This window comes from Dreissena polymorpha, chromosome 3, assembly GCF_020536995.1.
Source record: "Dreissena polymorpha isolate Duluth1 chromosome 3, UMN_Dpol_1.0, whole genome shotgun sequence".
NCBI classification, from domain to species: domain Eukaryota; kingdom Metazoa; phylum Mollusca; class Bivalvia; order Myida; family Dreissenidae; genus Dreissena; species Dreissena polymorpha.
The window spans coordinates 88,922,775-88,994,863 of record NC_068357.1 but is presented as its reverse complement, the minus strand read 5'-3'; the positions used below and the strand labels follow the sequence as shown (position 1 = coordinate 88,994,863).

The 72,089-nt window shown below is 35.8% G+C and overlaps 3 protein-coding genes across 6 annotated transcripts in view; 1 reads left to right on the top strand and 2 right to left on the bottom strand.

Moving 5' to 3' along the window:
• The window catches only part of LOC127872393 (uncharacterized), a 9,819-nt gene extending 7,380 nt beyond the window's left edge, over nt 1–2,439 (top strand). The window contains exon 4 of the mRNA XM_052415722.1: nt 2,203–2,439. Coding sequence (XP_052271682.1) covers nt 2,203–2,439 — 237 coding nt within the window. The remainder of the gene's footprint in view (nt 1–2,202) is intronic.
• A 22,004-nt stretch (nt 2,440–24,443) lies between these two features.
• Nucleotides 24,444–27,729, bottom strand: LOC127875191 (uncharacterized). Its single transcript, XM_052420044.1, has 4 exons — nt 26,347–27,729; nt 26,036–26,194; nt 25,575–25,834; nt 24,444–25,060 (listed from the first exon to the last, which is right to left on the bottom strand). Exons 1-4 carry the CDS (start codon nt 27,515–27,517, stop codon nt 24,968–24,970), a joined length of 1,683 nt encoding a protein of 560 aa, XP_052276004.1. The 5' UTR covers nt 27,518–27,729; the 3' UTR covers nt 24,444–24,967.
• Nucleotides 27,730–33,148: 5,419 nt separating this feature from the next.
• On the bottom strand, nt 33,149–67,266 carry LOC127875207 (calmodulin-A-like). Of its 4 annotated transcripts, none has more exons than XM_052420067.1 (6): nt 67,122–67,266; nt 65,878–65,914; nt 64,197–64,325; nt 62,690–62,805; nt 37,785–37,920; nt 33,149–33,808 (listed from the first exon to the last, which is right to left on the bottom strand). In XM_052420067.1, exons 1-6 carry the CDS (start codon nt 67,122–67,124, stop codon nt 33,777–33,779), a joined length of 453 nt encoding a protein of 150 aa, XP_052276027.1. In that variant the 5' UTR covers nt 67,125–67,266; the 3' UTR covers nt 33,149–33,776. The 4 variants fall into 4 exon arrangements, with proteins under 4 accessions (XP_052276027.1, XP_052276025.1, XP_052276024.1 ...); XM_052420065.1 differs by lacking the exon at nt 62,690–62,805 and adding an exon at nt 43,348–43,463; XM_052420064.1 differs by lacking the exons at nt 33,149–33,808; nt 37,785–37,920 and adding exons at nt 59,835–60,506; nt 61,274–61,463.
• Between the last annotated feature and the right edge of the window lie 4,823 nt (nt 67,267–72,089).

Below are 72,089 nucleotides of genomic sequence, written 5' to 3'. Positions count from 1 at the left end.
TTTTACCAATTGGGATAGAAAAATCACTGTGATCAGTCCATATGTGAAAAGTCTTAGCTATTCTACTCGCCCTATCATCAGCATTACAATGTATACTGCTCATGTTGCATAATGTCAACGTTTTCTTACCAGTGTTGTCATTATGAAAATACTTTTTCCTATTACATGCCTTTTGAACAGCCTAAATATATCAAACATGTTATTAAGTATTTAAATAAGTAAATAGTATGGAAACGTGTTTATTTAATTGAGCCCCTATTTTCGTATAAATACTAAGTGACATAGTACATCACAAACACATTTTTTTTTGTCCCTCAGTCTACTGGGGGACATTGTTTTTGCCCTGTCTGTCTGTTGGTTTGGGTGAAACTGTAACATTGGCTTTAACTTTTGCAATATTGAAAACAGTAACTTGATATTTGGCATCAATGTGTATCTAATGGAGCTGCACATTTTGATTGGTGAAAGGTCATGATCATCCTTCAATGTCAAATATATGGGTCAAAATTGCTAATTTAATGTAAACAATTTTTTCGCAAGTTCAGGGTTTACAGCACGCGATATTCTGCGTCAAATACACTTAAAATGCCAGTCAGGACCTGTCATATTTGCATCCCATGGAATGCACAATGATTTTAACGCATTAGTTCTCTTCATATCGACAAAAAACTTTGAAAGAAAACTGCAGTAACTAATTTTCTACAAGGATGTACTAGTTGTCTCGTTTGTTGATTTATCTACCGATAGTATTATTTCGCACCTGCTGTTGCTAGGTGCAGAATCCCGAATTGAGGTTACGTTGCATTAATGTGAGCTATTTATGTCGGTATGAAAGAAAAATTTCCTGAAGTTATGATAGCTTATTATCTGGCAAGCAAGATTTAAACTATAAATTAATTTATACAATCTTTACTAAAAAAAATAAATAAACTCTTTAATTTTATATGTGTTGTGCTATTGTTTAATATAATATATAACTTTACTTATAGCTAATTGACTTTGACACAGCCAGCATATTTAGCATGCATTCACTGGTTGTAACTCAAATGGTGTGCATTTAAATATCCCCTTTTTCGTTTGCACAAATGTCAAAACAAGATCACCTACTAGCATGCTTTCAAACGAGTTTACACATTATTTCTTGTTTGTTTATATATATATATATATATATATATATATATATATATATATATATATATATATATATATATATATATATATATATATATCTGTTGTATTCACACATAATACAGTATCATGTTTCAATTGTAGTATGCTGAAAACAACAAATTCAGTATTCACAGCAAAAACCATCGAACAATACTTGCTTTGAATAATATGACATGCAAGTGTGAATGACGGGAGTGCTATACTACTTAAATATCACCAAGTTATATTGGGACACCCGTTTTAATTGACAGGACCCCTGAGAATTACTAACTAGAGTCTTAGGAACCCCTTAATTTTGACGTGAATGTTAAACCCTGTAAGTTCTTTCATAAATTTCATATTTGATTTGCATATGTAATCTCATGCATCTGAATGTTTGCAATATTGAATTTGTAAGGTCAACGTCACCCATTAAGGTCTAAGTTCAAGCTCTTCTACAAGCTCAAATACTTCAACGTTGACCAAAACTTTTCAACCATTTAAGATAGCAACTGTATATTTGGCATGCATGTGTATCTCATGGAACTGGACATTTTTATTGGTGACAGGTTAAGGTCATCCTTCAAGGTCAAAGGTTAATTATTTTAGCAAAAGCCATAACTTTTGAACTAATGCAAATAGCACCTTGATATTTGGTTTGTATGTGTAACTCGTGGAGCTGCATACTCCTTAAAATGTTATGTTCAAGGTCATTATGAAAGGTCAAAGGTCAAAATGTGTTATTTCAAATTTGCCAAAACGTTTTATACCACTTGATACAGATACTTTTTATTTAAGATGCATTTGTAACTCATACAGCTTAAGCGTTTATCTATGACATTTTTTATCAGGTTAAAATTGTTTTTAGGAAAATACAACAACATTAAATAATCAATTAATGGCCGAATAAAAGAGATATTGAAGAAAAATCACACAATCTGAGTGAGGGTGAAGTATAAGTAATATCAAACTATAACTGCTTTTATGTCACACCATAAAAACAAGGCGTCAATTAATTAAAGGTTAGACAAGCATTTTCTTTCACATATTTAGGAATCAGATGCTCCCTTACAAGAGAGGCGGATTGTTGTGATCGGGGTCAGTCTGGAAGGCGGAATGGCAGACTTGCTGCTAGATAATGAAGAGATTGGGACAGTGCCTGCTGAACTCTTGATACTTGCACTGCCTAGTGAGACACACGACGTGGAGCAGTTGACGGTAGATGGTCCGGTCATATTTAACCTCAAGCAGAAAAGGAGTGAAATCACCAGTGTGTCTCTTGCTGAGTGATGTGACAGCACAAACTTACCAACAACTTTTAGAACCACTATAACAAGATTCCTATAGCCATTTTACTATTATCTTTAAACCCCCAAAAACAAAGTTTAGGGGGTATATAGGAGTGAGCTTGTCGGTTGGTCTGTCGGTCAGTCTGTCTGTTGGTGTGTATTCAGTGTCCGCTCTCTAATTCAAGTAGTTTTCATCTGTTCTTCACCAAACTTGGTCAGATGTTGTATCTAGATGATATCTAGGTCAAGTTCGTATATTGGTAATGTCGGGTTAAAAACTAGGTCACGGGGTCACTAAGTGCGTTTTAAACATTGAGCTTGTCCACTCTCTAATTCAAGTAGTTTTCACCCGATCTTCACCAAACTTGGTTAGATGTTGTATCTAGATGATGTCTAGGTAAAGTGTGAATATGTGTCATATCGAGTCGAAAACAAGGTCACAGGGTCACTAAGTGCGTTTTAAACATTGAGCATGGTGTCCGTTCTCTAATTCAAGTAGTTTACATCCGATCTTCCCCGCACTTGGTCAAAAGTTGTATCTAGATGTGTTGGTCATGTTCGCACATGGGTCATTTTCGGTCAAAAACTAGGTCACGGGGTCACTTAGTGCATTTTAAAAATGTAGCATGATGTCAACTGTTTTTGTGAAGACAACATGCAAACTATTCTTTGTCAATGCAGCATGTGGGGGTATTCGTCACGTCTGTGGCAAAGCTCTAATTTATGTAAGGCGAAGCTTTCACAATTAATTTGTTGTTACTTTTGGAAGTAAGTGCAAAGTAACTAAAACTCTGTTAACAAAAAAAACAACTTTTGTTTTGAGTTTCAAATTATTACTTAAGCATGCAATTTCCTATGTATGCATTCTTTATGTCTTACTTAGCAAATGCTCTTCTCAGTACTGTTCATATGCATTACATGCCTTCCATGTGTATTCATTTTTAGCTCACCTGAACACTGTGCTCATGGAAAGCTTTTGTGATCGCCTTGTGTCTGTCGTCCATCATGCATAAACATTTGCCTTGTGAACACTATAGAGGCAACTTTTTTTGTTCAATCTTCATGACATTTGATCAGAAGATTGGTTTCAATGATATCTTGATGAGTTCGAAAATAATTATGTTTGCTTGAAAAACAGGGCTGCAAAGGGGCGGGGCATTTTTCCTTATATGGCTGTAGTAAAATCTTGTTAACACTCTAGAGGCAACATTTATTGTCCAATCTATATGAAACTTGGTCCGAAGATTCATCACTATAATATCTCGAACGAGTATAAAGATGATACCGGTTGGTTGAAAAACATGGCCGCTAGGGGCGGGGCATTTTTCCTGATATGCTTATAGTTAAACCTTGTTAACACTCTTTAAGCCACATTTATATTCTGATCTTCATCTCGGATGAGTTCGAAAATGGTTTTGCTTTAAAAACATGGCAACCAGGGGGCAGGGCATTTTTATGTCCCCCACAAAAGTACTGGGGGACATATTATTTTGCCCTGTCTGTTGGTTGGTCTGTTGGTTGGTTTGCGCCAACTTTAACATTTTGCAATAACTTTTGGTATATTGAAGATAGCAACTTAATATTAGGCACGCATGTGTTTCTCATGAAGCTTCACATTTTGAGTCGTAAAAGGTCAAAGTCAAGGTCATCCTTCAAGGTCAAAGGTCAAATATATGTGTCAAAATCTCTCATTTTATTGTATACTTTTGCAATATTGAAGATAGCTACTTGATATTTGGCATGCATTTGTATCTTATAGAGCTGCACATATTGAGTGGTGAAAGGTCAAGGTCATTCTTCAAGGTCAGAGGTCAAATATATGTGGCCCAAATCGCTTATTTATGAATACTTTGGCAATATTGAAGATAGCAACTTGATATTTGGCAAGCATGTGTATCTCATGGAGCTGCACATTTTGAATGGTGAAAGGTCAATCTCATGGAGCTGCACATTTTGAATGGTGAAAGGTCAAGATCATCCTTGGTCAAATATATGGGTCAAAATTGCTCATGTAATGTCACTTCTGCAATATTGAAGCTAGCAATTTTATATTTGACATGCATTTGTATCTCATGGAGCTGCACATTTTGAGTGGTGAAGGGTCAAGGTCATCCTTCAATGTCAAACGTCATGGGGACATAGTGTTTCACAAACACATCTTGTTCCTTACAAGGCTATATGGCTTTAGTAAAACCTTGTTAACACTCTAGAGGCCACAATTATTGTCCGATCCTAATTAAACTTGGTCAGACGATTTGTCCCAATGATATCTTGGATGAGTTCAAAAATGGTTCAGTGTGGTAGAAAAACATGGCCGCCAAGGGGGTGTGGCCTTTTTCCTTAGATAGCTATTGTTAAACCTTGCTTACACTCTAGAATCAACATTTATTGTCAGATCATCATGAAACTTGGTCAAAAGATTTGTCCTCATGATATCTTGGACAAGTTTGAACTTGTTCTTGTTGCTTTAAAAACATGGCCACCATGGTCAGTGCATTTTTCCCTTTATGGCTTCATGAATCTTCATGAAACTTTGTTAAAATATTTGTTTGAATGATATCTTGGATGTGTATGAAAAAGGTTCTGGTCTGTTGAAAAACGTGGCTGCCAGGGTGGTCACTTGTCAAGAAAGTTGGTTAGAACATTTGTTCTAATGACATCTGAGCTGCATAGAACAGGTCAGTTCCTTTAAATCTCAGGTGAGCAACTTAGGGTCCTAATAAGTATACAGGTTAACATGCTGTGGTATGTTTTGTTGCATTGATGGTTCATTCCATGTGTTCAGATTAAAAGTTGTGTTCATTATTAGACTGTTTGATAACTTCGAAATAGTACGTTGTTTTTTAAACAGGTTATGACATAATATTTGATAAGTTGCTGTTCTCTTTGCATAAAGACATAGTGGTAATTTAATATGAGCAATTGACATAACAGACGATCTTCTTTGAATGTTTATGTCCCCCACCTCTATAGTGGGGGAAATATTGTTTTTGCTTTGTCTGTCTGTTGGTCTGTTTGCTCCAACTTTAACATTTGTAATGACTTTTTAAATATTCAAGATAGCAATTTGTTATTTGGCATGCATGTGTATCTCATATAGCTGCACATTTTGAGTGGTAAAAAGTCAAGATCAAGGTCAGATGTCAAATATATGTGGCCAAAATCGCTCATTTTATGAATACTTTTGCAATATTGAAGATAGCAACTTCATATTTGGCATGCATGTGTATCTCATCTGAACATTTTGAGTGGTGAAAGGTTAAAAACATCCTTCAAGGTCAAATATTTGGGTCAAAATTGATCATGTAATGTCACTTCTGCAATATTGAAGCTAGCAATTTTATATTTGACATGCATGTGTATCTCATGGAGCTGCACATTTTGAGTGGTGAATCTACAGTCGCAGTTGTGACTTTAATTATTTGCTACTAAAAATAGAGATTTTTGGAGACAATTATTTTCAAGGGAAGTAGTTTATTCAATTATAAATCTCATAATATATATTTCCTTACCAAGAATTGAAGTTCTTTTCACCGTTACTGTACAGATTTATTATTTTGAATATTTATAACTCAAATGATTGGTTTGACAAAAAGTTTTTCTTTAAATGATATTATTATCATTTCTTTGATGTTCATTACATACCTATGGGCTTGTGTCTATAGATACATGATCAACTCTGGCTATGATCCCTTTTAAACCACAGGCCTTGGTTGTCAGTGATGTCTGACATGGAAATAATTGATGTTGAGACAACCCCCACCCACCCCCTCAGGTTGGATTGGGCAAAATTCAAGGGAAGTAATAAGCTTTTAAGGGACTGAGATGATTTGTAGGGGGCATTGTGTTTTGGACAAATACATCTCTTGTTGGGTAACTAGGTCAAAGGTCAAGGTCACTGTGACCTCTTCGCAGCCGAGCACGGCACCCGTTATGCGGTGCTCTTGTTTTGATCAACATTGTTGTTTTTAATGTCACCGGATTGCAAATTTGCTATCATTTTATATATATTTATATGTTCCTATAGCCATTTTACCATTGAATATTATTATTAAGTGAAGCTTTCACAATCATAAGTGCTAGTTCTGAAAGTAAATGCAAAGATATCACAACTCTGTTCACAAAAAATTAACTTTTGCCTCGAGTTTCAAATTAAAACATGCAATTTTCAACTTATGCATTCATTGTGTTTTACTTAGCAAATGCCCTTCTCAGTACTGTTCTAATGCATTACGTGCCTTCTATATGTGTTCATTTTTCGCTCACCTGAGCACAACTTGCTCATGGTGAGCTTTTGTGATCGCTTTTTGTTCGTTGTGCGGCCTCAACATTTGCCTTGTTAATTCTCTAGAGTCCACATTTATTTCCAATCTTCATGAAATTTGGTCAGAAGATTGGTCTCAATGATATCCTGAATGAGTTCGAAAATGGTTACATTTCATGATAAACATGGCTGCCAAGGGGCGGGGCATTTTTCCTTATATGGCTATAGTAAAATCTTGTTAACAGTCTAGAGGCCACATTTATTGTTCAATCATCATGAAACTTGGTCATCCCAATAATATTTTGGATGAGTTAAAAAATGATGCCGGTTGGTTGAAAGACATGGCCGCCAGGGGGGGGGGGGACATTTTTCCTTTTATGGCTTTAGTAAAACCTTGTTTACACTCTAGAGGCCACATTTATTGTCCAATCTTGATGAACTATGGTCAGAAGATTTGTCTTAATGACATCTTGGATGAGTTCCAAAATGGTTGTTTGCTTGGAAAACATGGCTGCCAAGGGGCGGGGCGGGCATTTTTCCTTATATGGCTATACAAGGCTATAGTAAAATCTTGTTAACACTCTGAAGGCCACATTTATAGTCCAATCTTCATGAAACTCGATCAGAAGATTCATCCCAATAATATCTTAGACGTGTTAAAAAATGATGCCGGTTTGTTGAAATACATGGCCACCACGGGGCAGGGCTCTTTTCCTAATTTGGCTATAATAAAACCTTATTAACACTTTTGAGGTCACATTTATTTTCCGATCATCATGATACTTGGTCAGAAGATTTGTCCCAATGATATCTTGGATGAGTTCGAAAATGGTTTTGGTTAAAAACATGGCCACCCGGGTTGGGGAATTTTTTCTTTTATGGCTATAGTTAAACCTTGTTAACACTCTAGCAGCCACAATTATTTTCCGATCTTCATGAAACTTGGTCAATTTTGTTCCAAAATATCTTGTTATTTCAGGTGAGCAACTTTGGGCCTTTCAGGCCCTATTGTTTGATTGTTTTGGTCTGGCCTAAGAAACATAAGTATTTTGGTTTAGATGTTGAGGTCTGTTTTGATGCATTTATGTTGTTCCATTGCATGTGTGTTCAGTTTGAGATTTTTGTTCATTATTATACAGTAAGTATACTTGATATATTATTATACCCCACAAACGAAGTTTAGGGGGGTATATAGGAGTGAGCTTTTCTGTCGGTCCGTATTAAGTGTCCACTCTCTAATTCAAGTTGTTTTCATCCGTTCTTCATTGAACCTGGTCAGATGTTTTATCTACATGATGTCTAGGTCAAGTTGGAATATGGGTCATACCAGGTCAAAATCTAGGTCATGGGGTCACTTTGTGCGTTTTAAACATTAAGCATGGTGTCCCCTGTCTAATTCAAGTAGTTTTTATACGAGCTTTACCAAAATTGGTCAGAAGTTGTATCTAGACTTTTTGTGAAGATAACATGCAAAAATATTTTGTCTCAATGCGGCATGAGGGGGTATTTGTCACATCTGTGACAAAGATCTAGTGTTTTTATTTATAGGTTGTTTTATTTTCTTAGCAGGGTAGCTCTTATTTTAAAAAACAGGTTATGGCATAATATTTGATAAGTTGCTGTTCTGTTTGCATCAAGACATAGTGGTCAATATGAGCCGTTTACATAACAGACAATCTTCTTTCAATTTTCTTATTTAATACTACCAGTCACATTGATTATTCACGTCCATGCCATTATATTAAAGAAATAACCAATTTGAGAAGCCTAGTTTTACTCGACATGCATTACTGTGTTTCTGAAAATATCTGTCAACTGCCATTATATGCATGTTCCTGTGATAAATGCCATAACGCATTCCAGTATTTAAAGATTCATTGTTTTGATCAACAATGTTATTTATAATGTCACTGGATTGCAAGTTTGCAATCTTTATATATATATATATATACATATATATATATATATATATATATATATATATATATATATATATATATATATATATATATATATATATATATATATATATATATATTTACATTTTTATGTAGCCTTTTACATTTGAATATTAATTTAAGTTTAAATTTCACTTTTTTTAAATGCGTGTTCAGAAAGTAAATGCTAAGTAACCAGAACTATGTTTACAAAGAATATCCCTTGTGTTTATTTTCTTATTGTTTGTTTGTTAATTTAATAAACTCATCTAAATTCATTGTTGATAATCTGAGATAGAAAATCGGTGAGCCAAGCACCTTCCTGATGTTACCAGTTTCTTTAAAACTTGCTCAGTGAACTTTTTTGGCCTCTTAAAGTTGACCTTAAATGGACTTGTCCCTGGAGCATTATATGTTCATCCTTGAATGATGGTCAACACAGTTCTATCTATCAATTCCAGTAGTGTTTTCATGCACATTTAAAGTAACGACAAGCTCCAGCAGCTCAGGGCATTGTCAACATCCGCGACTGACTTTATGAACTCAGTCATGTGCTGGAAGAGCAAAGAAACTTCGTACTTGTCAGCCAGAATTACTTTAGCGTCATTCAAATAAAACAACCTTAAATATATGTATATAAATTGATTATTATTCATGGTGAAAATAGTCTTTTTTCATCCCTTCTAGTTTCATTGTTGATAATCTGAGATAGTAAATAGGTGAGCCAAGCACCTTCCAGATGTTAACACCAGTTTGATTCAAACCTTGCCCAGTGCACTTTTTTCTGGCCCTCTTATAGGTGACCTCAAACGGATTTGTCACTACAGCATTAAATGTTTATCCTTGAATGATGGTCAACACAGTTCTCTGATTCAGCCTAAGAAATGCATCAGAATTCAATAGCATTCTGCATTGATATCTATCAATTCCAGCAGTGTTTTCATGCACTACTTTGCATTTAAAGTTATGACAAGCTACAGCAGCTCAGGGCATTGTCAACATCCATGTCACAAAGCCTGACAAAGGTATAAGATGACAGTAGTACATTTTGAAAATAGATTACATTTTTCCTTACAAACTGTTTATTAAGTTATCATATTTTGCTGGTATGATCTAAAGCAATTGTTTTTGTTACGTATTGTCCACAATGTTCTTATAAGAGAACCCCAAAAATATTGTTGGTTTTATTGCTCGTTTGGTTTGCAGATAGCTATCCCCGTTGATTCCTGGAACATACCGTTCCACAACCTTTTACAAGAGCGACTGTTGTTGTTTTTATGCCCCAAAGGAGGGCATATAGTGATCGGACCGTCAGTCTGTCTGTCTCTTCGTCACACTTTGCATTTAGGTTTCGTATTTACATTTCAAAAATTGCTTATAACTTCTATATCACTACACATAGCAACTTCATGTTTGGCATGTCTGTGTATCTCATGGAGCTGCACATTTTGATTAATGAAAGGTCAAGGTCAAATATATGGCTTCAAAAAGGCGCAGAAGGGGGCATTATGTTTCTGACAAACATCTTTTTGTTGAGTTTTTTTTAAAGCGAAGTCAACTACTTAGTCATGCTTATGCAACATGTATGTGGTTCATGATTGTGATGACAGCAATCTTACCTCTTTAAATGTGGAGTTTATCCATAAATGTTCGAGTTGAATTCTATCATTAATCTTGAATAGTCTATTGTTTATGATAAGCATAACGGTTCTGTGTTTGAAAAAGAAATCAACTTCAGGTAACAAAATAACTAAAAGCTTCTGTTAAATATACCATAAAAGACAGAATTACTTAATTCTTCGCTGTTGTGTTTAGTTTATAGTTACTTTATAGGCCTCTTCCCAATTTTTCTGTTCAAAAGCCTGCATATCTATTACTGTTCCAATTTTGATCTCACATTTCTATACATTCTTTATCCTGTTATATATGTTATTTAAATAAGTTGGACATGTTTCTTAAAAATAGTTATAAATGTTACTCAAATAAAAATTAAGAACTGTTTTTGCATGACTTGTCTTCATTATAATCAAATCATTACATCAAGGAATGTCAGCAATTCGTGTTTTCAATATCACTTCCTGTTAATTAGTCCCCTACCGGTTTCACCGGAGGGGACTTTCGGTTTTCGCTTCGTCTGTCAGTCAGTCTGTCACATTTTTCTAGATCCTGCGATAACTTTTAAAGTTCTTAATATTTTTTCATGAAATTTGAAACCTGCATAGATGACAATATGGACATTATGCACGTCATTTAATTTCGTTCCTACGTCAAGCATGATGGTTGCTATGGCATCAAATAGACTAGAAATACTGCTGAAAATGGTGGTTTTCTTGATCCTGCGATAACTTTTGAAAGTTCTTATCATAATTTCATGAAACTTTGTTCCTACGTCAAAAATTCTGGTTGCTATTGCAACAAATATATTTTGAAACATTCTGTAAACAGTGGCATTGCTGACAATGGTGGAGCCGTTAGGGGAATTATATTGCTTGGCTTCGAGAATAATCATGAAAGTATTGCCATTCTTAATGAACAAACATGCCTATGCGTATTCAACTTAAATTAACAAACAATATTCAATCCATATCCATGGACATGTCAAATCACGTTCGTACATATAACATTATTAAATAAAACACGTAAACAACGACATTAAGGTAGGGTATAATGTACATTGTTAAAATTTTAATAAACCACAAACATTTTATTGTAATAGAAAGTTTTTACGAAAAGTGGTACAGAAAAATACCCAAATTTTGTTTCGTACCCAAAATGTTCGTACCCACATACACAATTGCGGTGATATAGATAAACTTAAATTGATGTTTTTTTTATCCGACCTCTTCAAAAGCATCGTCATACCAGTACTGTCAGTACTTTGATGCTTGTTTTAATTGACGTAACATTAGTACAATTTTTTAACATGTTGAAATTCAAGTGTGGTAATAACAATGTTTCTAGTTATTTATAAGGATGATTTATTCAACACATATAAATAAATCTAATTTGTTTAAACTGTTAAGTGAAAATAAAGATAAAGTTATAATTATAATATATGTTTAATATAGTTTACGATATGTTTATTTAACTTAAATATGCATATTTTAATTAATAACACAAAATACTGGAATGTTTTTGAACGTATTTACCTGATAACGATTTACGTCTATCGCTCGGTCCTTTAATCCGTTTGAAGGAGAACGTACTTCCACTGGCACGCGTCCAATCACAAAAGTCCTTTTCAAAGTCGCAAACAGAGCTTGGGACTGTTTTTATTTCTAAAATTTAGAATATAACACGGGCATACAAATGATTGTATGATGCTAGCTATAAAATTACAACAGAGCGAGTTTTCGCTTTTATGTTCATCTTCCAAGTAATGAATGTACAAAGGATGAAGTAGCATTTTTGCTTTAGTACATTTTGTATCATCGGACACAATACTCAGTGTTACTGAGTGTTAGATGGATTTTATTATGCAATTGTTATTTACAGAAAGAGTTCATTGACTTTGATTCATTTTCGACTATGTGTCAAATGCTGAAGGGCATCTTTAATAAAGTCAAGTCTTCGTTGAATACATCGAACAAAAATATTTATACGTTGAATATAAACATGAAGCGTTTGATGACTTTTCATTTCTTTAAAGCTCTCATTGAAATGAAGAGGTATTACTTGCTTAATAACATTTAATAGTACAACAAAGAAAGTCTATCACAACGAATCACTACTTGCATCCATTAGTTTTAGTCGCTTGAGCGATTTATATTGGAATAGTTTTTCTTACCGGTGTTAAGTATTTCACCTGCATCTTTCAAAGAGATGACCTCGCAGTGATCCTCAGGGAATCTAGGTTCTTCGGTATTTCGTTTGTATTTTAAATTCGTTTGACAGTAACTGCCTATGTTCAGTCCAAAATACGACGTATGTTGGGGAATTGAAAGGTCTGTGCATATTGTGTATTCTGAGCCTGGGGTCAAGTCAAGTGGATACAAGACCGCAGTTTTATGATTATAATATCCACATTTTTTTAACGGAACCCTTGGAACTAAGTCACGCCAATGGATGATTCGCCAACTATTTGAAACAGCCTGGTCATGATCAAATGCATATGACTTGTCACCCACACGCGGCATTCCAAACGTGTACAATGTCATTCTATCTTTTGCAACAACGCCCTCGTTAACTAGGGCGTAAGAAGTCAATGATGCTAGTGCGCCACCTAACGAGTGACCTGTAACTACCACTTCATAATTCTGTTAGTGGTTGGCGAGTCTTTAGACGCTTTCTCGAATACATGGATCAAAGAGTCTTTTAAACGCAAAACTGAAATATGTATTGACCTGTCCACGCCAAAATGTGTATGCCAAAGCAGTTATTGGTTTTCCTTGACACCAAAACTGTTCTACCAACCCTTCATCTGCAAGTTGGAACCATGTTTTTAACCCTTCACCTGCCGTGCCGCGATAGCCGACGAGAATCATTTTTGTCTTCTGTGATAAAGCTGTATACGCAAAACATTCCCTATAGTCAAACCATCTCTCACACTTTCTTCCTATAGCTTCTACAATTTCAAAGTCATCGTTAGGCAATATGTGATTGATGCACTTAGACAAATACTCGGGCTCGTCTAGGAATGGTATGTAGGTATTCGTCTGTGTACATGATTGACATGATATCTGGGATGCACACGTATCTGTTAAAACTCTAATGGCTTTCCATGAGATCACTGCTAGTAATACGAGCATGTAACCCATTTTGTCAGTTGAAGTACAATATTTTACATGTATTTACAAATTTTGTAACGCATAACATTCCTTGAGTTACAACTTTTGCAGGTAATTACGCACTTAAACTTCACTTAAAAACAAATAATATGTGCAAGGATGGAAATATTAAATGCCGATATTTGGACCGCTTGACGAATGTAGATTTATTTATTAACTAGCTTACAAGTCCTTTCCGCTGTCGGTAGCCTTTTATAGCCTAGTTACTTGATTTATCTGATAATAAATTTGAAATAAAGATTGCGTCAGACTCTGTTAAATCGACTTAAAGAACCCAGATTAAGGTATAAAAAACTTTCATTCTTATCAAGCATTTCTTTTAAAGGACATTTTACAGCCACTAAGCTAAGTATGGTTTACATTGCATCATTATACTTTCAGAAAAATGCTAAACCGTGCTTTGAAGCCTACAAAGTAAATAAAAACAATGGTTCATATAGTTACCGACTCAATAAAAAAATCGTATCATCTTAACTACAACCAGTGTTTCAGGTACTTTGTTCAATATACGTATAATAGAAAGCAAATCAACTGTTGTGTATACGCCTTGTATATATCAATATTTCAAATGTAGTGTCTTCTTCTGATACAAATATGGGTGATGTACATTTAGCTACTTAGTGTCCTAACAAATATATAGTCACGTCGATATTTTAATTCAACTTGTTTGGTGATTGTAGTTCGATTTTATAAGACATGATCAAATAAGAAATATGCATGTACTTTTTACCGAACCTTGAAGCGGAAAATGGTTTAAATTTGCCATCAAGATTTAAACAAAATCCGTTATACTATACATTTAATTGTTTGTGTTCCATTTTTCGGAGTATTCAAATTTAGATATTCATTTGAAAAATGGTCTTTTAAATTTGTGCATGTCCGCCTCGAGTTGCGCTCGATTTCCTAACTTGACTATGATGCAGACAGACAGACGACAGAGGGACAGACAGACAAACAGACAGACGAACGGACGGACGGATTGACAGACGGACAGACAGGCATGCAGACGGACGGACGGACAGATCGACGGACAGACAGACATACAGACAGACAAATAGGCAAACAGACAGACGGACAGACAGACAGGCAGACAGACCTTAAACAAAGTACATCGTCAACATCGCATGTGGTTGGTATCGATATACGTCAACATGTTTATGCACAGAAAACAAAGTGTCAACAAAGATGAATATGTACAAAACAAATGTATATGTACGTACAGAGGATAAACAACTGGTAAATTACGTTAACCAATTTAAATAATGCTATATGATACTCAACGATTCCTTAACAAATTAACACAGACAGACAGACAGGTAATCTTAATTGACATAAATAAAATCTTATTTTTTCGGAACTTAGTCTTGGTACATTCAAGATTTAACTTTAATGTTCTATACATGTCTAACATTGAAATATCTTCTAGTGTACGGTGAAAATATTGTATATATGAATCTATAATTTTGGATTTTAGAATGGGTTTACACATGTTAACTTTAATATTATGAACGCTGTTAAAGACATAACTAAACCCGTAATCATCCAATAATGTATTAGTTATAAATCCAATTTCGGCAGCCTGTTGCGTAATCTGAAACTCCAATAGGGCATACAGTTTAGAGAATCATGTTATCCGAGGCACCTTTTTTAAAACAAAAGTGTACGATTCTTGTGTATCTCTTTATAAGGGGGGGATATCTTATTAGCTCACTATTAACACATACATAACAGGTATTAGTTGTAACTCAATAAAAGCCTATTACAGAACTTGAGATGTACTCTTTCTAATTCCTTAGATTTTGTAAAACCCCAAACTTCTGCTGAATAACCTAAAAAAGACCCTACATACGCATCAAATAGCAAATAAAGAATGTTGGCTTAAAATCAAAATGTTGGCATTTACAAAACAATCTATTCCATACTTAAAGAACTTTGTCATTTAAATGTTCGTGATTTAAATTAATACTACCTATTATATATAAATAAAACATCTAAATAATAAAAATCATTTACAGTTTCTATAGCATGGTCATTTTATGTCTACTGTTCATTTGACAATTATCCGCCTCTTTTTCGAAAAACCCTTACATGTATCTTATCAGAGTCAACTTTTAATCCTCATGTGTAACAATAACTATATAACTTGTCTGAATGGTTCTGGATTTCTTCTGGTGATTTACCCACAATTACTATGTCGTCTGCAAAAAAGTAACAAACTTAAAACAATATCATCTAGTTGCAGACCTGAATCAATATAATTTTGCAAAAACAACTCAAGATATTATTTAAAGATAGAAAATAACAAAGGTGACATAACTTCCCCTTGGCGTAAGCAAACATCATAGCTAGAGTAATCTGAAAATGACGATACTGATTTTACAGATTACTTAACTTTTTTGTACAGATCTCGCTTAGTTCTTAATATTTTGCCTTTAATTCCTCATTCAAACATTTTTAACCATAAAGTATTTCTTATAATAGCATCAAATCATTTCGTCATATCTACAAAAAATAAAATACAATCGTTAGTTCAAAATAAATAATGATTTATTAAAGAATATTAAATGAATATTGCGTCAGTAGTAGATCGCCATTTTTAAAATCCGAATTGAGCGTTCAAAATGATGTTATTTTCTATACAAATATTTTGAACACGTTTATATTATACAGTCGGGAATAATTTTGACAAACTTCTCACTCGAGTAATTCCTCTTTAATTATTAGCATCGGATTGGGATCCTGTTTTATGAAGGGAATAATAATACCTTCCGTCAAATGAACGGGACAATAACCGGAATTAAGTAGATTGTTAAATAAGTCACATAAATGAGCAGTTGTTATTACAGGCACCGTTATCGGTTAATCTAGTTCAGGATATTTTAATTATGAAGATTAAACTCATTATAACAATTTTCCGATTCTGGATTTAATGCAACAAAAGTATCCGAGCGTATCCTCCAAAAATTATCTGTAAAGTCCGATAACTGTATATTATATATTATTAAATCAATTTTTTTTTTTTACTTGAAATGTATCCGCAATTCCCTTCGTGTATTTGCCTTAAATCTGTTATTTTATCAATTCTTCGCTTGCAACCGAAAAATGTGTTTCTTTTACGAGGCTCACAAAACAATTAACTGAGGAATAACGAGTTTGTAAAAACCATATTATAACCATACAGTGTAAATAATAAGTTATTTTGAATACATGTACAAAAACATATTCGAACTGAGCTTGACCTATGGAATTAAACTAATACAATTACGATTCATGAAATCTTTGAGTTGTGTTCTTATGAGCTTTCACTTGCGGTTTTAATCAAGCAACATATATGAACGTTTGTCGATAGAAAAGTAATACACATATTTCGCGGTTTTGGTAAGGGAAATGATTATTTACTTCCGGTCCAATTGATTGAACGATAAGTGCAATATAATTACTTCTGTTTGCTTAATAGTGGCTTCGATGTACAAAAAAAAAATAAACGCGTTCCGAAAATGCTAAGGATTCGATTTGCAAAGGTCGCACATAACTTATTCAACTGATGACAATCGCTGACCCACTCTCTTAAACTGCGGTTCATTACATTAATGTATGTTAAGGCACGAACGACAACTCTGTTTAATGTGTCAAATTGTTGCAAATCCAAAGCGTGTGGATTTGAAGTATGAATTTTAATGCACACGCGTCTAGTTAGGATCGAACCAGATACAAGTGACCAATACTTCATTCTCTTGACTTAAAGGATGATAATGAATGTTGAAACTTGAACCATTACCCCAATTGAACTGAAAAGATGCTGCCGATTGACATCGGTGTATGCATCAGCTGTTTATAAAAGCACACGATTTCAATCTCCAATCTCTTAAAAATTATTTAAGCAACTTGCAAGACTATATAGTTATATTAAATGATATCGTCAGTGAATGTTGCGCAAATTGTGAAAGCTCTTAATGACTTTTTTGTTTTAAAACGCAAAACTGTAAACACAACCTTGAAATCATATAAACGATAATAGAAGATCTATTTTTGAGATCACATGGACCAGATGGGCTATTCTAAGTTGAAAAGTGTAATCGTCTGAACATTTAACCTTCATGCCTGAACATGGAAATGGTCTAAATATATGTTATCTTATTTCCTTATCAAAAGACGCTCTTTGATTTGTTTAAATTAAATACTTCACTGCCTTAAAGCATACTTCAATCAAATATTTTAGTAGTTTGTTCAAAAGTATATCTGCCCTGATAACTTATCAATGATTGCAAAATTTCGATTCGAAACTAACGTCAGTCGTTTGTTTGCTTTTCTGTGACAGTGTTCACTTACAAAACTAATGTTTTGTAAACTGAAGTAACAAGAGCACCTTGAGGCTAATTAGATAAGTTTTATCTTTAGCATTCATACGAATTTGTGTTCTTGTGTTACTAAAACGCATATAAAAGACTTTTAAAATTTTTATCAGAACGAACTTTTTTAGTGTTTGGATGATTTAAATAGTACCCGTTTTAAACAGATTTTATCTGAATTACTTTAAACGAAAGATTGCAAGTTTGTATGCATATACTCATTGCATGTATTTACATGTTATGCTTAAATATTAAATTGTTTGTTTTCGTATTGCTTAGATCGAGCAATCTTTTGTGGTGTGTAATTTGCTTACATTGCTGTGCATATCTACGTATAAAATAAAGCCATCAATGCAGTCTAAGAGATAGCTCTATCACCCGTCAATATTGTGTTTACCTTGAGGTGGTGCGTTTGATTTTTAGAAGGCCCAACAATTGCACTTCCAGTGTGAATTTGACCTTGAGCCGTTGTGACTTGCTAATGCATTTTGCACAAGGTCCTAAAGACCTTAACATTGTATCTACGTTTAATGAAATCCCTTCAAATGGGTATAACCGATAGAGAGCGGACATGAAAATAAAGGCAACAAATGAAATTCAAGTATAACCTTAAAACGGCATGGGTGGCTAATGCCTTCTACATATCGTCTCAAATACCTAAACATTGTTGCCACTGAAATAAGAAAATAAGTGTTCGTCATACCTTTTTATTGGTGTATAAGAAATTGAATTGAGAGGAAAATGGCGTCTCAATACTTTTTAACCTTTCCTACATCGACTTAAAGTTGGCACGACTAAACTCTTGCTTTCTGCGTATTGTCACAATTACCTTACAATTTGAGGCAATGAAAATCCAATAAAGGGAATTGGAGATACTGAACGGACACGAAAATATAATTGCGACTCTTGATTCCTTGATCTTTATGGAAGCATGTCAGTCCTTGTATACGGTACACCCTCTTAAATTTTTTAAATAAACAATTTATTTCGTGGCAAGTCATTTTTTAAAAGTGTCGGATTATTTCTGTTACCTCTTACCTCAAAGTTTGATCAAGTAAGTACGTGGTTCTTGTGTTGCGAATCATACATAATAAAATGTATGCCAAATAATCATAAAACAAATAGCCGAATAAATATTATGGGCGGATTCGGACTTACCTAACGATAATTTAATTGTGTGCTTCCCTTTGCTTATGTATTAATCACATATTTGTCAATTTGTATTACATTGACTTACATTCCTTAATCGGTAGATAGAAACTATGAATCGACGCCAACAAATACAATCTTTAAAAAAATTGTTCAAGTAAATTAAGGTTTTCACGCCTAAAACATATTTGGACAAAAGCAGCTTTTGTATGGGTTTAAACGTTGACCCATTAGTCGTTTTCATTTAAAAAGTCATTTTCATTTAAAAAAGCATAAATACGCAAAATCATCAAATATTTCGCACAAATGTTTCGTAAAATAAAGCTTACCTATCAATAAATCAGTGTTCCTGTTAGCAAAAGCCACAATTTCAACGCTAGATATAGTATGGTAACATTATATACAAAATGCTCGTTTTTATGTGGTCATCTCCTCCATCCGTCCGTCCGTCCGTCCGTCCTGGCCATTATCTCCTCCTACACTATTAGCACTAGAACCTTGAAGCTAACACATGGTAGCTATGAGCATATGTGCGACAGTGCACTATTTGGATTTTTTATCTGACCCCTGGGTCAAAAGTTATGGGGGTTGGGGTGGGGCCGGGTTAGAGATTTTCACTCATTTTTTAGGTTATTTTATATTAAAGTCTCTATAACGCTCAAAATCAACGGAAATTTCTAAAAGTATTTCGTAACATAAAGTTAACAACTAAACAATCAGTGTTCCTTATAGCTATAGCCACAATTTTAACGCTAGATGTGGTATGATTGCATAGATTTTTGTAGATACAAAATGCTCGTTTTTATTTATTTGTGACCACAATAAATTCCATGTAAATCTCCTGCGACTATATCTATTGATACGACACACGAACACTGAAATGGTACCATGTTAAAACCATAATAAAAACGATCATTTGTATCCACAAACATCTTTTTTACCGGACCATATCTGGCGTTGAAATTTCGACAATGGGCATAAGGAACAATGATTTTTAATTGTTTACCTTTATTTTACGAAATATTGTACGAAATTTTCGTTGATTTTTAGTAGTAATGTTACTTTAACTTCTTCATTTCTACACCGATTTACTTCAGATTGATACTGAACATCACTTATGGCAATACGGTCAATCTCAATTATACATGGCTCCATTACTAACTCTGGGGCGCCCCTGGGTCAAACATGCGGCTTGGGGATACGCGTCGGCCTATGCCGCGCCATTTCTAGTTATTTTTTGTGCGACAATATATTCAATGTTAAAGTGATAGTATGGGCATTTTTGCACTGTTGAATTGAGCTGAAAAGAATTAACAGGTCAAAAGAGTTAGTTAAAATGTGGTTACTGGTCAATTATCTGCAACTCATCTTGCTACCAGTTGTGTATAAAAAATAAATTTTATATTTGATATTCTTATGTGACCCACCCAGTCCTGTAAGCCGAAATGATCCGTAAAACAAAATTGTGTCTTTGTGTCGTATGAACGAATCTGCACTAAAACTAAATCAAATCGTACATGCATGATCAGTTATCAAACGAAAGTACGGTTGATATTCAAATGCATGATTTTTCTCTTTCCGGTATATTGTTTTAGTATGTTGATGCTGCATTATTAAATATAAGTGTATATGAAGTGAAAACACCAAAAATATACAACGGCTGCGATAGACACCTATAAACTGTTAGATGCCCATGACATCACTTTAATTTCCCGCCACGATATCCGAACATTTACGAGCGAACGCAAGACTGGCTTCGTGAAACGTCGGAAGAACGACGTATTCAATTATTCATGAGAACTATAAAGTGCTTCCAAAATTTTATGCAAAAAAGAAAACATGCAAAAAATTACAACCGCAAATGAACTACATTTCCATGACATACAAACATGTATGTATAAGACATGTGTTTTAAAATAGCTAACATCAAAGTTTATTATTCAGTCAAACATAATAATTTCAATAAAAAAATAAATTATCAAATTTCTCCAATATGCTAGTTAGCAACCAAACATAAAATAAAGTGTTCAAGATCTGTTGATGTCATAACACACCCACATGCAAAGTGAAATTCTTATGAATTAGCATGTAAAATCGTAGACCTGTTCAATCTGAAAGTAATAACAATAGCGTAACATGTAGCTGGATTGAGCGCGTGTAAATATGCTGGTTGTGGGAAAAAGTGCCTTAAACCATATAATTAAGTTAAATAAAAAAACTTTGTTTGGATTGAAACATGGCCTTTTTACATAACCATAAAATTCAATTGCGTGTGTAAATTGTGGCCAATCGTATAAACACGTGTGTTCACAATCTCTTGCGTCTCATTCATGTCATGATCATTCCAAGCGTTCATCATTGAGGTTACAATATACTAAACAATCTCTTGCACGACGGTTACATTGCATTAACTGCATTAAAGAAAACCATCTCATACCATGATATCTTATATCAGTCTTAATTAATTATTATAAAATTGATATGTTTTTTTATGTTAAGAAACCAACATACATAAATACGTCGAAACAATGCCTAACGTCACTCGATAAAAAATATGTACAATTGTTTACATTTGTGAAGTGCGTGGAATAATTACATCTGTGTAAATGGGCAATAAAATAGTTCCAAAGAGTTGCATTAAAACTCACAAGTTTTTGCACGATTAATCGTACATTTAAAAGTCATATTTCTTAATTAAATGCATGCGATCTTAAATATCCACACAAATATACATTGTATGCGTTTGTTCGGTTTTAGCTATTTGGTAGACAAAATGGCGTGCTGAGCCTTATGCAGAGTTGTATGTGAGAGCAAGGAACGACAACTCTGCGTGGAGATTGGTGTGTTCATTGTAAAAATAGAATGGATTATAATTGCGCTGTTGGTCGGAGTCTTCGCCACGTGACTGACCAATTCAGTGGATAAAGACCTTCGCAATATGTGCAAAGAATAATAATTATAAAAATAAAAAATAAAAATGATAAAAATAATAATAATAGTAACAATAATTATTATAATAAAAAGTAATTAGTAGCATAAACAGCAAACTGTTTGTACAAGTATTGTAGTTCTCATAAATCCATAATCAAATTCTTACAGTTGTTTTATAAATATTTATGTTATGTAGTTCATACATGGGATAAACTTGCATTGGGTGATGCAGATATTCTTAATTAGGAGGCGGAGTACAAAAGTATCAATTTTCTTCTGCAAAACCTTAAATCCTGTAAGAAGACCCTCCTAAGCCCCATTTATTAGTATGAACAATTTGTCATATGGGATATCACGAACGATTGTAATAAATGTCTGGGAGAGGACAAGACAAAAACATATGCGAATGTACATGAACTCCAACTAACATAATAACAAACCACTTAGTGACAACAAGAAGAGGTTACCAGGTTATGTGTACTAAGAAAAAACACACTTGCACAAATATTTTTTGTTAAAAAGCAATAAACTAGTATAAACTTTTCTTACGTGTACCATCATATATAGAAGCATCGCCTTTGCCTACACCATATCAGACTCGCGTGATATCAAGTGAAAGTCACTACCATATATTAAATATTTATTGTTCCACTAGTTCACAATAACATACGCGACGCTGACCCAACATGTTTGGGTATTATATTCCAAACCGATAACACTTATTTAATACACACATTTCGAAAATTATCATGGCCCTGACCGATAATAAAACTGTAGCCCTATTTATGAACTTCTTTTTATTGTAAACAAAAACATCAATGCGTCTCAGATGTTTAAAAGTGCGGGATGAGTTCAACAGTTTTGATGGAAAAATATCATTTTTGGTGACATGTTCATTGTATTTGAAGCAGGGTGCTGCATAATTGTGATTTCGATGTTGCTTGTCGCCATTTATTTCCCACAACTTTCGTAGTTCATGTAGGGCGTAATGGTTTTGGCTTGTGGATATGTTATGCAAAACATCGATCTTGACAAGGCTAAAAAATTATTATGTTATAAAATAATAATTGTATTCAACTTCGTGATGACCTCTAAACTTCAATGAAAATCCACATCAAAAACGCGACAACAAACTTAAATGCAACTCCAAAATGTTTGCTTTTCCACCCAGTTTATCATCTCACATTTTCAATAGTAATCGTCAGTATTTCAATATTGAACGTATTATGCCATGCTGTAAACGTCGATCAAAGCCTCATTTTTTTAGAATTTCACACATAACATGTGCAATTCTTAACAATGCGTATTTGATCGACGTTTATAACGATATAACCTTATATTTTTGTTGAATGTTTGCAAGTTATATTTTCATACCCAACCGTTCAATGAGACTGCAGCTTGTTGGTGCGTGTGCAAATAACGAAATTATATTTTCTATGTTTAAGCTCACTACATATAACACTTTCTCGCTTAGATATTTTGCAGCTTGATTTAATGTGTGTTTAAATGTTATTAGGTTTTTTTATGCTACTATTTCGTGGGTGTTAAGTTCAATTTACATCGATCCATGCTGACGTCAGAAGGATGTCTTACTTGCATATTACCGTAATAACTCTTAATTTTTTGACACTAAATAATAATATTAAAAATGTGTCCGAAATTTTAGATTAAACAAATATTCCAAAAATATACGTGTCCGAAAATTGATTGACAAAAATGCAGGTGTTCAAAAATTAAAAGATACTCTAAAGAAATATGCATTTAAAATCGGATTCGGGTACGAAATATGTTAACATATATTGTTTCCTTTTAAGGTGTTGGCTGAAATAATCGTCTATTATCAGTATACATAGTTATTAACCCGATAACGCAATCTAACAGTAATTATGTTACGCTGTACTATCGAGCGCTAAGTATTTGCGTTTTTCTTATATCATACATCTTAAATATAATGATCCAGTGTCTAACTATAAAAAAGTGTACTAGTAAAAATAATATATGGTTGTTGACTTTTTCTGGCGACCATGGGTTACACTGGAGAGAAGTCCGTCGCGCACTATAAATGTGTTCAATCAGAAAGACATAACTGTTGTTGAATGATTTTGTTCGCAAATACACACTTTATTTATGCTATGCGTTTGCTGTTTTAGATTTTTGGTAAGTTAATGCAATATTTCCACAATTATGCTAATTAATTAAATACAATATATTACTTGTTCAAGTTAGAATACGTAAGTAAAATGTGTATGTAAAATGTGTGATATAATAGTGTATGGTCCTACACTAAGATGAGTAGGCATATCAACAACGGACATAAAGATCAAGAGATTGTGTTGTAAAATATCCCACTTGTCTTCGTGAATTTGATATACTTTCAGTGTGAATTGTCAGTAACGATAGGGAAGGGCAACAAGAGGGTCAAAGCCTTCGAAATCATACATATCGCGAAGAAAAGGTGCTTAAATGCCACTTCTGATGCCGTATACAACGCTAGATATGCTTTGAAAGTGTCGTTGGTAAAATCATATGTACAGTGTTTGTAGCGACTCGGCCATTTTTACAAGTCGGCGACATTATATCAAAGAACATTTATTGTATCCACTTTATTAACGATGAAAACATTTTATTTTAGAATCATTGTCTTACATGGATATTGTTTACTGAACTTCCTTTCGATGATATATATCAACCTAAAACGTTTCAATTTCATTCCTCGTATAGTTTTCAAGGTGCCCCATAACACAATTTAAACAAAAAATAAAAAAATGCAATCAGTTAAAAAAATATGAATATAATATGTATCACTCTTGTGCAACGCACCGCCTCTAAATGAAATTTATTCAAGTTGATTTATCCAGATTTGCACACAAAAAATGACGACCAGTCGAACGGCCATACATTTCATGAAACGTGCAAGGGGTATGACTAATTATAAGTAACTGTTCAATACAATCCGTATGTAGCTCGTTCCATATACGATTTACAGGTGTGTACACGTGTGCACATATTTTGTAAATATTCTCAGCCAAAAGTGTTCGGCTGCCCGGATAAAGTTCAGTTTTTGAAATTATCTTCTCGTCTGTGTTGCAAGGTCCTTGTAACCGATAAAGTCTTAGTTACGATGGCAGTGTCCTTTTGTGATGCTAACGGAATCAATGGCGATATCACTTTTGTAGCCCTTACCAATTGTGGCCTCGAACTCAAACTGGAATAAATACATACATTTTACAGTGGCATTCTTTAAGTGAGTCATCGTTTTTCTTCATAATGGTGTCACAAGAAATGCACATGTTTTAAGTTGTTGTTCGATGAGATTGTGACACGATTAACGCATGAATAGCAACGTCGTAAAGAATCACGAATACAATTACGTCATTTTGGTGACTGGCTGATTTAAAAGAAGTACTGTTATAAATATGTATGGGTTAATCTGCATACGTAGCAGGTACTTCGGGAAATTAACACATGTCACGCGAGCGGATTTTCGTATCATAATTCTGAGTTATGTTACCATGCAAAAAAGGTTCTGATGATAAAATGAACGCTGTTGTAAAGTGTGAATGAATGGATTATTATTGTTGTTTTTTGTATTTATTTCTGGTCATAAACATGTATTGAAAAAAGTAGCATTACAGGAAACAATTGGTCTTTGATCAATTTTTGTTCGATAACGTGACTCGTAACCTGCTGAATAGACAAGACGTTTCTCTAATACCTACATGCATAAGCCCTTTGCCTAGATTGGTTGCATAAACATCCCCTCGCTGAAGTCTCCATGTGGTACCATGTTCCCCTTCTTTCTTGAAAATACTTTTTCGTGGTGTTATGGTTGTATACATATACAATTCCAGAGATCCCATATCTTCTCCGAACATGTGGTAATAGAACTCGATGCAATAATTTCCAGCTGTGAAATTCGGTGAGCGTAATTTAGCCAGTTTGAGTTCATTGTCTGATGCATCAACGTATATGTAATAGCCTAGAATGAAATTACGATAATTAAGATATTAGAACAGTTTCAATTAACCTTAAAAGACGTTAACCATACAATTAAAAACAATTTTTATTTACTTTGGGGTCGCTTTCAAACATACAAAATGTAAACAAGGAGAAGTGTGTTGAACTTTACATAAAGATCTGCATTAAGGAGTATAATTCATTTTTTTACATATTTAATTACCTGAGCCAGTTTTGTCAATAACCGGTCCAGTCTTCTTGTCTTTATCAGACGGGCCCTTCTTTCTCTGAAAATTGAATTTGCTACAAGGGACGCTTGTCCAGTCACAGAAGTCCTTGTCGAAGTCGCAAACACTTTCCGTAACATTCTTGATGGGCGTTTCTGAAAAGAAAATACAGTAATTACTGCTTTTTAAATAACCATAAGCAATTGTGTTATGCTTGTTATTTTGTATTGCAGATTTATAATATATGAACGTGATATCCTCATTATAATTCGCTATATGTTTAAAATTTTCAAATTAACTTAATTACCGGTACAAGTGTCGTGTTTATCTGTTTGATCTAGTTGGTCTCCGCAATATTTCCATGAATAGTCAATCCCTTCTGAGTTAGTAATTGTACTGCCCAACAGTGATTTACATACATCGGGTATATTGACTCCGAAGTATTTCAAATGATTTTGCAATGACGAGCTGCCTTTCAGTGTTTCAGGATCTTCATTGTCTCTAGAAATGTTGAATTTCGTATTTGATTGCATTTCTTCTGGATACAGCACTGTCGTTCCATGGTGATAAAACCCTCTAGCAATTGAAGGTGATCGCGAAATCTTGTCTTTATTGTGTATAATTCGCCAACTGTTAATGACATACATATCATGGTAATATGCATATGCCTTATCTCCAACCCTCGGCATTCCAAATGTATATAAGAGCAGTCGCTTTTTGTCAACTATTCCTTCTGTCACAAGGGTGTAAGCAGCAAGAGAAGCGATGGCACCGCCAAGAGCATGTCCTGTAACAACTACATTATAGTCTCTGTTTTGTGAGACAAGATCCTTTATAGTGTCGTATATGCAGGGATAATACACATTTGAAAACGATGTGTTCAAATATCTATCAATTTTAGCTCCATCCTTTCCGAATGGTGTTTTAACCCAGCTCTTAATCTCGTCCCAAAACTGAATCAACTTCGCATTGCGAACTCGGAGCAATATTACAATTTCTTTTCTCAGTTTAGATACAGCCACAAATGCATAGCATCGTCCTAGATATAGCCGGTCCATGTCGCATTTCTTAGACACAGTTACAACAACTTGATATTCCTCTTTTGGCACTATTTTTTCCATACATTTCCGGATAAACCCGAAGTCGGCATATGCAACGGCTGAAAGGTTTGCAAGTACGAATGCCTTGGCTGGATCGTAAGGAACACTTTCATCTGAGTCCAGAGAACAATTGGATTCCTCCTTTATATTCATCCATTGCTCACATGGATTTGCGTTCTTTGTGAATCCTAACAAAGGAATCTCGCTGGAGCCGAACGTATGGCATTTTCCGTCAAGTGGACACCACCGGCATTTCACGTCTTTCAACGGAATGAACGTGTTTGTCGTAATGCAGTCGTGGCAGTTCCTCTGAGCTGAACATGCATCACCAAGCACCAAATATGGGAAAACCACGAATGACATCCACAATCCAATCATTTCTAAAAGTAAATATTTAGGAATTTGTGCCCCGCTGTAAACTATTTATTTAAAGAAAAAATATTTCATGTGTTCGCCCTGTCACCTGAGCAGTTAGATAAGTATGACGAAGAAAATATATTGATACGTTTTATTTACTCAAGATTTTAAGTTTATCTATTAAAAGTATGCTTCGTTGCGAGGATATTCAAGATAAAGTTCTTTCAATAACCCTGTGGTAGATACACACAGTATTAAGTTAACTGAACTTGATAACCGATGTATCTGTCTCAAAATGGATTGAATAAAAAAGACGGCATCCAAAACATCTTTTTAGTCTATGTTACACACACAATCAAGTTATTTAGTATTTTAATTTGACAGAATGGCTGCAATGATTTGTGGCACAGATGTCACCATACACGCCTCACTGGTATTTTATTGTTACTTCGTAAATAAATGCATATGTTGTTTCAACATTTCATTTCGCATAACTAACTCGTGCAATACACGTTGAAGAAAGAGATACAAACTAAGTATGTCCTAAACACTGATACTCCGAGGATGCGTGTTTGGAAACAGACAAATTCGCCAGTCAGTTTAAGACGACTCGCTTGCACATACAAACTTATCTTTGTATATATACTCCACACTTGTAAAATTGACGAATTCAATGTCACAAAAACTGTTGAAGGCCTAATTCCTTCCTTTCCATCACCTTAACATTGAGTTTGTTCAGTGGCTAACGTTTTAAGCAAAATTCACCAATCAATTGTATTTTCATATACATTATTTAGTGAACAAAGAGAAAAGACCATAACTCTGCCACCCTGTTCGCATCTTGAAATCCTTCCTTTATGATCATCTTCACTTTGGGGACATTCAGCTAACAATTTGATCGAAATCCGCTAAGCAGTTTAAGAGAAGATGAGTACCGCAAATATCGGTATTATATAGAGGAAAAAACAAATCGTCGTAACTCTGTCTAAATTGGTCGCAGTAGAAATTCCTTCCTTACGATCACCATCTCAGTATGAATTTTAATTCTAGCGACATCCTCCAAGCAGTTGAAATGAAGTTACTACACAAAATTTCTGAGACTTTATATTATAAAGCTGAAAAAGGACCAAAACCAATCGCCCCAAAAGACCCAAATCCTTTATTTGCGATTATTCGAAGATCGGAGACATAGCACATTTAGCTGCGAGATTTTGACGAAATCATCTTAGCAGTAAAAGATGAGAACGTAAAATTTCGGAAGCATATATTATCTTTATTCGAAAAAGAAGAATAAGTGCCCTTTTTTGCTACAACTTGTTCCAACCAAAAGATCTTACTTTATTATTTTAATTCAGAAAACATACATTTTACAATCATTCCAACATATAGATTCAAGCATTTAAAGGGGCCTTTTCACAGTATTTGGCATGTATTGAAGTTTATCATTAAATGCTTTATACCTATAAATGTTAACATTGGATCTAAAACCCTCCAGTAAAAAATCAAGAATAAATTTTTTTTTAAAGAGAAAAAAGTAACCCTCAACAGGGCTCGAACCACTTACACCTGAAGTAAAAGTCTATCACTTAGACCACTCGGCCATCCGTTCTCATACAATGAGGCATGTATTTTATAGTTTTTTTTTATGAACAATCCTCGTAGTTTCACAAAATATAACGACACCAACAGAGCTCTCCAAATTATTCAATCGTTTCGCATTGCAACGCTTTATAATTTTCAGGTTTTCAAATCTTCAAAAGATGCATATAATGGCTATTTTAGAAAATGGTAAATGTTCAGTATTACTGTTTCCTCACATATATCATAACTAAAATGAAAAATTGCGAATCTGAAACAACTTTTTTTAATTTTGTCAATTATCCAAAACTTGAAAAGGCCCCTTTAAGCTCAAACAAATATAACTGAAATAAATATGGTATCAGAGTATGAGGTTGTGAAAAGAAGAAAAAGATAGGTGTTAGTAATGGTTTTTAGTAACGCGGCCGACTAAATTTACAGAACATATTTTGCAAATCAGTATGTGCAAAGAAGCCTTAGCTACGGTAAGAACCGCAACTCACTATGCTAGGAGCGATAACCGCTGACTGTCTGCACTGCAGACGACAAATGCTTCTTCTCTACTTCTGCAGTGAGTGTATATACCAGCTTGTAATACGGCATTGGTCAGTTCTAGTGTGTATCATTGAAATCTGTACATATTGGCTGCTTTCAGGGAAAACGGGGCTTAATGCATGTCAAATAAGATTAGCCTGTGCACACTGATTAGCCTGTGCAATGCGCACAAGCTAATCAAGGACGACATCAGCGAACATCTTCAGTGCCTTCGGCGCTTTGATTTAAACATATTTTTTTCCGTTGTGAATGTATGAGTTAAATCTTCACTGTGCAGTAATAGAGGATGGAGTCCACAAACTTCTAGGCGCACTTTAGCACGGACGTCCAAGTATTTTGCCTAATGCCTCCCGATTTGTTACGGTGATGATACGTTAACTTATTATGTGCTGGGAAAAAGATAAGAATTTTTAAAAAAACGTGATTTATTACCTTACCTGGTCGGTTTTTAACAATAAAATGTAAACAAGCAACAAAATCGATATTATCTTGAGCATAGCCTTAAGTCCTTAGTAGTCTAAATACTTCATCGTATGAATGATACCTTATATAGTCATTGTTTTGTTTAATGTTAGGTTCAAATTATGTCACTATAGATACAATTTAAGAGATCGATCCTGAGCGGTGCTTCCATTTCTACATGTACATGGTTTATTGTTTGGGAGTGCAAAGCCTGGCGAAATTTTTTGTAGAATATTGGTAAGATCAAATGCGTTAATTATTTGCTGCTCTTGTGTCATTAAATAGCATACATGTATGTAAACATGTAACCTCTTTCAGATCAAAAACTTTATACTGTCGTTTGAAACTTTCATCATATTGGATAAGTTCCTTTACATTTCCTTACTTTTCAACAATTAAATGCTCAATAACAATTTCAATATTATGTATGTCTCCATGATGCTTACCAAGACAACGTGTCAGTGCAGGAATTAGTGATGGGATTAAATTCAAATATGTCAAATCGAAATAAAATTTCCTAAACAAATGTGTTCACAAACTACTGGTATAATAATTCCAGCTTTATAGTCCGCTTTACAGGGTTTCCCCTGATTTTTGGTAAATATTTCGAATTCCCCTTTTCCTGCTTTCGCCTTGTAAATAAATCGTTTTTCGGTTTCGCAGGTTTTCTCAAGACGACGTTAAGCAATTCAATGTTCTTTTTTTTTCAAAGATTCCAACTGGTTGCTGTGAACATATAACGGGTAAGGAAAACTAATGTTTTTCGTCTGTTTATTCACCGATAACCTCGTGCACTATAGATATGTAGCAAACTTCCTAGTTGAACAGCCTATGGACTAACAGGTTCAAACCATGTATTTATCTATCTACGTAAATATTGCTTCATTTAGCGACAAAACATTTTGTGTACGATATCGATTGCAAAACTGTTCTTGTGATTTATTGCTTAGTGATTAAACATTGGCATCAGCCACTATTGACCGGGTGTTTTATATGAATATTTGAACTAAGTGTAAATACAAATTAATTTTAAAATGTAAACGTGAACTCGATTTGCAATATGTGATTGTAACTGTATATCCAATGCCCTGTCACTCTTTATCGGTATTTATGTAAATTGACATTTAATGATAATTTAATAAGCTTAATGTCCGTATAGTATAGTTATTAGCCTTTACAAGGAACCCAGTTTCATTTAATCCAAGCAAACAATCTGAATTCGAAGCACGAGTATTTCAGTAATAAATTGAACATAATCAGATAGAAATTACATGAGATATGTTAAAATAATGTATGCGTCGTCAAGTATCATTTGTTAGCGAGCTCGAAGACGCGCATGTAAATGTACACAAACATTTTTGTCTGACTAGATTTCGATTGTGCGTGCAATCCACTCGTCCAGAATCGATTTTCCGTGAAGCGGACGATGTTTGTCGCGTTGATGTGGAGTTTAAGACGTGGCACGACGCGGGGGAAATTCCGAACGGCGTTGGACGCGGAAAGTGTTGAGCTGCTCAAAACTTTATACCGCGGCCAACCACGGTTGAAACATGTGGTGCAGACGTACAATACGCGTGAAACACGCGTGATTATTCATGTTCCGACAGTGATTAAAATTTGGAAGACTCAGTAAGACGCGAAAGTTTAGCGGGCTATCACGGGCAGAGAACGGTCATCGGACGGACGGTACGCGTTGGTATCAAAGGAAATAGGGTGTGTTTTGCGGCTTCTTACTTACAAGTAGGGTTTCCCGCGCACATAGCACTACCGGCCCGGACATTAACCGTTAGCTGGTCGTGTGCGGCCAGAATAACCTCATCCTAAGCTGTGACATTAGCCTTGATCTTTGTATACTTAAATGGCTACTTCTCTGCAGGGGAACACTTCTTTATGGGCATTATTAAATTGAGTACAGCGAACGAACTTGAACTGTAGAAGATCGGCAACTGCTGGGCCGCTTTTATACGTTTTAAACGCGACAAATGCGCTTCCGACGATGCCGAGCCGTGATTGGACAGTGCTATGGCAGTGGAGTTCCCGTTTTACGATCGTGGTCAACACGTAATCAGCATTGCTCCAGACGCGATAAGGCTGGTAAATTGCCCCCTTTCCCCCGCGTTTAAATACACGTGAACCTATTTCTAACCTTACAAGCGGCTGGAAGTGGTTAGCCGTGCTTAGGCAAAGTTTCAGCAGTGGAACAGCCGTCGACGTTCAGACTAAGTACAAAGCACGTCCAAGCCAACATTGACTAGTAATCACCACTTATGACCACGTCCACCAGATTTTCAAAACTGTGTGTGATTAAGCCGTAATACGCGGTTTGACCGGGGTTTTATCTCGATCTCTGAAGAGATTTTTACTGTATGAAATAAACCATAAACAATGAATTACAATTTACTTAAACTTAACTGAAAATTAGTCGATATAAAAATAGTGTAAATTAATTAGGTTTAATCCACTTCAGATTATAATTCATGGCAATTCATATTAAGTAAACCAGTAAGTATGCATGTAGGTACGGGTGCGTTAATCTTAATGATTTGAACATTTAATAATTATTTTATGGACAAGCAGTAAGCACTGTGGGATTATCAAAACTTGTATAATCCATTTTGTGCTAGCGTTCATTCAGTTGTTTTTTTTCTATTTAGACGAAATAAACAATAAACAAGATGTGTTTGTGTAACACTATGTCCCCCCCCCCATATATTTGACCTTTGACCTTGAAAGATGACCTTGAACTTTCACCACTCAAAATGTGCAGCTCCATAAGATACACAGGCATGCCAAATATCAAGTTGCTATCTTCAATGTTGCAAAAGTTATGGCCAATGTTAAAGTTTGACGCAAACCAACAAACAGACAGGGCAAAAACAGCATGTTTCCCAGTACAGACTGGGGGACATAAAAATTCTAACACATTTTGTGCTATGGGAGTTTTCCATACAGCTCAGCGCATTATACAAGCAAGAATCAAGTACTCTTAAAAACGTTTTCAAGGGCATGAAGTTTGGTTTTAGTCTGGTGGACGAGAATGGACACAACAAAACAATGTTACAGACAACTATTTAATTTCATTATAACATAGTTGAACAAATACAAACCTGATCCCTAGTATTTAATGAATTCCTGAACACACGCAGGACATAACTTTCCGAAGTAAATTAAGATTTAAGTAAAAAAGAAAACATGTCACAAATCACAACCGAAAATGAACTAAATTTCTAAAGTATGTCAACTCGCTGCGAAAAAGCCTCAGTCTCAGAAATGTATTAACTATTAAAACAAACTATCTACCAGGGTTTAACATTGACTTATACATCACCGTATAAAAAAGCAGTACATTGAAATTTCGCAAACTAGAAGACATCAACATATTCAAGACTAATGAAATCATAACACACCAAATACAAACACTGGTGAAAGTTATAATGTGTTATTAAAATAGCGCGTTATTATATGCGCCTTGACATGTATACTATGAGAACAAATGCTTTTAACTGTTCATATTATACAAAATAATAATCAAAATACAAACACTGGTTTTGTGTCGTTATTATATCATTTAAAGAAGCTTTTGAACATTGTGACAAGTCATGTAAATATGTGTGAACATTTTAACAATGGAATGGATTATGCGTCAGCTGCGCTTATTGGTCAGTTTCTTTGTAAAAAAGACCTCTCAATTCAGGCATTCAATCGTCCGCACCATGTCTGCAAATAGACAATATAGATAATAGATACAAGCATACATTATTATTTAATTTGTTTGACAACTGCCCTACTTGAATCAATGTAGGAGGAGAATGGCCAAAGAAGGGACTCCATGACCTATCACTACACGAGTTTTGTACCCAGCGATATACCATTGGACGAAATTAGTATGTATATTTATAACAACGTCATTAGAAATCGTTACTGCGTTTTGTAAAGTTGTTAATTTAAACTAACTTCAAACAGGTATAACCAAAAGCACTTGCCAGGATAAGGTAGAAGACCCGAGTCTCGGAGGTGAGTGGCAAAACTACCAGCCACGCGGCCTTCCGGACATTCATTACCAAGTGACCCTACTGAGTGACCTTCATAGCTTGATCTGGTTGTCAAGTGACCCTACTGACTGACCTTCATTGCTTGATCTGGTTGTCTTGTGACCCTACTGAATGACCTTCATTGCTTGATCTGGTTGTCTTGTGACCCTACTGAGTGACCTTCATTGCTTGATCTGGTTGTCTTGTGACCCTACTGACTGACCTTCATTGCTTGATCTGGTTGTCAAGTGACCCTACTGAATGACCTTCATTGCTTGATCTGGTTGTCTTGTGACCCTACTGAGTGACCTTCATAGCTTGATCTGGTTGTCAAGTGACCCTACTGACTGACCTTCATTGCTTGATCTGGTTGTCAAGTGACCCTACTGACTGACCTTCATTGCTTGATCTGGTTGTCTTGTGACCCTACTGAGTGACCTTCATAGCTTGATCTGGTTGCCAAGTGACCCTACTGAGAGACCTCCATTGCTTGATCTGGTTGTCTTGTGACCCTACTGAGTGATCTTCATAGCTTGATCTGGTTGTCTTGTGACCCTACTGAATGACCTTAATTGCTTGATCTGGTTGTCAAGTGACCCTACTGACTGACCTTCATTGCTTGATCTTTTTGTCAAGTGACCCTACTGAGTGATCTTCATTGCTTGATCTGGTTGTCAAGTGACCCTACTGACTGACCTTCATTGCTTGATCTGGTTGTCAAGTGACCCTACTGACTGACCTTCATTGCTTGATCTGGTTGTCCTGTGACCCTACTGAATGACCTTCATTGCTTGATCTGGTTGTCTTTTGACCCTACTGAGTGACCTTCATTGCTTGATCTGGTTGTCAAGTGACCCTACTGACTGACCTTCATTGCTTGATCTGGTTGTCTTGTGACCCTACTGACTGACCTTCATTGCTTGATCTGGTTGTCAAGTGACCCTACTGACTGACCTTCATTGCTTGATCTGGTTGTCTTGTGACCCTACTGACTGACCTTCATAGCTTGATCTGGTTGTCAAGTGACCCTACCGAGTGACCTTCATTGCTTGATCTGGTTGTCTTGTGACCCTACTAAATGACCTCATTGCTTGATCTGGTTGTCTTGTGACCCTACTGACTGACCTTCATTGCTTGATCTGGTTGTCAAGTGACCCTACTGACTGACCTTCATTGCTTGATCTGGTTGTCAAGTGACCCTACTGACTGACATTCATTGCTTGATCTGGTTGTCAATTGACCCTACTGACTGACCTTCATTGCTTGATCTGGTTGTCTTGTGACCCTACTGAGTGACCTTCATTGCTTGATCTGGTTGTCTTGTGACCCTACTGAATGACCTTCATTGCTTGATCTGGTTGTCAAGTGACCCTTCTGACTGACCTTCATTGCTTGATCTGGTTGTCTTATGACCCTACTGAGTGACCTTCATTGCTTGATCTGGTTGTCTTGTGACCCTACTGAATGACCTTCATTGCTTGATCTGGTTGTCTTGTGACCCTACTGACTGACCTTCATTGCTTGATCTGGTTGTCTTGTGACCCTACTGAATGACCTTCATTGCTTGATCTGGTTGTCAAGTGACCCTACTGACTGACCTTCATTGCTTGATCTGGTTGTCAAGTGACCCTACTGAATGACCTTCATTTCTTGATATGGTTGTCTTGTGACCCTACTGAATGACCTTCATTTCTTGATCTGGTTGTCAAGTGACCCTACTGACTGACCTTCATTGCTTGATCTGGTTGTCTTGTGACCCTACTGAGTGACCTTCATAGCTCAATCTGGTTGTCAAGTGACCCTACTGACTGACCTTCATTGCTTGATCTGGTTGTCAAGTGACCCTACTGACTGACCTTCATAGCTTGATCTGGTTGTCTTGTGACCCTACTGAGTGACCTTCATAGCTTGATCTGGTTGTCAAGTGACCCTACTGACTGACCTTCATTGCTTGATCTGGTTGTCTTGTGACCCTACTGAGTGATCTTCATAGCTTGATCTGGTTGTCTTGTGACCCTACTGAATGACCTTCATAGCTTGATCTGGTTGTCTTGTGACCCTACTGAATGACCTTCATTGCTTGATCTGGTTGTCTTGTGACCCTACTGAATGACCTTCATTGCTTGATCTGGTTGTCAAGTGACCCTACTGGCTGACCTTCATAGCTTGATCTGGTTGTCTTGTGACCCTACTGAGTGATCATCATTGCTTGATCTGGTTGTCAAGTGACCCTACTGACTGACCTTCATTGCTTGATCTGGTTGTCAAGTGACCCTACTGACTGACCTTCATAGCTTGATCTGGTTGTCAAGTGACCCTACTGACTGACCTTCATAGCTTGATCTGGTTGTCAAGTGACCCTACTGACTGACCTTCATAGCTTGATCTGGTTGTCTTGTGACCCTACTGAATGACCTTCATTGCTTGATCTGGTTGTCTTGTGACCCTACTGAATGACCTTCATTGCTTGATCTGGTTGTCAAGTGACCCTACTGACTGACCTTCATAGCTTGACCTGGTTGTCTTGTGACCCTACTGAGTGACCTTCATTGCTTGATCTGGTTGTCAAGTGACCCTACTGACTGACCTCCATTGCTTGATCTGGTTGTCAAGTGACCCTACTGACTGACCTTCATTGCTTGATCTGGTTGTCAAGTGACCCTACTGAGTGACCTTCATTGCTTGATCTGGTTCTCAAGTGACCCTACTGACTGACCTTCATAGCTGATCTGGTTGTAACGCGACCCCATTGACTGACCTTTATAGCTTATCTGGTTACTACATGAAAATAGACTGACTTTCATAGCTGATCTGGTTTCTACGTGACCCTACTGACTTACCTTCATAGCTGATCTGGTTGTGACGTGACCCAATGACTGACCTTCATAGCTTATATGGTTACAACCTGACCCTATAGACTTACCTTCATAACTAATCTGGCTACTATGTGACCCTACTGACTGACCTCTATAGCTGATCTAGTTACTACATGAACCTATAGACTGACCTTCATTGCTGATCTAGTTACTACGTGACCCTAATGACTGACCTTCATAGCTAATCTGGTTGTCAGATGACCCTACTGACTGACCTGAATGGCTGATCTGGTTACTTTGTGAGCATTTAAATGCAAATGCATGTGTTTATAGTCTGATTACTATATACATATTCAATCGACTTTGACATTTGCCCCCCCGATCACTGGGATATCAGTCGTCCGTTTACATTACATTTAGACTGACCTTCATAGCTAATCTGGTTACTACATGACCCTATAGGCAGACCTTCATAGTTAATCTGGTTACTACATCAACCTATAGACAGACTTTCATAGTTGATCTTGTTACTATGTCACCCTAATGACTGACCTTCATAGCTGATCTAGTTGCTACATGACCCTATAGGCAGACCTTCATAGTTAATCTGGTTACTACATCAACCTATAGACAGACTTTCATAGTTGATCTTGTTACTATGTGACCCTAATGACTGACCTTCATAGCTGATCTGGTTACTACATGACCCTATAGACAGACCTTCCTAGCTTATATGGTTACTACATGACCATATAGACTAACCTGCATAGCTGATATGGTTACTACACAAGCCTACTGACTGTCCTTCATAAGTGATCTGGTTACAACGTGACCCCATAGACTGACCTTCATAGCTGATCTGGTTGTCACCGTTGATGTCAACCTCTCGCAGCAGTTCGTCCACCTCGTCATCCTTCAGCTTCTCCCCCAGGTGAACGAGCACATGACGCAGCTCCTCGGCATCGATGAAACCATTACCGTCCTGTATGGAACAAAAAAGGGGGTTAAATGTGAATGTTAGGAGAGGATTGGCGTCAAGAAAACCGACAGTTTTAAATTGGGATCTAATAGGGGTTAAATGAGAACGCCTAAAGAAGGTTAGTGTCGAGGAAAAAAAGATATTTTCTGGGTAAACATGGCTTAATACATGTGCATTAATTAAGTGTCATCCCAGATTAGCCTGTGAAGTGTGCACAGGCTAATCTGGAACGATACGTTCTTTCTTAACGGGATATTTGTTTAAAAGAGACGTCCTTTAAATGAACAAAACCATGAATGCATAAAATGTCATTCGTGTGGGCTGCGTTTTTATGTTCAACCGGTGGAGATGGTAAGGTTGAATTATTGTTGTATAATAAATTATACTTCTAGCACAGGTGTGGCACAGCTTGATTCAACCAGCATAGCAAAAATAATTTATTGGAGTAATGTACTAAGGTGATGAAAAATCTGAGCACTTTTGGATATAAACACTCCAATAGTAGAAGCTTTGTTTACATCACGTGACTTTGGTAAAAGGTAACTTCACCTTCAAATTTTATCTTGAAACTTAGTTAGCATTGCATACTTGAATATTGTGATTTAAATCTCAGTTAATAATAACGAATACTTTTACCATTTTATATTGCATTCGGTACCTAAACAAGGGCGAGATAGCAGGAATCATTGATATAATATATCGTTAACAAGAGCTGTCAGTAGACAGCGTCCTCGACTTTACGAGTGCTTGACAGTATAACGTAAGCCATCATGGGGAAATTGTTCATTTTCAATAAGGTCAAGGTAATATAGTCATATTCTAAGTGGAAGAGGACCATAATTGAAACATATTGTTCGCTTATGTTATAAAGAAGTTGTACTTTATAGACGATTCTGAGTTCAGGTATATTTTCCACAATCTATTGAACATTTGTTAAGACATAAAACAAAGTATTAAGATTTTTTTCAAGTTTGATAGCAATAGCTTGGGTGGGATGGTTGGACAAAGAACAAATCGACTTATTTATATCGTTTTTCGTTTTACTAATGACAAACAAAACACGAAACGTGTATGTCTATTCCTATTTCATTTCAATTTAAATTTAAAAAAATCAATATTTGAAAATTGAAACAAAGCGCCTGCTTTCATTTATCGTTCTTGATTTGATAAAACGAAACACGGAAAACGGAAAATGAGGGGCGCTGCGCAGCTTTATTTGGATGATAACTCATGATTAATCTTAGTGCGCAGTTTCCTCCCTTTGAAACTATTATTTTGAATAATAAAATGTTCACTAATACATGTATTATAGAGAAAGAATAGAGTCTTGGCACAGCTCTTTTTGGCTAGTCTAATGGAATCATGAATAGATCAACAGTAAAGTTATATACCAATATACGTGCCTGCATTTGTTTCAAGTCATTGGATTTGATTTAATGTATAACATGCATTACAATAATCATTGCACAATAAAATATCTTTGTTCGGCGTAGCCTTTCTCTTCAATTAATAAACATAAATAAAATTATTAACTACACTGTATTCCAATCTGTTTAAGAAATGAAATAAAAAAATCCACATTATTGCTAAACATATACACATGTACATTCAATTAGTATGGTGAATTATTCCTAAGAGCATGCACGGCCTCATAAAGCCCTGTCATGGCACGTCGTGTGCAGTCCTGGCTCATACACTTCGGGTAACTGGCTGGCGGTGGGCCCTCGTACCAGGTGTCCATGCAGTTCTTGCATCCAACCAGTGATTTGCAACAAGTTGCAAATGTAGGCTGCGACACTGGTCCTGAATTTATTCATTTATGTTGTTATAAAGCTATCGGTTCACGCACTGAGTTCTTTTTAAATTTTATCAGCATGATTATATTTGGTGCTCCCTTTATAGAATAAAGAAAATTTGCTTATAACAATTATAAAATTATTTGAAACTCTTTGCGAGAACACATCATTCAAATAACAGAAAAATCAACGCTAAGTATAGTACATTATGTCAATGTATTTTATTTTTTAAGTTACAACTCTGACGTTGTTACAAATTTATTTATTTATTTTAAATAACGTTTTGTTTGGTGTACAGATTTTGTCCAATTTTTGAAGGACTGTTAAAATAAACTGGATGTGTATAAAACGAATAAAATAAGACACTGTTCGACTAATAAATGTACTTTAACAGATCATGCAAGCGAACGCTTGATGGCGCGCTCCTCATATATATCATTGACTCAGCAACTCATACACGTATTGTTACAAATGTAAACACTTTTCTATAATGGCATTCGAGTTTCATTTTAGGAGATAACCACGGTCTTAAACGGAACATTTCGACGAGTGCAAGTAGATTCTATAGGCGTGACGCATGATATTCGCCTTCTTTAAGTAACGTAACAGTTAAAGGAAAAAATATTAAGCGGCGTTATAATATCATTGGAATGTATATATCTTGTTAGCATTAACTATATCTTGGGCGCTCTTTCAGGAACATTTAATATGTTGTTTAGTAAGTTATATAATTGGCACATTTATTAATTATATTTAAGTTAATTTCATTTTTTTTAAGTTCAAAGCGGTTTCATATAAGGTGTTTGGTTAAAAATCACTAGACATATCACAATGCAGTTGTTAAATGCAAAATGTATTTGTTATTAATCGAACAAATTGGAAATTATATATTAGACACCTTGCACTTTACCCTTCCATAAGATTAAAACATTTTTTTTTTGTTTATTCTTTTATGCAAGGTGACGTTAAAAGTAAAACATAGGGACATTTTAGCAGCCACCGCCGATTATTGTGTCCTTAAATTGTCATGCGGGTCTAACGGGTAATACAAATAGGAATACGGGACTCAAGGGACGGGGTATTGCAGCTCTTAAAATGTAAGGAACTCCCCAATGATAATAGGATTAAAACGAATTTATTTTTTTGTAAAATAAGTACTGAATTTACATAGCATAGGGGCAAAGAACAAGAAGTGTCATAAGAGGCTAATTATAGCCCTATCTAATCGGCTGGATCGGCATGAAATACCGGTACGTTGGAAAACCGTTCGATGTCAAGATTATGATCATTTCAAATTGGAAAAATACAATACCTTGGAAAACAACTGAAAATATCCACGTCTCTGTCCCTTACGGGCGTGTCTTTACCTCCACGAAAAAGCACGTAGGAAGTCATGCTGATGGAAATAAGTGATTAAGTCTTATGTAAGGGAGAAAAATACGCGCAAAAAGCCACTTAAGAGTTACCTCCCCAAGACAGCAGCACATCCCGAAAACGCCACTTGTTTTTCGTTTTTCGTATACCGTTTTTTCAAACCAAGAACGGTAAACGAGATCAAGCAATCCGTTCCAATTTTCAAGCATTTATTTTTGTCATATGAATTGAAACAAAATATGAACAGGGAAATCAATTTCGTTTTTTGTTTTATAATAAGTACAACGAAAAACGATATAAAGAAGTTAATTTTGTTTTCGTATTTTGTTTAAGTTTCGGTTATTAGAAAATCGGAATATGAACTTATATGCGTTGATTTTCGTGTTTCGTTGTTTCGAATGTTAAATGAAAAAGGAAAAGACGGTTTATACACGGACCGTGTTGCAAGTATGAAAGCAATAGCTTTGATACCTTAGGAATAAAGTGAACCTAAACACAAAACTTAACCAAATTTTCAATTTTCTAAGTATAACAAGGAATGTGTTTGTCAGAAACACTATGTCCCCTACTGCGCCCCTTTATCATTTGGCAGGTTCAAATAATTATCTCCCTTTAAAGCTTATTACTTCCCTTGGATTTGTTTTTTTGACCTTTGATCTTGAAAGATGACCTTTACCTTGACCTTTCACCACTCAAAATGTGCAGCTCCATGAGATACACATGCATGCCAAATATAAAGTTGCTATATTCAATATTGCAAAAGTTATGGCAAAATGTTGAAGTTGGGGCAAACAAACAAACCAACGAACAGGGCAAAAACAATATGTCCCCCACTATAGTGTTGGGGGAAATAACAAGGGAACATAATTCTTACAAAATGCTTGATACAGTTGTCTGCTCTTGTTTATAGATTGGGGTCATGTTGATAAAGAAATATGCAAAATATAAAAGCAATATGACAAGGTACACAGAAAATATTTGAGGTGGTATGCAAACTGTAACATAGATTTATCAATAATATGCATATTCTAAGTCGAAAAAGGGCCATAATTCATACAAAATGCTTAAAACAGTCGTCTGCTCTTGTCTATACATTGGGGTCATGTTGGTAAAGAAGTATTCAAAATATAAAAGCAAAATGTCAAGGGATATAGAAAATATTTGAGGTTGTACGCAAACTTTATCATAGATGTATCAATAATATGCATATTCTAAGAGGAAAAAGGGCCATATTTCTTACAAAAATAGTTGAGGTGGTACGCAATCTTTAACATTCCAACGCTCACACTAATGCTCACACTAACGCTAACGCTGACGCCGGGGTGAGTAGGATAGCTCCACTATATATATATTTCACATATAATAGTCGAGCTAAAAATATTTGAGGTGGTACGCAAACTTTAACATAGATTTATAAATAATATACATATTTTAAGTGGAAAAACAGCCATAATTCTTACAAAATGCTTGAAACAGTTGTCTGCTCTTGTTTATAGATTGGGGTCATGTTGGTTAAGAAGTATGCAAAATATAACAGCAATATGTCAAGGGAAATAGAAAATATTTGAGGTGGTGCGCAAACTTTAACATAGATTTATCAATAATATGCATATTCTAAGTGGAAAAAGGGCCATAATTCTTACAAAATCCTTGATACAGTTGTCAGCTCTTGTTTATAGATTGGGGTCATGTTGGTAAATAAGTATTCAAAATATAAAAGCAATATGTCAAGGGACAGAGGAAATATTTGAGGTGGTACGCAAACTTAAACATTCCAACGCTCACGCTCACGCCTGGGTGAGTAGGATAGCTCCACTTTATATATTTCATATATAAACTCAGCTAAAAACAAAAAAAGCTGTGATGTTGAAACACAATGACCCCTACTGCTCTCCGTTGCCACACGACTTCTATTTTAGAGAAAATTGATAATTCCAAGGCCCGTAACTTCGTAAAAAAGTCAATGGACAGAACGCAACTCAAACTTGATCGGTGAGTCATGCAGGTTAACCCAAATATAAAGCAGATAAATATCTGAAAGTGTTCATAAATAAAACACCAGAAACCGAATGCCGGACGGACAGGTGGACAAACACATCCCGACTCATAGATGCCACCCTACAGAGTGGCAAAACCTGTCTGTGTTACACATAGTAGATATTTGATGCTCATGCATAATTAAGGAAATACCTTTGAAATGGGAATACATACAACCTTGTTATAAAACACTTGTTTAAGCTGTACAAATAACTAGCCGCACCTTGTCAAAGATCCTGAAGGCGTCAAGCAGGCTCTCTCGGCTCTCTACCGGCGGTGCCTTGGTCTGGATGATGCGCTTCAGGTCTTCTAGTGTGAACAACTTGTCCCCCTGGCGAGCTGCATGAAAAATACAAGAAACCTAACGGGTATAATATAATATTATATACGATTTAAGCAATCCGCACAGGGTAACCGGGGACGACGCTTTTGTGGTAATTTTCGTTTAAACAAAGTCTCATCTCAGCGAAATCCCATTTTAGGCGGAAATGTCGTAGGAGGACACTAAACGCACATGGAGGACACTTAACGCACATGCATTAAGTCTTGTTTTCCCAGAACGAGGCTAAATTTAAATTTGTGTCGTCAGTAAATTCTCAATAAAAAACGGAACGTGTCGTCCCTGATTAGCCTGTGAGGATTGCACAGGCTAATCTGGGACAATACATTAATCACATACATTAAGTCAAGCTTATTTCGAGCATGTCGCTGATCTCGTCCATGGTGGGGCTGATGCCGATGCTGCGGATGATCTGCGTAGCCTGGTCCGTGCTCACCTTGCCGTCCTGGTCGCTGTCGTAGATGATAAACGCCTCCTTGAGCTCTGAACAAATATGAAAATATTAAAGTTCCTAAAGATTTATTGTAATTCAGATTAGCACAAACTACCCTTATATTGCCAGAAAATAAATTTGCAACTTTGGAAAAAAATGACGCAGTTTCGCCAATGTTACACCTCTGATCTTTGCAAATTCATGATTTTGTTAAAATATTTGCTTATGATTATCTACTGGTACATATGCGTGTAAACCAACTGAAGGTGACGCAGACAAGATTTCTTTCTGTTCCGTTTTAAACATTTCACTTAAACGCCGCCGGATTGATCGTGCAGATCTAGGCCCAAGAAAACAAGAGCGCTCATCTATTTTCTTTTTAAAGGTGAAGGGACTCTCATTTTCAATCACAAAGGAGGGAGGGGTGGAGTGAAGAGGGGCGTAAAGTGTGGGGGCGTGGACATTTATTACATTATCTTCCAAAAATGCGAAAAAAAATGAAAAAAAAAAAATTCGGGAGGGGGGGGTGGGAGGGGGATTGGGATTCTTGGGTGCGATGCTTGGACGGTATTTCAAACATAAAATAATAAAAATAAATATTTGTGTTTTTTAACCGTTTCAAAAAAATAATTGGGGGGGGGGGTGGGGTGAGGGGGGGGGGTATAGTGTGAGGGTGTGGTGGTCATTTGTGAGATGATTAAAAAATAAGAATGAAAAAAATTAAGGGGGGGGGGAATTCGGGGGAGGGGGGGGGTATTCTTGGGTGCGATGGTTGGACGATATTTCAATCATAAAATAATAAAAATAAATATTTGTGTTTTTTAACCGTTTCAAAAAACAAATTGGGGGGGGGTGGGGGGGGGGTATAGTATAGTGTGAGGGTGTGGTGGTCATTTGTGAGAAGATCTTAAAAAAAAAAAAATAGGGGGGGGGAATTCGGGGGGGGGGGGGGGAGGGGGTGTGGGGGGGGTATTCTTGGGTGCCATGGTTGGACGGTATTTCAAACATAAAATAATAAAAAAAATATTTGTGTTTTTTAACCGTTTCAAAAAAAAAAATTGGGGGGTCGGTGGGGTGGGGGGGTATAGTATAGTGTGAGGGTGTGGTGGTCATTTGTGAGATGATCTTAAAAAAAATTTAGGGGGGATTCGGGGGGTGGGTGGGGGGATTTGGAGGGGGGGTATAGTATAGTGTGAGGGTGTGATGGTCATTTGTGAGATGATCTTAAAAAAAAATAAAAAAAATAGGGGGTGGGGAATTCGGATGGGGGGGTGGGGATGGGTGGGGGTATTCTTGGGTGCTATGGTTGGACGGTATTTCAAACATAAAATAATACAAATAAATATTTGTGTTTTTTAACCGTTTCAAAAAAAAACAATTTGGAGGGGTGGGGTGGGGTGGGGTATAGTATAGTGTGAGGGTGGTGGTGGTCATTTGTGAGATGATCTTAAAAAAAAAGGGGGGATTCGGGGGGGGGGGAGGAGGATTCGGGGGGAGGGGGGAGGGAACAAATGATGGTTTGTGTGGAGTCTATTGTGGTATGTCAGGTAAGAGTAGTTTTGTCAAAGTATCAATCAAATCTAATCATAAATAAAGAAGTTATGGCATTTTTAGCAAAATTTCATAATTTGACCTTGAGAGTCAAGGTCATTCAAAGGTCAAGGTAAAATTCAACTTGCCATGTCAGTAACCTCATGATAGCATGAAAGTATTTGAAGTTTGAAAGCAATAGCCTTGATACTTTAGAAGTAAAGTGGATCGAAACACAAAATTTAACCATATATTCAAAGTTACTAAGTCAAAAAAGGGCCATAATTCCGTAAAAATGACAACCAGAGTTATGCAAATTGTCCTTTTACTGTACCCTTATGATAGTTTGCGAGTGTTCCAAGTATGAAAGCAATATCTATGAATGTTTAGGGGTAAAGTGGACCAAAACACAAAACTTAACAAAATTTTCAATTTTCTAAGTATAAAGGGCCCATAATTCCGTCCAAATGCCAGTCAGAGTTACATAACTTTGCCTGCAGAGTCCCCTAATGATAGTTAATAAGTGTTGCAAGTATGAAAGCAATAGCTTTGATACTGTAGGAATAAAGTGGACCTAAACACAAAACTTAACCAAATTTTCAATTTTCTAAGTATAAAAAGGGCACATAATTCTGTCAAACTGCCAGTCAGAGTTACATTACTTTGCCTGCACAGTCCCCTTATGATAGTTAGTAAGTGTTGCAAGTATGAAAGCAAAAGCTTTGATACTTAAGGAATAAAATGGACCTAAACACAAAACTTAACCAAAATTTTCAATTTTCTAAGTATAAAAAGGGCACATAATTCTGTTAAAATGCAAGCCAGAGTTATCTAACTTTGCCTGCCCAGTCCCCTCATGATAGTAAGTAAGTGTACCAAGTTTGAATGCAATAGCATTGATACTTTCTGAGAAAAGTGGACCTAAACGCAAAACTTAACCGGACGCCGACGCCAAGGTGATGACAATAGCTCATAATGTTCAATAAGAGATACCTACACAGTAAGAGCTTGATAAATTAACATTTTGTTCAGAATTATAGAGAGCTAGATTAATACAGTCGCTTATTGTTTACCAACCGATTCAAAGCAGGGTTGGCACGAAAAACCCACCCCCGGGAAAACCCGGTTTTTCCCGCCCCGGGCAATACTCTGAAAGTGGGCAATACTGGGCAATACTATTTTTTCTTCATTAAACATGCAGTTGTAATTGTTTTTTATCATCCTTACTTCTCTGCTAGCCTCTATTGTAAAGAAAAGAGTTAGCAAATGCAGTAGAATTGTTGGCAATAATATTGAAATAGAAGTAACATATTGTCACTGTATGATATATAAAATTTTACTGCAGTCTTCAAAGTGACTGTTGTTTTATTAATTACAATATCTAGTCACAGTTTCTTAGAAAAAAACATGATATAAATAACATAAAGCAATCTGAAATTGATAAATGGACTTTTATCATGATTTTAACCTACGATATATGAAAATAAATATAGTCTCTTCATATTATTAACAATAACAACTAACAATAACACAGGGCCACTTTAAGATACTTGGACCTATTTGGGCCACATAAGGGCCCTATTAAGGCCAGACAAAGGCCCTCTAACTGTTTATTAGGGGCCATAAAAGATACACAGACTAGTGCCAATTAAGGCCCTCCCATAAACTGTGAAAACATGCTTTGATTGCTACAGTAAGTGACAAATTCCTGTTAATTGTGTTTCAATACAAAAAAGTATTTCTTCATTCTTCAATGATCCCTCATTATTTCATTTATGTAAAAATAAGAAAGTATTATTAGGATTCCAAACTTTCCACATGATGTAGTTGGTTAAAATGTAACAAATAGTTTCTAATTATTAATAATTAATGGATATTTTTGTATAGAGACTAATAATTATATAAGTTATATAATTGTGTAATATCTTTATTACCCAGTAAAGCCCATCCAAACCATCCAAAACAAACACAAAATGAATAGCACTTTTTTGCAGAAAAAAAGTAATTATTAATATGCATCCACATGAAGTAGAAGTTAATAGTGTAAATAATAGACTAGAATTGCTAAAATTAATAGTTATTTTCTGTTATGTACTAAATCATTTTTATCATTATGCAAGTTGTGCTGTTGTATAATTGTGTAATATCTTCGATACCCAAGTAATGCCCATCCAAACAGACAAAGAAAAAGAATTTCCATTTTCATGAAAATGAGAAGGAATTATGAATATGTTTTCACATGAATTAGAAGTTGACAATGTAACTAATAGTAAAAAATTGTTAATAGATATGTTCTTTTAATATGTACAAACTCATTGTTATCTTATAAGTTATACAATATTGCAATTTCTTTATTACCCAGTATTGCCCACTATTGCCCAGTAAAACCCAGTAAAACCCGGGTTTTCCCAATATTACCCGCCCGGGCCGGTCAATACTATAAAACCTGGGTTTTATGCCAACCCTGATTCAAAGGATGGCGAGGTTTTCATATGATATCATATATTTAACACATAAGGAAACACAGTTAAATAAAATATACCATCAAGGAGAAACTGTCAACATAACGCAAACCTACTCTGGCTGTTTTCGAATGGAGGTCAGTTTCGGACATATTAAACAAAAGTAATTAAAACGATCACAATGAGGTAATTATATCAACAAACTTTAAAAAAAATAATTCGACAAACACAACCCCGTGATATCTTAAAATAAAACAAGGGCTGTTTGTAAAACATGCATGCCCCCCATATGGGCTGTCATTTGTAGTGGAAGCCGTTGTGTGAATACGTTTTTGTCACTGTGACCTTGACATTTGACCTAGTGACCTGAAAATCAATAGGGGTCATCTGCCAGTCATTATCAATGTACCTATGAAGTTTCGTGATCATAGGCCTAATTATTCTTGAGTTGTCATTAGGAAACCATTTTAATGTTTCGAGTCACTGTGACCTTGACCTTTGACCTAGTGACCTGAACATTTATAGGGGTCATCTGCCACTCATGATCAATGTTCCTATGAAGTTTCATGATCCTAGGCATAAGCATTCTTGAGTTATTATCCAGAAACCATTTTACTGTTTCGAGTCACTATGACCTTGACCTTTGACCTAGTGACCTGAAAATCGATAGGGGTCATCTGCCAGTCATGATCAATGTACCTATAAAGTTTCATGATCTAAGGCGTAAGCATTCTTGAGTTATCATCCGGAAACCATTTTACTGTTTCGAGTCACTGTGACCTTGACCTTTGACCTAGTGACCTGAAAATCAATAGGGGTCATTTGCCAGTCATGATCAATATATCTATGAAGTTTCATGATCCTAGGCGTAAGCGTTCTTGAGTTATCATCTGGTAACCATTCTACTATTTCGAGTCACTGTGACCTTGACCTTTGATCTAGTGACCTGAAAATCATCTGCCAGTCATGATCAATGTACCTATGAAGTTTCATGATCCTAGACCTAAGCGTTCTTGAGTTATCATCCGGAAACCATTTTACTATTTCGAGTCACTGTGACCTTGACCTTAAAGTTTTGACCTAGTGACCTGAAAATCGATAGGGGTCATCTGCCAGTCATGATCAATGTACCAATGAAGTTTCATGATCCTAGGCCTTCTTGAGTTATCATCCGGAAACCATCTGGTGGACGGACGGACCGACCGACCGACATGTGCAACACAATAAACCCCTTTTTCTTCGAAGGGGGGCATAAAAATAACATCAACAAATCTAAATAGAAATAAAAGAAGCAGATCCACGAGAAACAAACGATCCAAGTCCGGGAATTAATTTCTATCAGGCGGACAGCTGAGATAGATATATGGATATCCCTTTGCCATATATAAACAGTTTGTCTGACGATATCCCAAAGCCATCCAATAAAAGTATTTAATAGAAAATAATTGATACAGTTCGTTGCCCTGTTCCGACGTTTCACCGGTTCTGATGGAATCAAAAATGTACTTCCGGTAAATAGCGGCGGCCACAAAACGGAAGTGATTTCGTTTTACTCGTTTTACTCGCACACGTTCCATTGTTGAACAAACAGTACATGATTGATAAAATCTTTATCTTAGGTAACAAAATCTCAAATACTTTATGGCAGGTTTACATATTTTTACTTGGTTGAAAATCGGGAAAATGGCGTTTTGAATAATGTGTTTCATGTCAAATTTTTCTTGAGCATGGCAGGGAAATTTTTATAGTGCAGAAGTTATTGCACGGGTACAGACAACATATGTTAAAAATATTATGTAAATCAATATCAGTTCTCTGAATGAAATTCTAACAAAAATAAATGGATAACTTTTAACCAGTTCCGATGGATTTGCCGTAAAATTGAGTGGTGAGGTTCCTCAAGGAAAATGAGCAAATTCCTGCTATTTTACACTTTTTGAACAATTTTGTTGTTGTATTGTCAGTTGCTCAGACTCCAATTATATTTCAGTAACCCATTTATGTTCGTCTGTCTGTCTGTCTGTCCATATTTTGATATGAAAGAGATTATTGAAATATTTCCAACACATGGCGGTATACATGTTGATATAGACTCCTATGGCCCAAACAATAAATATTGAGTGTAAGCAGGCATTAGCATCCGATATCACCATGCTTTTTGTCCCCTACCGGTGAAACCGGAGGGTACTTATGGTTTGCGCTCTGTGTGTCAGTCTGTTTGTCAGTCTGTCAGTCCGTCACACTTTTCTGGATCCTGCGACATCTTTAAACAATCTTAATATTTTTCATGGAACTTGAAACATGGACAGATGGCAATATGGAGATTATGCACGTAAATTAATTTTGTTCCTACGTCAAAAAGTGTGGTTACTATGGCAACAAATATATATATATATATATATATATATATATATATATATATATAAATACTGACAATGGTAGAGTTTCACTGGTAGGGGACCATATTGCTTGGCAATCTGTTGTTCAATAATTTTCTGTTTCTCTTTTTTTTCAACAGGAACATGGGAAAAAATTAGGCTTTATAGCAGTGGGTCAGAGTGCAGGACTCCATGTAAATGCAGTTCTCGGAAGCAAGCTCAACATTTGAGCCCAGCACAGAAAAAAGCTACAAAAATAACTTTGAAATACAAGAGGGGATACAAGAATCACCTGGTAAATTGATTAGAGCGAAAGAGACCTTAGAAGATGAAGGAAGAGATATTCCTATTACAAGAGCTGCTAGGAACCTTGATTTGTCAGAAAGTTTCAGAGGATCCAGATGGTTGGGTTCAATCTGATATATGCGACAGTTAGATCCATGTTTCTTGTATTCTCGAAGACCATGACTATGGTGACGCTGCTTTAACCTCTGAAGGAGTAGATATTGTTAAAGTGTATCCATAGTTGTGTTGAAATTATCAGCTGAAATGCTTGTATCAGAAATGGGCCTACTTTGTATTATGTAGCTACATATGTAATATCATAGTAATGGTTCATATGTTTTATTATTAAAAGACAATGCAAATAATAATATGTACATATGTACTTTTGTTTTGCCTCATTTTTTTACATCTTTTATCTTCATTGCCTTCTTCTTGGGCATACTATCTTTGGCATCAGAGATGATATTAAAGTCATTCTCTGCACAGGTTATGATGTAGTCACATGGAATTACCACACCCCCACCTGTTGCTTCCGGGGCTAGCCAGGATGCAAAGCTAGGGCAGGGCTCTCCAGTGGCTAAAGGGGTGATTTTACCCTCCAATTCTATGATCTTTCTGAATGCACCAGCCAGTCCTCTTGGCACATGGCCTATGGGCAATCCTTCAATGTCGCACAATCTTAAGAAACGTCTTTGGTCTGTTACATTCTGTCTCATTTCTGAAGGAAAGTCGTAAATAGGTGGAATCCACACTAATGCTGCATTTTCATCATGTAGATTTGTATATTCTAAGTCCACATTTAACTCGGTATGCATTGGAGGCCTTATTTTAAATTGATGATAGCATTTTATAACGCTGTCTTCAATTTTGCACATAAACATGGTGCCAGTTCCCAATAGTTGCAGCATATTAAGACGTTTTGAATTCCCCTAATGTACCTCTTGTAGTGATTTTTACGGGTTAGTAAAAATAACGGTGAACCGTCGGAACTGAAAAGAGGCACCGGAACAGGGCAACATAGAGAGATGTAAACATTTATAAATCTGAGAAAAAATACTTTGAACTTAAGGTAAATCTTTTGTGATAATTAAGGCAAGTAATTGGTCGACCTATCCTTTCCTATCCTATAACATTCTTTATCATTGAATGCTTTGATACAATGTGGCCTGTCAATGTCAAAATCCCGTCGGAACAGGGCAACGAACTGTAATGTAGATGACGGGGGATATTTACTGCTCCTCGAAATAGAATAAGTAGGGCTGTAACGAATACACTAGGAGACGAATACGATACGTATCACGAATACAGGGTGGCGAATACGAATATTTATTTGCGAATATGAATTTCAATGAAAAAGTAATACTGACAACCTGACATGACATTATATAGTTTGAAACTATGAGTATTTGTCAATTTGATTAATTGAGTATCATTGCATACTGAAAATATGCAATATAACACTTTGAAATAACAAAACACTGACCAGAACTGCTTAAACTTTTAACACAGTTTTAAAACAAGAGGGCCGTGATGGCCCTGTATCGCTCCACTGTTTTTTCTTTGCGAAAAAAAACGTGCAATGCGCATGGGTTGAAATGTACTCAAAAATGGAATATGAAGGAAATGATCAGGTAGGGTAGAAATCATTGTGATAAAAGGAGAAATCGCTCATCAACCCACACATCCCTTAGACCAACAGGCCTGAGAATATTATGATAATCTAAAGATTATTTCTTTATATTTATAAATGTATTTAATTAAGTAATACATTTGACTTCTAAGATCAATTCATAACTTATATTAAGAAAATTATAAAATGGTCAGAAATATATATGGATTGTTGAGCAATTGACAATCATATCCACAATTCATGAGTCACGATTCACAAATGGAACAATGAATCATTAGTTATTAAAAACCAGCATATACGATAGTTAAGAACATTGCACTTCATTAATTTCAACACCTTCTCTTGGATACAAAGTTTGAGTTTACCGTGCAGTATCATATATTGACTTTTCTTGAAATAATTATGTTCATGGAGGTTGTGTTTTTAAAATCAATAACATATTATTAAACTGGTTTAAACACTACAAAAAAGACATGAAATTAACGTGTCATCCAATATATTTTCATCCGGATATATGGTCACTTTCGACATATTTAAATAAAACCCGACTTTTTTCAGTTTGTAAGAAAAACATTCATAACACATGTTCTTACTTCAATGCCTATGTAAGCAGTCACCATCTGACCTAAAATGGCACTAAATGACAGGGTTTTATGTCATGTTTTCAATATGTTGATGTTGTTGTTGGTCACAGCCAAACGGCCGCAGTAATCTCCACTGGTAAACGTCATATGTTCAGTTTTGTGAGCCCCGGGCCGGGTCAAATTTGAGCCGAGGGGAATCATTTGAACAAATTTGGTAGAGGACTATTAGATATCACTACATACCAAATTTAGTAGCCCTAGGCTCTATAATTAAGAACAAGAAGATTTTTAAAGTTTGCACACAATAGGCCTTATTTAAGCATATGTTCATTTTTGTGACCCCTGGGGCAAGGTCAAATTTGTTCTAATGAACATAATTTGAACAAACTAAGTAGAGAACTATTATATGTCACTACCTACCGAATTTGGTAGAAATAGGCCCAATGGTTATGGACAAGAGAATTTTTTTAGTTTGCACAAAATGGGCCCAATATAAGCATATGTTCAATTTTGTGACCCCTGGGGAACGGTCAAATTTAATCCCAGGGGCTTAATTTGAACAAACTTGGTAGAGGACTATAAGATGTAATTACATACCAAATTTGCTTGCCCTATGCCATACGGTTATGGACAAGAAGATTTTTAAAGTTTGCACAAAATAGGCCTTATATAAGCAAATTTTCGATTTTTTGACCCCCCCAGGGCAGGGTCAAATTTGACCCCAGGGGCATAATTTGAACAAACTTGGTAGAGTACAATAAAAAGTCACTACATAGCAAATTTGGTAGCCCTAGGCCCAATGGTTATGGACAAGAAGATTTCTAAAGTTTGCACAAAATAGGCCTTATATAAGCAAATTTTCAATTTTGTAACCCCCCCCCCCCCCCGGGACAGGGTCACATTTGACCCCAGGGGCATAATTTAAACAAACTTGGTAGAGGACTATAAGATGTCACTACATAGCAAATTTGGAAGCCCTAGGCCCAATGGTTATGGACAAGAAGATTTTTAAAGTTTGCACAAAATAGGCCTTAAATAAGCAAATTTTCAATTTTTTAACCCCTCGGGGCAGGGTCAAATTTGACCCCATGGGCATAATTTTAACAAACTTTGTAGAGGACTATAAGATGTCACTACATACCAAATTTGGTAGCCCTAGGCCCAATGGTTATGGACAAGAAGATTTTTAAAGTTTGCACAAAATAGGCCTTATATAAGCAAATTTTCAATTTTTAAACCCCCGGGGTAGGGTCAAATTTGACCCCAGGGGCATAATTTGAACAAACTTGGTAGAGGACTTTAAGATGTCACTACATACTAAATTTGGTAGCCCTACGCCCAATGGTTATGGACAAGAAGATTTTTAAAGTTTGCACAAAATAGGCCTTATATAAGCAAATTTTCAATTTTTTTACCCCCTGGGGCAGGGTCAATTTTAACCCCAGGGGCATTATTTGAACAAACTTGGTAGAGGACTATAAGATGTCACTACATAGCAAATTTGGTAGCCCTAGGCCCATTGGTTATGGACAAGAAGATTTTTAAATTTTGCACAAAATAGGCCTTATATAAGCAAATTTTCAATTTTTTGACCCCCCAGGGCAGGGTCAAATTTGACCCCAGGGGCATAATTTGAACAAACTTGGTAGAGGACTATAAGATGTCACTACATACTAAATTTGGTAGCCCTAGGCCCAATGGTTATGGACAAGAAGATTTTTAAAGTTTGCACAAAATAGGCCTTATATAAGCAAATTTTCAATTTTTTGACCCCCCGGGGCAGTGTCAAATTTGACCCCAGGGGCATAATTTGAACAAATTTGAAAGAGGTTCACCACATGAATATTCCTGAGAAATTTCATCAGAAATGGACCAGTAGTTTAGGAGAAGAAGATGTTTAAAGAAAAAGTTAACGCACGCATGCACTGACGCACTGACGCACACACGACGGACACAGGACCATGACATAAGCCCCGCTGGCCTTTGGCCAGTGGAGCTAAAAAACATTACTACATGTAGTACCAATAAAATCCTTGAGTAGAACAATTAAGGAACTTGACATGCTAGGTTCCATGTTTGTTGGTTAGTTGCACAATCATTGTTGTTAAGATAAACAAAAAAGAAATTCCATCTGCTAATCCTTTGTGTGTATGTTTGAGCATCAAATCACTCGTATTTACCTAAATAAACATTAAACAACCATCGAAAGATTTTTCAATTCAATGTCGTAAATATTTAACCGGTGCCCACCATTTTTGTTGATAATATCACAGTGTAACATAGTGGGTGGGGTAAACATGATGAAAAACGCCGGAATAAGGAGAAGAACATTCAAATATAGGGGTTTATTGTATGAACCTTCATTTGTAAGGAAATATACGATGATTAAACTTTAAAACTTGAAACCATGTTGTTTGTATTCGTCAAATATTGGGTTCGGGAGGTGGCGAATAACGAATACGATTCGTCCACAGCCGTATTCGAGTTATTAGAATATTCGAATGTATCGTTACAGCCCTAAGAATTACATTAAAGGTGTACCACCATGTTGTAATTATTAAAGAAATCAACGTATCAGACCTTGGTAGTTCCGAAAATTAAAACATTGCTACTACTGATGAAGGCTATTTCTTTCATAATACCTACGCGACGTGTTGGAATGTCATAATAAATCGTTAAAATAAATAACAAGAGCACCGCCTTGCGGGTGCAGACCGCTCATCTATTTTCTTTTTAAAGGTGAAGGGAAATAAATTTCAATATTCAAATAATAATATGTATATTCGATGATAGCGGCATCCTGTCCATGCAACGCATTGTTTTACAAACAATGCATATGTATATTTATAAACAATTTATTACAAAAAAAATGTTAATTAGTTACATTAAATGTCCGGAAACAGTAATTGTCGCCCTGTTTTTTAAATAAGAAGAAGTAAATACAGTTGTACAAACATCATATAATAATTGTATTTTTAATTTAATATGAATGTGCGTTTTGGGTGTTAAAGCTTTAATACTTCTTCCATTTCATTTTTAGTTTCTATTTAAGATATAAGGAAATTATGTTAATATTGATATTTTAGTAACTTCGTTTTGACAGCTGAAAAGAATTGTTGTGTTATTGTTGAATTTATGTTATATTTAGAGAGTAGTATAGATCTATTAAATTATTGAAGAATTTATATCAAAGTAGGATATAAACAGGGCATGACAATCGAAAGTCATTTGTAAAATTGTGTTCAGAATAGTTTAATTTTATTTTATAACACAATGCAATTGATAAATTGTTTAAACAGTAATGGTTGTTGCAAGCCAAGAGGTGCTCTTAAAATTGTTTGCAAATTATATCCATGTACGAACGAATATTTACCCTTTCAAAACCTGTGCCAACAATGTATTTTGGATAGAAACTGTCATACGTTAATGAAAAAACTTTCCCTGTCGGAAATGATATTAAGTCAAATTTACGAAAGCACGACCAGTTACTCCAAAACAGTCCTGAACTGTTTGCCAAACAACAGACGGTGATCCGTAGTAAACACCTCATGCTTCAAACACACACCTTAAAATATTCTATGAAAATATAGCGTTTTATCACTTTTATGTATTTGTATCCTGTTGATCAACAACAATCGTTCATATCACTTTTTTTCAACTAAAGTGGTGGGGGACATATTGTTTTTGCCCTGTCTGTTGGTCTGTCTGTCTGTTGGTTTGCGCCAACTTTAACATTTTGCAATAACTTTTGCTATATTGAAGATAGCAACTTCATATTTGGCATGCATTTGTATCTCATAGAGTTGCACATTTTGAGTGGTAAAAGGTCAAGGTCATCCTTTCAAGGTCAAAGGTCAGAAAAACTAAATCAAAGCAGCGCAGAAGGGGACAGAGTGTTTCTGACAAACACATTTCTTGTAATTAATATATTCGTCACATACGGCTTCGGTGACAATATAAATTTTATCCGTTCAGAAATAACAAAATTGGCGACAGCAATTGCGACTTCAAAAATAACTCCTGTCATTGGATTAGAACGTCAGGAAGTACGTACTTGAAACAAAGTTGCCATCGACATAGCGGGTAAGATCGGCAAGGATGCTGACATATCAGACCCAATAGTCGGTATGATCAGACTCAATGATGTTAAAATACAAATACGTGATGCATAATTAAAGCTTGTTGTTTTCTACGTATAGCATGTATACGTTTGTCTGATACAAATACAAAAACATACGTATACTACTTCTCCAAACCGCTGTGTGAGCACATACTATTTCCAGTTCATTTACCAAAAATTATGCATAAGAGGACAACTCGGATTATACGGTGACTGTATAAAAGGTGCAAAATGGCAAATCTTATGCCGAATACAACGTTTTATGCGCTATTGAAGTGTCTTTTAAAACTTCAGATTTACTGTATCTGTAATGTCTTCTACCGTTTACATGTCAGTCGATTTACATTTAAAGACATTTATTGAATCCACTTTTTCAAGAGTATAACTCCAAAACTTTCGCACTAGTACAGCTACCGAAATGTTTTAGATTTAGTCTCTATGACAGAAAAACCCAAATTATTGATGAACCCGCACAATTAATTCGAGCAACAGATGCAATTACACAAGCCTCGCTATCATTTTGTATTGTTGCGTGTCAAATAGATGCAAATGTTTTTCTTTTCATTCGCACAACTATTTTACGTTATCCATGTATAAAAAACTAAAATGTAATATGCAATTATTCCCCAAGACACAGACAAATGCACCGGTCAGTTATGCAGGATAGGTCATTGTCGGCTCGGGTACTACTTAAATGTAGCCCGGGTACTCTTAAGTATAATTAAATGCACCCCTGGTACGGAAAATATACTGACACTTAATTCTAAATTGGTCGTAGTCGGCTAACTTTTCAAATAAAATATGTTGATAAATATGTCAATATTCTGTAGAATCGCGTCTAAAGAATCGAAACTTCTTTTCAAAAAAGCATGTTAAGGCAGGTTTTGTTAAAAGAAAATTGTGTTTCGTATTGTGTAGCGCGTTTTACGACAACAACTTTTAGGCGGGAATAAAACGCGGGTACAATTTAAATTAGCTGGTACGTATAAGAATTTTTTCCGTACCAGGAATACATTTAAGTGTAATTTAGAGTACCCGGGGTACATTTAAGTAGTACCCGAGCCGAAAATTGGATGCAGTAAAAGAGGACTTGCTTCCACGCAAATTAATCATCTTTGTATAAATTAAGTTACTAGTAAAATTCACAAATGGGCCATGATCACATAAAAGTTGGAGCAGATACAATTCCTCCTTTTTTCCATTACATTAACAATATGGTTATTCAGCAGTAAACTTTTGAGCGAATTGCACCAACCGCAATTGTGTTTTCATAATCATTCAATTGCGAGCAAGACCAGCGTTAGTGAAACACAATTCCCCCTACTGCGCTGAAAAGCCGCATCGCAGCTATTGTAGTGAAAATTTGTAAGTCCAGGGCCCATAACTACGCCAAAAATCAATGGACCGAAACAATTATGAAGGTCATCTGAAGGTCATGTAGGTAGACTCGCATACCAAAAATCAGCTCAATATCTGAAAGCGTTGCGTAAAAAAAATCCAGAAAACGGAATGCCGGATGGACAAGACAGACCGACGAAAAAACAGTTCGACTGCTATAGGCCACCCAACCGGAGGCATAAACAGTTTAAACAAGAGATTGCCAAGCAATATTGTCCCATACCGGTGAAACTTCATCATTGTCAGTAAAAAAAATATTTTTATTTTATATTTCTTGCCATAGCAACCAGAATTCTTGACGTAGAACAAAATGAAATGACGTGCATATACTCCATATTTCCATCTATCCATGTTTCAAGTTTCATGAAAAAATATGAAGAATTTTAAAGTTATCGCAGGATCCAGAAAAGTGTGACGGACAGACAGACAAACGAAGTTTTACCGGTAGGGGACAATAATCTGTAGGTGATATTTGTATTGTACATGATAACAAAAACCTTTTTACTTCTTTTTCCACAGATTCAAACTGGTTGCTGTTAACATTTCACAGGTAAGGAAAACGTACATGTCTGTGTTGGCTAATCTACAGATAACCCAATGAACTATATATGTGTAGTGTACTTCCTAGTTAAACAGGAATAACTAGTTCACACAACGCATTTATCTATCTACGTAAATATTGCTTCATTTACCAGTTAAAACGGGTTGTGAACCATATCTATTGTAAACCTGTAATTGTAATTTATTACTTAGTGTTTTAACAACGGCCTAAGATACAGTTTGAATCGGTACTCCCCATGAACTTTGCAAATCGTCATTAATACCAACTAATTTCTTAATGAAAATGCTAATTCAATTAACAATTTGTAATCTTAAATGTATATCAAAATAAACAGTATATCGTTTTATGTTAATCTAATTTTAACTGAAAACAATTGTACTTTAATAAACTTAAGGCCCTGATAGCGTAATTTTTTTTGTAGTACTTAGTTTTATTAACTCCCAGCAATAAGTCTGAATTTGAAACCTGATTATTTTACTAATCAATTAAACACAGTCATATTCCCATATAATTAGTCGACAGAACAGGCGTGTACATGTATTGGTGTCATATTAAGATATATAGATCTAAACATGTCTGTTTACGCAAAGCTAAAACGTGTCTGCACATGAACGTACATACAAATAACTATATAATTATTGCCAGTTAATCATCGTAATTTGTTCAAAGGGCGCGCCGAAACGCACTTGTAAAACAGTTATTTCTTTCACGTTTTGAACACAAGATCACATCTAAAAGGACAAGCATTTAGCACTATGGAAACGGCAAAATTTATAAATGCTATTTTTTGAGCCAACATACGTCTAGTGGTTATGAGTATATTTAGACGTAATTAATTGAATTATATTAATTTGTTCAAACACATGTGAGTGATCTTTGAGTCTCAACGCATTATATTGCCAAGCGTTCTATTAAAGAACCACGCTTTCAACCACAAGCGGTTTTATCTGGTATTTCGGTAGGCGAAAATAAACAAAACAAAACAGTGTTGCACAAAAACTATTTAATTACATTTAAACGTATTTGAACACGTACAAATCTGATCCCTAGAACATAATGTATTCCTTAACCCACGCAACTCATTAGTTTTGAGTGAAAAATCAAAATCACAGATCACAACCAAACATGAACATAATTTCAAACATGTCTTACGTCCACTAAAAAAGGCCGAGTCTCGGAAATGCACATGCTATGTAAGCGAGCTATCTACCAGGTTTAAATATTGACACCTTACAATAATGGATCACCGTATCAATCAGGAATACGTATAACTTGTGCTTACTAAAAGAACCTGAACATGTTCAAGATCACTAAAAGCATAACACATCGAAACACAAAATAAAACGGTGATAAATGAGCATGTATACATTATACATTTGTTCACTATCAAAGTTTTTATACGCGAGCTGACATGCTTGCGTTGAGAACAAATTGCGTTTCTGGTATGATAATACAAAGAAAATTTATCAAAATAAAATCACTGATTTTGTGTCGTAAAATATATAAATCAAAGAAGCTTTGGAACACTGTGGCAAGGCGTGTACAATATATAGTTGTGCAGATCGTAACAATGGAATGGATTATGCGTCAGCTGCTGCTATAGGTCGGTTTCTTTTTCAAGACAACCCTCAATTCAGGCACTCGATAGTCCTCACCATGTCTGCAAATAGACCATTAAAATAAAAGTAACAATGATAAAATATTTTTTACAACTGACAAACTTAAATGAGAGATAGGGGAGATACGGTCGTAGACGGGATTAGATGGCCGATACCTACACGAGTTAAGTGTCTAGCGATCTGTCAACTGAGCTAGCTGCTCCGTATTATTGCATATTTTTGTAACTGGTTTATAAATATATATGGCGTTTTGGAAAGTTGTTATTTAAATAAACTGCACACTTCGTATACAAGTATTATATTTTTGAAAATACAATAACCATGTTAGTCTCAATCTTACAAATATTTTTAGAAGTTTTGTGTCACGTCACCCTTAGTATAATATTCTTTGAGTGATGCAGACAGTCTGTATAAGAAAGCTGAGCAAAAACCTATGGATTTGTCTTTTGAAAGACTTAAAATCCTGTAAGCAGAGCAACTTATTTCTCTTCTAGGTGTATGTATTGCAAATTTGTATGTGATATCACGAACCTTCAGATGAAAACAAACACGCCAACAAGGCCTTATAAGCCGACAAAACCCCACACGAACCTAAATCATCGGAGTAAGAAAACAAACCACAATCGCATGCCAGAACTAGGAAGTAAACAAGGATCAAGGAGTTTAGTGGCACCTGTACCAGCCACGTCGCAAAACGTACATTCATTACCACAAGTACCTATTTACTGCCATATCTGAACTGGTTGTCACGTGACTATTAACTAACCTTTATAGCTGATTTCGTTGTCACGTGACCCTGTTGACTCACCTTCGTAGCTGATCTGGTTGTCTCCGTTGATGTCGACCTCTCGCAGCAGTTCGTCCACCTCGTCATCCTTAAGCTTCTCCCCCAGGTGAACGAGCACGTGACGCAGCTCCTTGGCGTCGATGAAACCGTTACCGTCCTGAAGGTGGCGCAAAATAGTGTTAAATGTGAACTTTTGCAAACTGTTGGAGACCTGGAACCACAAAATATATATGAGTTGCGTTTTCGAAAAACGGGATATAATGAATGTGCGTAACGTGTCGTACCAAATTAGGGGACGACAGGGACGACTACTTCGGCCTTTACTGGATTTTTGTTTAAGGGAGGCTTCATAAAAACGACCAATAGCATGAAAGCGGAAAGCGGACTGCACAGGCTAATCTGGGACGACACTTCACGCATATACCTTAAGTCCAGTTTTCCCATAACTTTGCTCATGTAAACGTTTGGAAAGGGGATATTTTCACTATCATATCAGACGGAGACTTAAATCGCTTTTTAAGACGACCATTTGGGGCAGTGAGGTAATTGGTGACTATTTAAGTTCAGATGAGGCACACAACATGGGTAGAGACAAACATTCAATCTTGAATTACATGTTAAAATAAAACAAGGACGCGCTAGGGATTACCGCTATCCACTTGGCCTAGGTTTATGTGTGGAGGTGGTAAGGTTTAATTATTGCTATATTATAAATACCGGTACTACTACCAGTACATGTGTAGTACAGCTTGATTTGACCAGAATAGCAGGGAACTGTGGTCTACATATACAACCAGTTAGGTAGGAGTTATTTACTTGGCTCATTAATTACCACATGCTTAGCAGCAGCTTTGTTCACACCACGTTACTTCGGGCAATGGCTACTTCACATTCAAAGTTTATCTTCTAATTACTTAGTTATTGCATACTCAACATGAATCTAGTGATCTAAATCTGGTATGAAACTAACACAAATAACACCAAATAATACTGCATGCAAATGCCAAACACTGGAAATTTTAAGTGATGTCATGAATTAAGTGAAAACGTAATTTTAGTAAAGTATGCGAAAAATAGCAACAAATGGATGATAGTCTTCTACCACTTCCTTTTTTAATATACTCTCTGGTTTAATGACATGCATTTGGATATTTCAAATAGTCGACTTGGATATTTCAAACAGTCGACTGAATATAGAATAACGATTTCACAGAAGCAGTTAGGTTTATTCATAAACATGCCATTAGTGTATATTATTATATCTGTACGCTATGTCGTCCATTTGGTACCTACACAATTGCCAGATAAGAGCATAATCATTACAAATATAAAAAAGTATACATGTATCATGTATACAAATAGTAAAACGTTTTAAATTGGGAATAAATACAACCTCGTTATGAAACTATTTAACGCTATATAAATAACCGTCTGTACCTTGTCAAAGATCCTGAAGGCGTCAAGCAGGCTCTCTCGGCTCTCTACCGGCGGTGCCTTGGTCTGGATGATGCGCTTCAGGTCCTCTAGTGTGAACAACTTATCCCCTTGGCGAGCTGCATGAAAGATACACGAGTTCAAACCAGAATAGGACGTCCGTTCTGGGAAAACCGGGCTTAATGTATGTGTGTAACATTTTGTTTCAGCTTAAGCTGAGCAGCTCTCACAAACTAATCAAGGAAGACACTTTTTGCCTATGCTGAATTTCGTTTAGAAGACACTTCCTTTAAACGAATTATAGCATGAAAGCGAAAAGTGTTCCTGAATTACCTGTGCAAATGTTTCCCAGAAAGAGGCTGATATTTACAATTTTGAGCTCAACATTACATTATCACAATCTTAACCCGCAGGGTTTTTTTGGCTTGATTTTATAGCCGAAATTCGGCTATGTTCCCAATCCCAAAAAGTATACTTTTTTTCCCAAAATGTGGCAAAAAATTCCCAATTTACAATAAAAGTGTCTCATGTGTATTTCATCTCAATTTTAATTCAATTACCTAAAACAAAGTATTATTTGATTTTGTTTTTTTAATTTGAATGATTATAAAGAGTTATATCAAATTAAGTATTTCCCTTATTTGTGGACTTTTCGTGTGGAAAAAAAAGGCTAATGAATTTATTTTCCCAATTTCATGAAAATGCCGATAAAATTCCCAAATCCAAAGCCATGGGCTATCTTCCCAAAAAGTGGAGAAAAAAACCTGAACCCTTTTATGCCTAGTGGACTCTCCCATCAGTCTAAATTGGATCAATTTATTTCCAAAATTACAAATGTAGTGACGTCTAGTATATTTATTTCTATATTTAGAATATTTCTAACAGAAATTCTTTTAAGAAAACAGCGCAGACCCTGATGAGACGCCGCATCATGCGGCGTCTCATCTGGGTCTACGCTGTTTGCCAAGGCCTTTTTTCTTGATGCTAGGCATAAATGGGTTAAATCAACACCTGAATAACAACCAGAACTTAAACATAGAATAAAATGCCAATCTTTTATTTATAAATCAAATCATATCAATAAATCAAATTATGTTTAGGCCAAAGAAATTCACATTGAACAAGTTGATGAAAATACCAACAAGTTGCCTCGTATTTGTTGAAGGACGAAATATTGTCTGTATTTGTCTTATCAAAGAATCTTCACAAACTATAGGAATTTCCTTACAGTATGTTTAGTTTATAATTAAATGAGCTGTGGTATGATTAAGTCGTTTCTTTAAACACTGGCCTTAATGCTTTATGCTTAAAGTGTGGTCCCAGATTTGCCTATGATTTGTCACTGGAAAACAGTGACGACAATTTTCAATCCTGTGGTATTTTTCATTTAAACGAAGTCTCTTTGAAGCAAAAACCCAGTTTTTGCCGAAAATGTCGTCCTAGATTAGCCAATGTGGACTGCACAGGCTTATCCCGGACGTCACTTTAGCACATGCATTAAAGAACTTACTTCCGAGCATGTCGCTAATCTCGTCCATGGTGGGGCTGATGCCGATGCTGCGGATGATCTGCGTGGCCTGGTCCGTGCTCACCTTGCCGTCCTGGTCGCTGTCGTAGATGATGAACGCCTCCTTGAGCTCTGAACAAAAATGACATTTTCAAAGTTCTTAAAGATTTATTGTAATTCAGATTAGCACATATGTCAGAAAATAAATTTGCAACTGGAAACAAATGTGTTTCATTTGGCGAGAATGGCGATCGACGGCGAAACATCTGTTTTACCTCTTATCTTTGCAAGTTCACGATTTTGTTAAATGTTTGTTTATGATTATCTAGTGGTACATATGCAACTAAAGCAACTGACGGTCACGCAGACGAAGATTTTTTTACGTTTAAAACATTTCACTTAAACAACGCATGATTGTGCAGATCGTGGCGAATGAAAAAATGGAACTACCATAAGGTTCAACAAGAGATACCTACAAAGTTAGAGCTTAATACATGTATATTAACATTTTGTTTAGAATTATGGAGATCTAGATTAATACGGTCGCTTATTGTTTACCAACCGGTTCAAAGGATGGCGAGATTTTCATATGATAACATATATTTAACAAATAAAGAAACACGGTTAAATATAATATACCATCAAGGAGAAACTTTGAAAATAGTGCAAACCTTCGTTGGCAGTGTTTTCGAATGGACGTCAGTATCAAACACGTGTACAAACACTTAACGTAATTAAAACGATCACAATGCGGTAAGTACTGTATATCAACAAATTCAAAAATACATTCGGCAAACCCAACCCCGTGGCGTGATATCTTAAAATTAGAAAGAACAAAAACATCAATAGATATAAAATAAGCAGATCCACGAGAAACAAACGATCCAAGTCCGGGAATTAATTTCTTTTTGGCGGATAGCTGAGATAGATATATGGATATTCCTTTGCCATATATAAACAGTTTGTCAGACATTATCCCGATGCAATCCAATCAAAGTATTCAATTGAAAATATTTGATACTGTAGATTACGGAGGATATGTACTGCTCCTCAAAATAGAATCACATTAAATGTGTACCATCATGTTGTAATTATTGGGGAAATTAACGTATCAGACTTTTGACAAGAGCTTGCAGTTTCGAAGATAAAGATATTGCTACTACTGAAGAAGGCTATTGTCGATACACGTAGTACCGTATTTAGACAAAAGCAATGTGTAAAGGCGTGTTTGTACGCTATATTTTATTTAGTCCATTCCAAAGATAAAGTTGTAGGTGCAAATGTGTTTAAAGATGTTCTTGATTATACATCACACAACAGCACTTTCATAATAAATCGTTTAAATTAATAAAAAAGAAGGGAAAATGCAGGAAAAAGTACAGTAGGTTTCAGTTTAATCTGCATCAGGCAGGATTAACTGCATGTTCATTGAGTCAAAATGTAACATGTTTTGCTACATAACATCCTGGTACACTTTAGTGTGGTACGGAGAATACATGTTATTTGTACTTCGCGTATTAAACAGAGAGTTCAAAGAATGTTTCTGTTAAAACAAGACGTGTTTTTATGGTTCACTCTGACCCTCCCTTGAATATTTAAAGGCCGCATTATGGAATTCAATTATCGCTTCGTTACGTTCAATACAAAATCAGTGATATTGTGTTTTTTGTAAAATAACCCTTACCAGCTTGTTGTTTTTGGTTCAGAGTTATTCCGGGTGCCTGAAACGGTAAAAAATACTTCTTAAAGCAACATACATACTCAAAATGAACATATATATTTAACGGCCACAAAATGCTCGTTTTTATTTTACTTTTGTCCCTAATGTGTTCGGCCACAAAATGCTCGTTTTTATTTTACCTTTGTCCCTAATCAATAAAATATAATGTAATGTGTTAAATCTATGTTACCAGGCCACATTTAACGTTGAAATTTTCGGCTATCGCTATAAGGAACACTGATTTTTTATCGGTAAACTTTATTTTACTTTATTTTACGAAATAGTTTACGAAATATTCGTCGATTTTGAGTATTGATGTGGCTTTAAAGGGGCCTTTTCACAGATTTTGGCATGTTTTGAAGTTTGTCATTAAATGCTTTATATTGATAAATGGATATAATTGGATATAAAAAGCTCTAGTAAAAATCAAGAATAAATTTTTAAAAAAGGGTAACCCTCAGCAGGGCTCGAACCACCGACCCCCGGAGTCCTGGAGTAAAAAGTCTCCCACTCGGCCATCTTTCCAGATGCAATCACGGGTGTATTTTATACTTCATATAACCAATCGTCGTAGTTTCACACAATAGACAACAGAAATCTCCAAATTATTAATTCGTTTCGCGTTCTAACGCTTTATAATTTTCGGGTTTTTAAATCGTCAAAAGATGCATATAATGGCTATTTTAGAGCATCATAGTAAATGTTCAGTATTACTGTTTCCTCACAAATATCATAACTAAAACGAAAATTTGCGAATCTGAAACAACTTTTTTCAATTTTGTCAATTTTATTCAAACGTGATAAGGCCCCTTTAAACTTAACTACTTCGCCTATATAGTATCAGGTATGTGTATATATGTATGCATATATAATTGTGATTCACTCACCCCTTCGTGTACCTCAAATGTAAGAAAACTAACGACCCAACCCTTTTATTTGAACAAGACCGATGATTTAATCATACCCGGAACAAAACGTGAATTTTAAAACATGATAAATCATAAAGAACGCTATCTTAGTACTGTATACGTAACAAAACCAAACACATCTAAGGATAAGTTTCATGATTAGATTTTTCAAGTGTACAGTAAAGGTAGATAACCGCTGTTCAAGTTGACACACCTGTCCAATTTATACCAAATTTAAATTAATGCTAGGAATAAATAATAACAAACTAAACAGAATATCCGACATTAATTATAACATACCATTTCTGCAGTTTGGTTTGATAAATTAAATAAGTAATCCAAATAATACGAATATCTTGTTCCCCAGACTAATTCAACCAGTTATCCCAAACTATTTTTATCGATAACACTCGGGGCGCCACACAGGAGAAAGTATGTCACGGCAAGCGAGACAACTCTTGTATTGATCTTGATAGTAGTTATCGTATTTTCAATAAATCTACGCGGGACATTTAAATTTATTTATTAATATTTATATAATTCAAATATATCAATTCGTTTATAGAATATATAAAAATTAGCAACCGACGGATATGGCAATATTAATACAATATTTAAGTGATATTATGGGCATTTTTCACTGTTGATTTGAGCTGAAAAGAATTAACAGTTCAAAATAGTTATAATGTGGTAACTGACCAATAATCTTCAACTCATCTTGCTACCACTTGTTTGTAAAAAATATATTATAATCGATATTTTACATGACTGTACAGTCCTCTTAGCCGAGCGGAACTGTATTTTTATTAGGATCGGAGTTAGTGTTCGTGTGTCGTATGAATAGATATGAACGAATCTGCACTTAAAGTGAGAATATACGATTTTTATATGTGTTTAATTATAATTAATTGATAAAATATGTTACAATAACACAAAATAGGCAAGAAAAAGTATACATTAAATACCAATTTCATAAAATGCAGCAAAGACAAATTAGCGCCCCGAGTCGATTGTGACGAACATATTTTTCTACAATAACTGAAGCAGTCGTCTTTTTATTAGGACCAGAGTTAGTGTTCGTGTGTCGTATGAATAAATATCGTAGCAAAAATTTAAAATGAACCGTTAAACTAAGTTTAGATTCACATCGTACATGAATGATATACATGCTGGTGAATTCGACTGTACAGCCGTTTTCGATTTCAGAATTAAATATCTGGCTTATTTCGCATTGTTCTTCTGAACTTTTATTTTATTTTATATTGAAAGATATATATAATAAGTTTTTTACACATCTTATATAAATTAATTTATATTGGACAAATTCGTATATACTCGCTTTAAACATGATCAGTGATCAAACAAAAGTATGCATTATTTTTATCTTTCCGGGATATTGTTTCAGTATGTTGATCCTGCATTAACAAATATAACTGCATATGAAGTGAAAACACCAAAAATAAACACCTATATACTGATAGATGCCCATAATATTATCACTTTAACAATGATGATGGTGATGACGATGATGGTGATGATGGTGATGATGATAATGATGATGATGATGATGATGATGATGATGATGATGATGATGATGATGATGATGATGATGATGATGATGATGATGATGATGATGATGATGATGATGATGATGATGATGATGATGATGATGATGACGACGATGATGATGATGATGATGGTGATGATGATGATGATGATGATGATGATGATGATGATGATGATGATGATGATGATGATGATGATGATGATGACGAAGAAACCCCGCTTGTTACACAGTCAGAACTCTGCGCTATCCAAACCGCAGAGTATGTTTTTTGGCCTAGGGCGTAGCCCTAAGGCCATAGTAATGATACAAATTTCTGAGACAGTCAAAATTGGCTGGCTGCCAAAACCCACGAATGAATGCATTCCCAAAAAGTCCGATTTACCACTTGGCGGTAATTCATGCGCAATCAAAGAAGATCTTCGCAGATCTCAATAACCCGCCTTGTAAATACAGAACATCACTATATAACATGACAGTGTCATAAAACGTGTAAAAAAATATTATTGAAGCAAAATTGCTAAGCATTGGCTTCGACATAGTTTTTTTTATTGTTTGCATATTCATGCGAGAATAAGTTCCTCACTTGACGGTCTAGGCCGAAAAGATATGGGTGTCTTCGGAGACAGTATAAAGAATTTTTTTCTGATACATTTTTGAAGACATTACATTTGGTATTTATAAACATATTTTAAGATATTGTTATTTTATTTTGCGTTAACGTCTTTCAAGAAAAAAGAAAATGAAAAAAAAAACAACAACAAATATTCATGATCATTCTCGGAAATATACGAAGTTACCGGATTGATATTTCACTGCGCAGATCGAGCGCGCAAATCGAGCGCGAAAAGTTCTGCGTGAGACTACGTACACAATCTTTACACCGTTCTTTATCAGGGTAAAGGCCCAGTCTCACTATGATGCCGGCGGAGACCCTTTGCGTGATCCGGGATCTACTGGGATGAACCGGGGCTCTACCGGGATGAACCGGGGCTCCATCGGGGAAGACCGGGATGAACCGGGGAAAACTGGGGCTCCATCGGGAAAGTATTAAAATGTTTAATACCTCCGGGATGAACCGGAAGGACCGGCAACGACCGGCGCGGCACCGGGAACAACCGGGACGGCACCGGGAACAACCGGGATGGCACCGTAGCTCCACCGGGACCCATACAGACCCCGGCAGAGCTACGACAACGCCCTGGTGAATGCCGTTAGAGTCCCGGTATAGCGACGGTATATAAGAAAACAGGAGCTCTGCCGGAACGCCACCGGCATTCACCGAGGCTCAGACGGGGAATTACCGGCGACGATCGGGGTAAAACCGGGGCGTTGCCGTAGCTCTGCCGGGGTCTGATGCCGGTAAAGACACGGTGAGTGCCGGCGGTGTTACGGTACACCGGGGCTCTGCCGGCTTTCACCGGGGCTCAACCGGGGCACTACCAGCGACAACCTGGGCTATGCCGGGACGCTGCCGGCTTTCACCGGGGCACTACCGGCGACAACCGGGGCTCTGCCGGGGCTTCACCGGGATAAACCGTAGCCAGTCCGGGTTGACCGGGACTCTGCCGGGCTGTTGACCGGCTTCAATCGGGGCGGCACCGGGAAATGGTGTGACTGCGTTAAAAAAAATCTACGAATCATCCCGGTCCTCGCCGGTCGACCGGCGTTAGCAAACCGGGATGGACCGGAGCTCTAACGGCAAAAGTGAGACTTTGGCTTAAGTGGATTTTCTTTTGTATACACCTTACAAAGGAAGTATGAGTGTTTTCCTGATCTGTTAATTATGTAGTAGAAAGCTATTTAAGGCTATTGAAAGTGATTTATTTGACGCCAACAATAACAGTTTTTCGCGGCCATGTTGTTGTTGTTGTATATCTTCACCGCCTATGTAGACGAACCTCTACCAGATCTGTAGAGTTGAACATAAGGTTATCGTTCCCACAACCAGTATCGTGTTGTCCTCCACCGTCTTTGTACACTGTAGTATTTTCACAAATATTGTCTTGTCTTACAGTCTCTGAGCTTCTGCACTCAGCCGCTAGGGTCAATCCGTATAAATTCGGACAAAGGGAGAAATTCGGACAAAACATCGTAAATGCATTTTACGTCACACTAAACCTAGCCCCAGGCCTTCAGCGCCTACAGCGTTTTGATTAAGTTACGGCCTCAAATACCTTAATGTCCGTATGTTTAAAAGGTGACAGTTGGGTGTATAGTATTTATAAAGTTTGTCAGCAATATATAAATGTATCCGATTTGTTGATACGCTCGAACAGTAAACCTTTTGAAATCACAATATCAGACTTTAATACTCTTCATACAGTTGAACGAACGCTCATTATCAGCCAATATAGGTGGCGCTGCTGCCTCTTACTATGAGGATGGAGAACATCAACGTCCCGTCCGTTCTTGTAATGCATCTTGAAACATTTTAAATGAACTTGTTCCAATCGGCATACCATACCGTCATGATGGAAAATGATTGTCGTGTTTAAAGACTTCATTAAAACAGACATCATCTTCATGTCGTTGTTAAAATGTGTATTCTGGATACCACTTACAACGCGGCATTTGATTTATTTACAAACCGATTAAACAGATGAAATTATATTAAAGGTATTAAGTATGAGTTGTGTTTATATTGTAAAGGCCTTGTTTTGCATGTAAAAAAGTTTTTATAACTGACCACATTTAAAGGATCTCTGATAGAAGATGCAATTGTTTGACAACCACTCCCGTAAACCTTTGATTTTTATTGCATATTTAGACATCTATTCGAATTTTCTAGGCCAATGGAAACTGATAAACACATTTGTATTATCATTATGTGTCTATATTCTTAGTAATACTTCGCTCACTGGTGTACTGTGTTGTTGTTTAAACTTTCAAGACAAGTGAGTGCAATATAAACACATTTAATTAAATGTTAGTTAAATCAAAAGAGTCGATCAAAATTCGTTCTGCTAACAATATAAGCATTTGATTGTTATTAACATACTGCTTTCGGTTATAATTTATAAATAAGACCTTGGCGTCAAACTATCAACACTATCAAAACTTTGGATACGCCTCAAACCACTAGACATGTAAGATTGTTTAGTTAGTAGTTTACCAAACGAAACATACTTTTGTTACAGTTGTAATGCATCATAATGGCGCAAACATGTTCATCATTGCCAATTTACTACGTTGTCATCTGCTTTGACTAAACGTACTCAATCGTATACTTAAGTATTTACCAGCATTTTTATAATGGACACCGTCTTTTCACGCGTTATGCTCGGAAACAATATGTTCGGGATGTCTAATGACTCCACTAGTGTTTTTGATCATTAAATGCTTGTAAATTATCCGACTATCATTTGTTAGGTATTAGTAAATTAGTATTTTCATTTCTTTTGCTTTTTGTCTTCAGACAGCTTTTGTTCGATTTCCCGGCGTCATTTTTGTAAAATCATCGTAGGAAAACACATTTAAAAGAGTTTGACTTGTAGTGTTTATGTAACTGACTTTTTTAATACAATGCTTGTTACTTTCCACCATTCTCTTTTTATGCTTTGGCATGTTAAGCGTTGATATAGTCACCTGTTATGTTTTACAGATTTGGTTTATCCCGTCGAAGGTCGACACTGTCTTGATCGGTCTCAGTCTATGGCTTCCCAATCATTAAATGGGACGGACGAATATTTTGTTAGCTACAT

Bases quoted from the DNA above. Each gene is read 5' to 3' on its own strand.
- LOC127875207 (XM_052420064.1), bottom strand. The intron at 62,806-64,196 runs GTAAGTTCTTTA...TCTTTCATGCAG, and splicing joins GATTAGCGACATGCTCGGAA to CTCGCCAAGGGGATAAGTTG. The intron at 60,507-61,273 runs GTGAGTCAACAG...GTCTATTTGCAG, and splicing joins CAACCAGATCAGCTACGAAG to ACATGGTGAGGACTATCGAG.
- LOC127875191 (XM_052420044.1), bottom strand. From the start codon at position 27,517: ATGATTGGATTGTGGATGTCATTCGTGGTTTTCCCATATTTGGTGCTT. The intron at 26,195-26,346 runs GTAATTAAGTTA...TTTTCTTTTCAG, and splicing joins TAAACACGACACTTGTACCG to AAACGCCCATCAAGAATGTT. The intron at 25,835-26,035 runs GTAATTAAATAT...ATTTCATTCTAG, and splicing joins TATTGACAAAACTGGCTCAG to GCTATTACATATACGTTGAT.